General features: G+C 46.4%; 1 protein-coding gene and 1 pseudogene across 1 annotated transcript; one reads left to right on the forward strand and one right to left on the reverse strand.

Annotated features, from left to right (window-relative positions):
* Positions 1-10,450: 10,450 nt before the first annotated feature.
* LOC115321984 lies at positions 10,451-27,765 on the reverse strand. The gene is made up of 5 exons (XM_040217048.1): positions 27,612-27,765; positions 21,610-21,761; positions 21,441-21,550; positions 16,304-16,405; positions 10,451-10,605 (listed from the first exon to the last, which is right to left on the reverse strand). Exons 1-5 carry the CDS (start codon positions 27,729-27,731, stop codon positions 10,451-10,453), a joined length of 639 nt encoding a protein of 212 aa, XP_040072982.1. The 5' UTR covers positions 27,732-27,765.
* A 2,673-nt stretch (positions 27,766-30,438) lies between these two features.
* LOC120845229 lies at positions 30,439-31,035 on the forward strand (annotated as a pseudogene).
* Positions 31,036-61,633: the final 30,598 nt, after the last annotated feature.

Raw genomic sequence — 61,633 nt, forward strand, 5'->3', positions numbered from 1 at the left:
GCAACGGCAACAGCAGCGCCACCACAGGGGCGTGATGTCAGAGAGTTGAGTTGGTGTGAAACTGAAGTGAACTAGGAACAGGAAGACGCGTTTACGTTCTCTCAACGAAGATGTACAGTCAGCGGCACTGTGAATTAATTCGGTCTATAGTGCTTATTGAAGGTGGTGGAATGTTTCATAGGGTGTCTCCGGCATAAGGGCATACCAGTTGGCCCTGGTGCAGGCGCCCCGTATAGGGAGAGGTGAAGTATACGTCTTTGGCCGGGCGAGGGGGCGATGCGGGTTTCAATTCTTAAGTATGAAGCCACTTTGAGAAAGTGTTTGTGTCAAGTAGGTTATAATGGTGCATGGCAACGCGGTTGCGGCGTGGTCAAGCAATGCCCCCTCAGTCACTAGATAAATAAGAGGATACTTTCGTGTGCCTTTTTTTACCAAGCTTTTAACGGGATCAGAAAGCTTAGTTAATGGAAGCCACCATGTAGATATAGGGAAAACAACCGCGTTGCCATGGCATTGCCGTGGCAACGCGGTTGCGTTCGTGTGCATGTCGTGCGGTCCGTTCTGTGTCGCGCTGTCTTTTTTTTTTTTCGTTTTTTTGTATTTGTCCCAGTCTCAGGTTTTCGTTGAATGATGTAAGTGTCGTTCGCAACGCAACAACGCTCCTCATGGCAACGGGTTGAGAAAGCCGTTGAAGCTCTGCTTCCAGCAACCGTTCGTTTCCCTCCGCGCGTGATGAAAATGCGCTTGCGCATCGAAACTTATTTCGGTCCGCCGATCGTATCGAAAACGAGCTGCGACAGTGTACTGCGACGTTGGGCAGACGAAGTCGTCCGCAGGCACGCAGAAGACATAGTCTAAGCCTAACTTATCGGACCGAGTGGCGAGCAGACGATGAGAGCTTGGATGAGGGCGCATCGGTGCACAGTGTGCAGTGTGTGTTTGAGTTCTTTTTACGGCGTCACTAAGCATGACGCCAAGCCGGGGGTATTGAAACGACCTTGTTTGGTGAACCTGATCCGCCAAGACTTTCCGTGCTTCGTTCATCGACCTTTAACCTTAACCAGAGCTGTGATCACGGGATCACAGCTTTAGCTTGAGAAACATCTTAATATTAAAGAGCTAACTATTAACGTGCGTGACTCTTGTTTAAGTCAATTAGGAGGTGAACAATTTTGTTGAATTAGACTATTCATAGCAATTTGGAAACCAAAATTGTTGAAGCGACAATAAAGAGTGGTGATAAAGAAAATTGCCTTCACGGTATTGTCACACCCCATTTTTTTGTATTTTCCTCGTGAGCGCGCTTTGCTTAGGATGGCCTCGCCCTAAGCAAAGCGCGCATGAAGGCTACCTGTACCCTGCTTCATACCTGGCGCCAGGTACAACGCTGTCAAAGCTGCTGGTGCGAAAGCCACGTGCTCGCGCCACCAGCATTGACAGCGATGCTTTGCGTGCCTTGACTGGCGCTCTCGCTGCACGAGCGCACGCGCGCTCGTGCAACTGCCGAGGCTTCATCCAGAGCAATTAGCTCGCGCTTTAGCCCGCACGACCAACTATAGCGAAAAGCAAGCAAAACACGGTGTCAGTAATACCCCATTCACACGGTCAACATAAAGGTACCTTTAACACAGGTCCCTTTGCTATCGGCGAATCAGCCCGTGCTCTTGGGTCGCGAGCACACGCCACGAGCGGAAGATCGTTAATGGACAGGCCGCAGAGAATAAAGGTCCCTTACCAAAAGGTACCTTTACGGTCGTGTGAAAGGGGTATAAAAAACGACTCACCTTTCTAACAACGGAAGAATGACGACAAGCCCGCACGGGCCATTCGGGCGCAGCCCACCCGACCTTTCGCGTGACGTGACCGGAAAGCCACCGCTAGCCGAGTCGACGGCCCCAAAGCCATCCACTGAGCCGCAGCCAAAGCCGCAGCTGTTCAAATTGTTTTTAAAAGTATTTGGAGCTTCTATTAATTTTGAAATGTTGGGTTGTAAAGTAGGGTTATTTATCAAGGGTGAAAATACGAGACATGTCTAAATTAAATGTGTTACTGCAGTGCCACTGAACGGTCGTCGTAGTCCCTAGCTCCTGGGCCGCGAACCGGCTCGGATGGCCACTCTTTTCGTTCACTGTGTTACTCTATGATCATATCACCGTAGATTCACGTGACGTGGTTCAGCGCTTTTCCCCGTCCGCGATCCAAAGTCCTGGCTCGCCATTTTCCTTCGTCGTTAGCGATTTGCACTTGGATCTCGGCCGGAACGAAAACATTGCTTCAGCACTCGATATTTCACTCCGTCCGCATTAAAAAAAAAGAAAAGAAACGACAGCTAGTGCGTGGCAGGTGGTGAAAGGTCGCCAAGCGACATTTGTGCCTTCTCTCACAATATAAAAGACACATTCGCCTGTGAAGTTGATGTGATGGCTACACCGTCGTCGCTACAACAACGTGACAGGCTCTTGTTTATATTCGGGATGAGCGACAAGACAGCAAGCGTCTTCGTGCTGCCCGTCAGTGTCTCGCCTGTGTCTGCGCCCGTCTGTATCTCGTCCTCTTTTGTTTTATTTCATTTTTTTCTTCTGCCAGAAGTAAGCTATTTTAATGTTAGATTATATTGTGCCCGTTCCCCCATATAGCCTCTAAGTCGCAGTCAGACTGCCCATATACCTGGTACAAAGGACAATCCGTAGACACCTTCTGAGCCGTGTGTGTTCTCTGTATGGTGGCCCTGTCACGTCGGTCATACGATTAAACACTATAGAGTTTTAGGGAACCTTTTTGCACATTCGATACCGTACATGCGCAGTTCGTACCGGAGGGCCCATTGTACCGGATGGCATGTGCAAAAGCGGTACCCTAACACTCTCTCTAGTGTGTGTGCAGACATGATCGACGGATACGTATGTGTGGAGAAAACATGCTTCCAACATGCATGCTTGAGGCATGACCGCAGATACTTCTCTCACCCTGTCTGCAGAGAAACTCCGCGTCTTTTGTGCGGTGAATGTGCAGTGTGACTTTATTTTTTTCTAAGAGCAAATGAAACAACGGTTGACTTATTTATTCACATTAATCAATGTCAGCCTGACCAAGGCAAATCCAGCAAAGCCGCCTGAAACTCCATCGTCAAATGGCTCTTTTTGTATTGTTAGTGACTGTAGTACATCTGTTGTGAATCGGACTTGGAAAGTTCTTGAAGTGCCGGGAGTCTGAAAAATAACTTTTTACGACACTGTTTATTGCCAAGGTTTTGCGGCGGATCGCCTGGTATGTTTCGTATATGTGCGCCGAGAAACTGAGGGAGAGGAGGAGGGGAGAGAGCGCGGGGACGTCGGAACGCCAAACTCTGATTGGAACGATTAGTGGGTAGACCTAAAGCTAGATGCCTTTGTCTCCACTGCACTCGTCGAACGTATTCGAATGCGAGAGCCGAACGCCAGACGGCGACGTTTTGTGTTCTAACCATAGAGTTACTATAATGTACGCTAGAGGTTCAACTGGCGCTAGTGTGGTGCGCAAATTGAAGCAGGCAGCATCAAGTCGGATATTGAATCCCACTAATTTGAACATTGAACACTGTTTTTATTTGTCACGCAAGATTACAAAAACATATTAACGAGCCGGGTTAAGCCTCGGGGGCTTCTGTGCCTAGCTCGGCAGTTGTCGAAGTGAACAACAAAGAAACAAAAAAAAAAAAAAAACAATTTGCACACCAGCAGAACAATATAATCCATAAAGTACCAATATAAGTGGACCATAGGTAGATTAACAATAATAATCAGAAATGCAGACATATCGTGTAAAACAAAACAAAACAAAACAAAAAAAACTAAATGGCAAAAAAGACAACAGGAACGTTCATTTCACTGTTCGAGGTTTCTAAGCGATTTTTTTAGCTTTTGTTTTGACGTTAAAATCCTTATATTATCAGACAGGTTGTTAAAAACTTGTGGTACATAATACATCGGTGTTTGTTCACCATATTTGGTACTGATACTGGGTTTATCAAATCTAAGTTATGGCCTCATTGGACGCTGTTGAATGTAGGGCGTTTTTAAATCAGAGGTCCAGAAATGTCGGAGGACCACTGTTTCTCTAAAATGCCCCATAAAGGACGGTAAATTGAGTTTATGAAATATGCTGTCACTCGTGGTATCTTGCCCATCGAAAGAAACACTTCTCAAAACAATTTTTAGTAAGGAATTAATTCTATTGCGCCAAGAAAGAGGGCATCCTGAAAAAGGGGTTACACCATATTGTAAATAACTATACGCGAGAGTATCCGCTGACGTTTTACAAACGGAGAAAGGAAGAAACATTTTAATATTACAAAGAAAGCGTGACACGCTACTTAATATTTTGCATAAGTGTGCCATGTGTGTGTTCCAGGCCAAATCACTGTCAAAATATATTTCGAGATATTTGACCATTTGTACATATTCATGACGTTCACAATTGCACGATCTACATAGAATTGTGTAGTGCTGTCGGAACTGAAAGTTCGTCTGGCTTAACCGGGTTTCTAAAAGAGACCAGTTTGGTTTTTACAGCAGTCACTTGGATAAGATTAGATTGAAACCAGTCCATAGTGAAAACAAGATCATTTTGGAGTTTTTGAATCGTGACATAATAATTCGCATCACAGGAGACTAAAAGCGTATCATCTGCATATTGAAATACGCTGCAAGCTGAGTCAACACTTAAAAGATCGTTTACATATAAATTAAAAAGATAAGGCGATAACACAGAGCCTTGCAATACCCCGGCCGTTAAGAGTGTTCTAGAACTCTTGTGAGACTTAAATGCTACTACATGCGATCGTCCTGAAGGATAATTTTTTTTTAAAGTGAAAAGAATGGACCCCTAAATCCTAATTTGTATAGTTTAGTACAAAGAGTATCATGATTAAGGCTGTCAAAACGCTTTTGATACATCTAAGAACACAGCGCAAGTGAAAAGACTTATCGAAGCCAGTGTGCAAGCAGTCACTGAAATCTTCCAACAAAGCCTGCGTTCCCCGCTCCGTTATAAAGCCATACTGATTATCAGACAATAAACCAAAACGTTCTGCAAAACTATTAATTCTTCATTAAAATATGTTTTTCTAGCATCTGCGCAAGGCAGGACAATATTGATATGCGGAGACAGTTTTTAAGCCATTAGTTACGCCGCCTTTGTACAGTGGTCTAACAAAAGCAGTTTCCATTACTATAGGCCATTCTCCCGACTCAATGATGTCGTTAAACATTTCTAGACGTACGTATTTCAGCTTATCAAAATTTCTTCGCAAATCATTCCGTCAAAGCCTGGAGATTTTTCATCTTTAAAAGAAAACAATCGGTCACGCAGCTCCTGTTCCGACAACGAAGGAAGAAAAGCTCAAGCTTGGTTGTAGCCGTGCAATGTTCCAACTGAAATATCGATATCTTGAACCGCGTCGCGTCCACGAACAACACAAATGCTGAATTTGTCAATCGTTTTCTGTGTCACGGGTGCAAAGTAATTTGCGATCATTTTGTCAATTGAGCGCTTTTTTGTTGCACTCCGAATGTGATTTGTCAACTCCCAAGTTTTGGCTGTGTCGAAGCGGTTCTTTTCAAACTGCACTTTAAGGTATCTGCGCCTAGCCGTTCGAGTGAGGGCACATGCTTTGTTCCTGGCGATTTTAAACTCGTCTTTAAGCGCTATATTGGTCGGCGAGCGTTTACATCAATTCCAAAGATAATCTTTTGTAATTTATAGCTGCCAACACATCCGGTGTAAGCCATACAAAGTCCGTATTACGCTTTTTAACAACTACTGTTTTTCTATACGTGGCCGATAATTACGAACATAACTCTATAAACTTATCGTACACTTTCGACCCTTCAATCGAAGTTAGAAGGCCATCCCAGTCATAGTTGCCAACCATTTGATCAAAGTTTGCGACATCGGTTATTGTTATTGTTTTTTTTAGTTACACCAGCTCTCTTTTCCTTGTTTTTTTACATTACCTGGCACGCCATAAAATAGCGATCTGCTAATTTTTCCGACATAATCGCAGCTTTCACAGTACTTTCGAAAACACGAAGATTTATGTGGTCGATACATGAAGACACTAAACTGTTGCCCGAAAAATCCTCTCGGGTCGGAGCCTGTATAGCGTTTTCGATGCCGTAAGTTGACATTAAATTTAAATAAGCACATACAGTTGGGCGTGGGGAATCTAGCATATTTATACAGAAGTCGCCGACCAAACACAACTGATTTATCGGACTTTATTCCGTTAGGGCTTTATCAAGTTCTTTCAGAAACAAGTTCACATTATTTGTTGGGGGTCAATATGTTGCGAGCAGAATGACGGAAAAATCATGACGGCTAATCTGCAGACTGATGTGCTCAAAACGGGTCATCGTTATCGTAATCGGAGTCGTGCACCAACCATCCTTGACGTAAACGAATATTCCTCCTTCCCTACAAGATGCTCTTAAAACAGTAAAACGTTCCATATCAGGGAATACAAAACAGAGTTTCTATGTCTTCACTAATGTTGATTTTGGTTATAATGAATGCATCCATAACAGGGTCAAGCTCTCGCACAATAACCATAAATTTATCCCAGTATTTCCGAATTCTTCTTATGTTAACGTGAAACACACACACACACACACACACACACACACACACACACGCACGCACGCACGCACGCACGCACGCACGCACGCACGCACGCACGCACGCACGCACGCACGCACGCACGCACGCACGCACGCACGCACGCACGCACGCACGCACGCACGCACGCACGCACGCACGCACGCACGCACGCACGCACGCACGCACGCACGCACGCACGCACGCACGCACGCACGCACGCACGCACGCACGCACGCACGCACGCACGCACGCACGCACGCACGCACGCACGCACGCACGCACGCACGCACGCACGCAAGTAGACTTCGAGCGTTCTTCAAAATTATTTTTAAGCAACGAACAGTTTGAGAACTGAAGAAATTCCATGGCAACGGCTAAATATGTTTCTCCAAGTCTGCCACACGGTTAATGCGCAGCAGTGAGGACGCTTCGTTTTTCTTAAAGATTTTCCGTTTTTCACCCACGTAAATTTGTGCTGCTTTTCCTTTGCCTTTTTTCTGACCATCCAATGCAGATGCCGGTTTTGTTTTATAAGATTCTTGTTGAAGAATATTTTAGATACCGTAGCTTCCTGAACAAGCATAGTGCATTTCTATGGGAGAAAGCGAATGGATATTTCCCTTGCGCTTGAATATAAGAGTGAATATCACGAATAATTCGCGCGTACTAGGAGATTGGAAGTTTTCTCATGTCTGTCAGACAACATAATTGGTTAGTTGCGGCGTTTTTATTTCAAATTCGTGGCATAAAAAGCGGTGTCAGATCACTTAGTGCATGTATTTATGTGTAGTGTCGGAAGTTGTCAGCGCGATCGCGGCGCTTTCTAACATGGGGGGGGGGGGGGGGGGGGGGATATACGTGCCAAACAAACGAAGGGCATGTGGAAAACAAAGAGAGACGGCAAGAACTTCAGAGTAACACTGGATAAGGAACTCCTTGTGCATGCAGACGATCAAAATAAATTGAAAGCCACGTAATATAGTCCAATTTGCGATTAAAAAAAAGTACAGCTTTATTCTTTCTGCTCAAGAAATATGTGCGAAGACGCTTGTTCTGCGTACAAAACATCATCCGCACGCTCGAAATCTTTGAAAATAGGGAGAAGTCAGAAAAAACCTGCCCGATAAAAGGTGCCCGACATAAAAAGAATAAAAATACACCATCCGTTGCCCACGTACCCTGTTTTTCACGTTTAGAATGTTTTTTTTAACCGCTCGTAAAGTTACACGACGGTGTCACTTTGATACATTGACAGGACGGGCATATTAGCAATATATAAGAGCCACCGGAATGCTGGCGAACCTTGAACACACTCTGCGTTCCTTTCGATCGTTATTTTGCTCAGAATCGTATCTCCTTTTTACATGCCTGCTATGGAACAAAGGTTTGGGCCTAAAATATAGCGAAGTGACGAAAAATGCCCTAACTAAAACAATTACACTTCTGCAATGATAAAAAGGTTACATACTATTCAGTAGGACCGAAATATCAAGCGTAATTTATGTTACTTTTCGGCAAAGAGACCAAATGCACGCGCGTTTTCCCATAGGAATGCACAGGAGCACCGCAAGAGTAGACGGGTTGCTGTCTGCATCAATTTGCCTCCCGGTGGTCGCATGGACACTAGCGCCAGTTGAACCCCTAGCGTACATTGTAATAACTCTTTGGTTCGAACGCGTTCTACGAGTGCAGTGGAAAAAAAGGTACCTGGCTTTACGTCTACCCACTAATCTGTCCAATCAGAGCTCGGCGTTCTGACCGTCCCCTCTCGTCTCCTCCTCTCACTCACTTTCTTGGCTCATATTATGACGGCGGTCTGCTAAATGTAAAGGGTAAAATTTCAAACTTAATTTAGCAAAAAACATTACCCGCTAAATTTAGTGGAGAACTTTGTTGGTTAATTTTTCCGCGGGGTATTATACCGAAGCATCAGATTTTCAACAGTATTTATGCATTTAACCATGCTACAAAAAAAAAAGAAAAAATAAAGAACGACGTTCGCACTTTTACGCGCGATATACCACTTTGCATATACATAAATAAACTGTTTTTTACCCCTCAAGCAAATGTTTACGCTTTTCTTTTTTTGGTTACGTTGAAAATTTTGATGGCAACGGGAGGGCCAGAAATACGCTTTGCATTGCTGCCTGGAGCCCGTTTCCGAATGGTATATTTACTGCGTCCTAAAGAGTGCTTCCTCTCGGTTTGCGCCTGCTGACGCCATAGAAGTATCACGACCTCCCCGGTCACGACCTTGGCGTTGTCACATCGGTGGTGGTGGACATGTCAGACGCCTGTTTTGCTGCAGGCCGCTCCCAGCTTAACAGACCGCGGACATTTCAACAGCCAGGAGTTGGGACTCGGCAACGACAGCGACAGCGACACTCGCGCTCGTTTTCAGCTTTTCAATGGACTTTTAACACCAGCCGCCAGAATCGCGGCATCCGACAGCATGACACGCCAGCTCCTGCGACGTTATTTTTTGTTGCCACTTCGGAACAACTTTCCAACTTTCCATTGGACACTAAACGAACCAGTTGAAGAAGCGTACGCATCGTATTCAGCATGACATAGGTATACACATATAGCGTGCTAACAAACACACAAGTGTATATTCCTTTTTTTTATGCACTGTTTGACGTTCGCTTCATATCTGTTCGCAGGTGCACTCTTTCTCACGTGAGTATGGATTGAAACCTTCCTGCTGGAATTACTCCCGCACGATAAAGGTAGCAATAACGTACCCTTTTTTATGTAGAGATTATTTTTTACGTCTCTTTGTTATAAATGAATGGAGAAAACCATAGCCTGAAATTATACTACAGTGGTGTGGAGGAAGGTTACTGTGATTAAAGAGAGAAGTTTCGAAGGTCTCACCAAAAAAATCTTTATGGGTCGCACACGTACAAAAAAATATGTTTTGCAGCGTGGTGAAAGCTGTCTCAATTACACTTTGCTTATTTAGTAACTAGAGCGTTTCATAGTTATGCAGACAACTAGAAAGCTCACGTGTAAGTTTCTTTTTCATCTGATTAGTCATTAAACAAGTATTTTGTTCTCTAATACAGCCGTTAAGATCCACGCCGTTCCGTGTTACAGGTTACTAAAATTCGAATTTAGAAGGTCAACAAAGACTAAATATTTTTAATGTTCAATAAACACTAATATGAGATTCATGGATGCCTAAGCCGTAGTTGACACTGAAGGAAGTAATCATAAAGCGAACGCAAATATTATGTCTGATTTAATCGTTTCCTTCATGCTATTATCTCACACATATCTTAACAGTTACCTTCATTACTTCTTACTGCGACTACAATCAGTATACTTTAGTGCCTTCCCATAGTACCCTCACGCAGTGTCATTTACAAAGTGCCTTTGCAATGTACCTTCCACGACATCATACGCATGCCTGCTCATGCATTCTTCACACGATTTATTCCATGTCTAATGCGAAGGCAATCTACAAAGAAAGCAAATATTTTAAGACAGGCGTGAAAAACGTATTTATTGGACTCCAAAATTTTCAAGTGAAGACAAATGAAACCTACGTCGTGTAGAGCTTTTATTAGCCTAAAACAAACCGTACGTATCCCTTTACACAAATGTTTGAATTACAATATTTATACCTGGTTTAAATAAGGGCGGGGTTTCGCCGGGACACTACGAGAAATGACCATCGCGCACCTCTTAACATTCCTGTATCTCTCGTTGCTACGTGACCCTGGCGGCAAGTGGCTAAATGTTGCTTTTACATATCCACATATCTTGTTTTTTAGGAACTTCCACCGTTTATTAATATTGTCCCCAATCACTAATCCCCCCAATAAATCTCCTCCTCTTCCCTAATCGCTACGTCGCAAAAACTCTTCCAGACAGTGTTTTTAACATTTCCACATGAACTCGAATACATCGTTTCACACATTTGTGACGGTTGTGAAGAAGAGTTACCGACGAACATTTCGCAACCTGAAATAGAGGTGAGGGATACGTTATTTATGATACATTTGACATAAGCCCCAATATCAATTAATCAAATGTGTGTAGCTCTAGACTCGATTTCACCTTAAAGCCACAGTCACATTTTTTCGTACACGACCAAAAATACGTGGTGTTCGCTGAAAACGTGACGAGAGAATTATCTGCGAACACGCAACACACATATTTGAAACATGTGTGCTTTGTTTATACAAGTGTGCTTCGAACATATTTACAGACACTTTCTGTATTAAAAAATTCACGGGTCCGTTATACAACGTAGGGAAACACGCCTCCGCAATTAGGGAGTTTTAGGGAACCGTTTCTTCTCATCCGATACGGCACGATGGGCCCTCCGGTACGAACTGCGCTTGTGCGAGTCTTCTGTGGCAGCGCATGCGCGGTTCCTTTGGGAGGCTCCATCGTACAGTATCGGACGAGCAAAAACGGTTCCCTAAAACTCCCCATTAGGGAGTTTTAAGGAACCGTTCTTGCGCATTCGATACGGCACGATAGGCCCTCCTGTACGAACTGCGCATGTGCGAGTCTTCTGCGGTTGCGCTTGCGCAGTTTGTATGGGAAGGCTTATTGTACCGTATCAGATGTGAATAAACGGTTCCCTAAAACTACCTAGTGCCTGCAGATTGCCGTTTGAATGTTGTATTGCTTAGTCTAGAGTGGCTTAAGCGTTTTGAGCTTCGGGCATACTTTGCACAAGTTAACTTTCTTTTTTTTTTTTAAATAAGATTTGGTCATCTGGTGAAAAAAAAAGCTTATTGCGTTTGAAACGTACTTGTTTTGAACGAATAACTTATCCCAAATGCACGCGCATGTCTCGTAGTTCACGATTTCTTGAAGGAAATTAGTAGCGGTACACGGGGAGCTGAACTCATTTTAGTGCGATTCTTAAAGAACGACGAATACGGGTCTCCCCTTAATAGATATGACTTGGAAAGGCTTCAGTTGTCCCCCCTCCAGCGCGAGCTTCCTTCCTTCGATAATGCTTGGACGTCTTGTGGCTCTTGAGCATGCAGGCGCGGTCAAAGCACGGTGGAAAGCAACGAGCGCGTGCTGGAGGCCGGGTGTTCGAAAGAGACTCCTTGTCAGAAACTATAGAACCTTCGCCTCAAGGACGCGCTAGCAGCGTTCTGTCTTGCACTGGCTGCGCGAGTGCAGCATGTGCACGACGCAGTACACAGGAGAAACAGTAGACGTTCGCACTGCAGGCAGAACTCCTACAACATTCTTCAGCTGTCATCGACTACAACTGCGCAATTATAAGGGGGTGCACCCGTCATCTTATTTGTGGGATACCGCCTGTTTACACCGTTCTTCTGCACAACCCGGCGAGAGGCTTCGAAGACGTGTACGTGCGTGTTCGTTTCTTTGGAAGGCGAGCAAGGAACGTGCCATGCTCACGAACTTTAAAGGGGCGATGCAATAATTTTTGTACTTTGCGCAAATACCACTTAAAACGGATCCCTGACGTTGGTTACCTATGAAACACGCGATCGATTTTCACCCCTCGCAATAAAAATTCCACAAAAAAAACAAAAAAAACGAGCACCGTTTACTTCTTTCACTCGCAGCCAGAACAAGCAGCCACGTGATCTGGAGCCGATTATATGCCGCCAATGTTGATCATAGCCACGCGCTGGGGTTGGCAAAACAGAGGACACGCGCTGAGTTCCAGGCATTGTTATGGATAGGCTATTGTTGTCGTTGCAGCAACTGGACATGGGCCACTACCCAATGCATGTCGAGGCATCGATTGAATATCGTCACCGCAAAGCTCGATGACGCATCCCCGGGGATCGTACTGTTGCCAATAGAGAGTTTTAGCAGATAGTTTTTTCGCCCCAACAACGATACCTCCTCTCCCTTCAGGCGGCCTTCGGCATGCATTGTATCGTTATCGGGACGAAAAAACGATCTACTAAAACTCTCTGTTGTCCCCACAGCTTCGTCATCAAATTTCGCGAAGGAGCAAAAGGTGGCTTTGGAAAAAGACTGAAAGAAAAGCTCCGCTTTCATTCATTGAATTCGGCCGCGACGAAGACGCTTCTTGGTCAGTGGTGTTGCTTTAGAGTATTCTTGGGTCCCACTAGTGATAGGAAGCTGGTGCAAATTAAGAAACATTTCCACCCAATGTCATTGCACAGCCCCTTTAAGTCTGGCATCAGCACCAGACTACTGCAGACAATTGGAAGAATGGCGCACCGACTGGGGTGCCCCATGCATGCAAGTACATGCAGCTTGCGCGAAAACATAGCTCTGACAAGCTTGCAGTTGCACGGGCTTTTGCGCACGCGCAGAGACATTCCGGTGGCCAGTCGCCTCAGTTGTCATTGTCTGTTGACTAAGCTGATAATACCTTTGCTACACGGGCACACCTAACTGCAGTTACGCTAAGTCACAGTTACCACACAATACTTGCAGACAACATTATGCGGCTATTCAGTCAAAGGTATGGGCGCATGTGCGCTTGAGCATCTTGAAAACCGATAAAAGCTGTGCACGCGCGCTCTTCACTTCTTCTGAATTAGCTATCCGAGAGTATGGTTCATAACTGTGGTGCCGCGTAACAGCAGTTAAAGCTGAGATAATTGCGGTTAAGCGGGCCTGTGTAACAGCGGAATTAAAGGTGTTCTCGTAGTATCGCATGTGGTTTTAATGCGCTGATTGACTTCTGGTTAGCTGATCTTGACAACGTGAGAAGTTTTCAATTGTCACGTAATCTAACTAAATGCAGAAGACGACACGTTGACGTGGAAGATTTTTGCGTGTAAATTGATGTCACAACCTACAAAAAGCAGCAGGCAAATTTTCAGTATGCAAGAAGTGATCCGCTACCTTAAATACCGCCGTTTTCTTCAGTAAATGGACAAGTCAGGATATTCTATTGTGGCGAAATGGTGAGTTGGGTTAGTTTGTTCAAAGCTCCAAAAAACAATGACGAAGTGAAGAACGACTTAATACAATTCGCACTCGCAACTCAAATTTTATTTGAAGCACATTGTCTTAAATATAATATTTTAGAAAACAAACACACCATTTCCAAGATATCCACTCATGCTCTAAAAGTAAAAGTACCTTAAATACAAAGGCCAAAGAAGGCTCGGTTACACACTAATCAGGATCACTTGTTTTGGTTACATATGCCTCATGTATTTCTAGCATCTGAAACTGGAAGATAACTTCTTGGTTCGTAACCCAGAGGAAGTGATTAAATATTTAGAAGAAAGGTGTATACGAGGTGTGACACCTTTTCGATTGACGTTGAGGGCCTCCTCTAGACTATCCCCAACCGGGCCTGTTTGATCGCAGTGAGGAATCGTATTGAAAGATCACGGGGGAATTGCCTTTGGGAGCTCGTGAGGGTTGAGTGTGGCTTTATCGGAGTACTGTCGTCTTTTTATCTTGAGCTTACTTTTGTCTGCTTAAGGATAAAGATTTTTTTTTTTTTTTTTGCAAAAACACGGCATTTGCATTGGTTAGCGTGTTGCCCCCGTTCTGTGGTAAAGTTTTTCAATTCATTGCGACAAAACCTTCCTTTAAAAAACTGGGAGATAACGACGTTTTTAAAATTTTCAGATACGTCGATGATTACGTAGTCATCGTCCGCCCACGTACATAATGAGCTTGCGGATAAGATGGTGGATAACGTGAAAGACTTGTTCGCGTTCTGCTCTAATTGTTTGAGAAAATCTCGGGGGGGGGGGGGGGGGCTGTTTACGATACTTGATTTTTAAACTTAAACTCTTGGAGGACCACCACATCCGCTGGGCCAACGGGTTCCACTCTAAAAATGGCGTGCTTCCTTTCATTTCCGAGGTCACAAAGTTATTCAAACGAGGTATTGCCACATCGTGCTTATACTCATTTCATTCTTAAGCGGAGACTAGAGGCTCGGCTTTTAGCGTTAGCTTTCTGCCCTTGCTAACACAAGTGTGAACACGGAGGCCTGTGCAAGCAAAGCACTGCGGAAGCCAGCGAGTTTGCGCTGAAGGCGGAGCTACTAGTCTCAGCTTAATGGTGAACGGAGTATAGGAGCTGCTTTGGAAAGAAGCTGTCTTCATAAAATGGCAGAAGCTTTCTTAGACAAGTGGTTCGGCTCGTAAATGTTGGTTCTCCGCAGAAGTCCTTAGTAGAAGCTGCGGAGGGCCTTACTAAAATATAGAGGGGCATGGAGAGGAATGCTCAATAATGCCACGAAATAAGGCCTGCAGTAATTACTTACATTCTCAAAACCTCTCACAACTTTAAAAAAAAAATTGCGGAACGTTGTTTTTTTTTTTTTTGTTTGGCCCCTTGCAAGCTCTCTTGCGTTATGTAAAAAAGTCAATGCCCCAGAGGGAGAAAGGGGTGAATGTAAGACCATGCACAGAAGCCAGGGTATAGAACGCAAAGCTAGGGTTGTGTATGACATTCCGCTTTCCTGTGGGCGCTCCTACGTGGGTCTTAGTGTGCGTTTTATAAAAGACCGTGCCAAACAACAAGCAGACTCCTTAAAGCTGTCACCCTCAGGGAATTCAGCAGTTCACTGCAACCAATGTGACTGCACTCCATGTTTTCCTGACATTGCGATTGTAGGTTGACACATCAAGAAAAACTACCATGATGTATCTATAGTCAAAGCAAGTCGTCCTGATAAGTGTGTGAGCGAGCCTTCTTTGGCCTTGATATGTAAGGAACTTTTATTTTCAGAGCATGAGTGGGCATCTTGAAAATGATATTTTTTGTTTTTTTAAATAGTATTTAAGGCAATGTGTTTCAAATACAGTTTCAGGTGCGAGTGCACCCTGTATTGTTTTCGTTATTCACTTTGTCCTTGTTGTTGACGCTTAAATGTGCGTATTCTATTTTAGTTATAGGCGACTACATCTTTTGGGAGGAAGGAGTGATGGTTCCGCTTCACGTTAAACGTCGCAATTCTCATGCGAAAAAAAGAAAGGCACATGCTGATTATCGTAGCCACAATGAATTGTTTCAATTGCAATATTCTTCTGGACACCCTTTGAAGCGATTTTAATCTGGTTTATCGCTTTAGGCGTGTCTGTCTAGCTCTGTAGTGCCTTCGCATGAATGCTTCGAAGCGTCAGCTCAATCTCCCGATAGAACATTCGTTCTAGAAAACGAGAACTGCAAGACTCCCCTGTGCTGTACTTCGCTTTGGCGTCACTTTGACCTGAAGTCTCTAGTTGTAAAACGCTGGTACCTGGCACGGTCCAAAATCGCACGCGGCCTTAAATATTTCAAGGAAAACAAAACAATTTCGTTTGTATGTTTAATAATTCTTGTTATTGTGCAATTAAGCTAAATTATGTCTTAAACGTTATCTGAATATTCGCGTTCGCTGGTGTTTTTATTTTTATTTTATTTTGTAATGCGAATATCGTTTGGGTCACTTCTCCTGCCAGCCATTTTGTTAATTATTTCGCTCGGTATTTTTTTCTGCCAAATGTTTGAATACCCGCTCTCGTGATATGTTACATTAAATATACAGGCCATAAACAAATCTTTCTAAAGAAATATAAAGCAACAATTTCGATGTAGAAAAACGTCGTCAGTCAAACCAAATGGGTGGTTCCTTATAATCAGAAGAGGTAGCCGATTTAGCGGGAACACACACAAATAAAGGGGATAAATTGTAGAACATTTTAAGCTAAAACAACTGAATTCTACTCACCATAGCCTCCGTCTTGTTGGGGGTTTCTCATCACGGCACATATATTACTGTCAGCATATATTAGGTAGTAATCATGCTGTGTGTTATCTTGGGATTCTTCTTCTGTAAATATGAGAAAAAGTTAATTGCTGCATGTTTACTGCACGGTTAGATAACTATTTGTTCTTCTGAGACCTATATGAATAGCAGCCATCAACCAGTGTTGTAGGCGACGTTACAAAAAAAAAAACAAAAAAAAAACGTAACGAAATACTTACTTGCTACTCGCATATGTAAGGAACACGCTACTGACCTACGTTACCTCAAAATAATAGGAACACGTTACCGTTACCGATAAAAAGTAATGCACCTTGCGTTTGCGTTACCTTTCCGAAATTATGAATCAGCACGTTTGACTTTTTACGTTATCGGTATGAATTAGCGCCATATTTCAAGAAACATTATGTGCATCAAGGAAACTGGACAAAATTCCCGCCATTGAAAAAAAAAACAAAAAAAACCTGAGACTGGACAAATAAAAAGTTTCCTAGCCAGCTCGCCTACGTGCTTTCCCTCTTGATAGCTAGCTTTTCTTTTTTACTGTTCCACCTAAACACACACAAGAAAAAAAGTACAAAAACACAAAAAGCTCCAATTTATACGGCTTGGCGCTAAAATGAGGAGAAAATTGAAGAGAAAGTTTTAAATAGTTGGGAAAAATATGTAACGAAGTAACGTAACTACGTTACAAGTTTCTTAAAATAAGTAACGCAAGTACGTTACCCGTTACTATTTTGAAAATGTACTCGGAGAGATAATGCTTTCTCATTAAAAAAGTATAGCTTGTTGTAAAAATGTCAGACCACTACGGCATCGGAAATCGAACTTTGTAATCGCGCGCTCACCACAGCGTGAGCAAGCGGCGTTGTGCTCGGGCTCAAAGCAAAAGATAAACGTAAAAAAGAAGTTATTTTTAATAACTAATATATAACGAGCCGGAGGCATTTGTAACAACGCAAAACATGCAAGAAAGTCCCAGGAGCCGGCGGCGTCTACGACCGCGGAAAACCGCGCAAGACGTAAAATCGTAAAATTCCCAGCGAGACGGCTCCTCGATAGCCATTAACTAAAACGCGCATAGATTTTTTTTTTTTTTTTTTTTTTTAAAGTTGTGCGAATTTTTACACTTATAACGACTCGAAGTTTGGTTTTGGACGTTTGCGGCAAAACCGAAACTGCCTGCTGGTGGGATTGCAAACTGGTCATGACTCATGAGCTGTACAGCCTCGACGTGACGTCCCCGTGGCGCGGTACAACGTGCGGAATCAACCGCAGCTCTACTGCGACGTGGCGACACGGGGGTATTGTGGTACGCGTCGCCAAGTGCTCCTTGACTAAAACCTAACCCGCTGCCACTTGGTAAAGATCAACTGGTCGGATCTTTAAAATCGGTTTTAAAGGGATGCTGAACTAAACGTTTGAGTGTCCATAATAAGTGGCGCACGATCTTTCCACGAGCCAGCATCCGCCGGTGTGGGCGAGCACACGCAACGAAGTTGACGTCATAGTCCCCCGTTCACGCTTAAAGGGGCCCACCAACAATGTTTTGACCGGTTTGAAGTTCGCGCTGAAACGGAGCTCCATGAAAGCAGGAACACCGAGGAAAAAAAATATTACACAAATTCGCAATATTTTGTGAGTTATTAGCAAATTAAATATTGCAGAAAACAACTTTAAATAAGCAAAACATAGCGCTTCATGACGTAAAATGAAACAGTTTAGCGATTGGAGCAAAGCGGTTGGCCAATTGGACGCGAGTTTGGTTGATAGCCCGTCGGCCCGGTCGGCTCGTCGGCCATTAGGCCTAGCTGCAACCATCGTAGCTTTGCGATCGGGTTGCCATCATCGATGAATTTACCGGGCTTATCGGATTTTTAATGCGGATCTGGGCGTCGCGCCGTACGAGGACACTCGACGCTAGCGCCGCGTCTCTGCCTCAGTCCGCTTCGACAGCCGCGGAACACTCGTCTCCCGCAACTCCGCCACCGGAGCCACCTCGGCGAGTAGGAGGGAGAAACTGGTGAGCGGTCCCGTTGGGCACCGGTCCCGTCGACGCACTTCACTCGAACAGTGAAAAGTCTGTCACAGCACTAAAAGAAAATAAGGATTCCCCTGGCTCCTCTTACTGCTTTTAGTTGACCGGGACCGGGGACGCACAAGTGAAAAACGATCCGCGTTACGTGCACGGATCACTTGTCGTCTGCTCGCGATGGTACGTCGCGGACGCCGCTGGGAGGCGCGCATGAGCGACAAGGCGTTGTTTTCGCCCTTTTTGAACTTTACTTTGCAACTTTATTAGCTCTATAAAAATTACTTGTTAGAGAAACAATGACGGTTAACGTGTGATATACTTTATTTCGTATACTTTATTTCGCTTCAAAATTCCTGGGACGGCTCTCGCCAATCACGAAACCCAAAGAATGTGACGTATCCGTGACGTATAGTGAAAGGGAGCGCCGTTATGCGCGCGCATTCGGCACCTCGCGGCGCCACCGTCGGAGGAGGTGTTTCCGAGTTGTCAAATTAAAATATGATGCGCTAATATTTTCGAACTCTTTCGTTGTCCACTGGGTTTCCGAGACCACTAGCGTATAAAAACCGCAAAAAGAAGTCGACGCTCAAATACTGTTGGAGGGCCCCTTTAAAGGGGCGATGCAACAATTTTTGTGCTTTGCGCTAATACCGCTTAGAACGGATCCCTGACGTTAATGTCCGATGAAACACGCTTTCTTTTTCACCCCACACAATAGAAGTCCCAGAAAAAAATTAAAGAAAACGAACGGCGTTCACCCTCTCAACTCACAGCCAGAACAAGCGGCCACGTGATCTGGAGCCGATTATATGCCGCCAGTGTTGATCATATCCACGCGCTGGGGTTGGAAAAGCAAAGGACACTCGCTGAGTTCCAGACATTGTTATGGCTCGGCTATTGTCGTCGTTGCAGAAATTGGACACGGGACACTACCCGAATGCTTCTCGAGCTAGAAACTATAACGAGCCCAAATCGAGTGACCACACAATGCTCGGGTCCAATCTATGAACTGCATTCAAATATCGTCATTGGGGTGTACTGCGATTCCCCAGTTACGTCATCAAATTTTGCAAAGGAAAGATTGAATGAAAATGATCCCTTTTGTCCTTGAAATTACACCGCGACAAAGGAGTTTCTTGTCCAGTGGCGTTGCGTGCGAGTATCCTTGAGTCCCAGGTGTGCCAGTAAGCTCGTGTAAAGTAAAAAAAAAACATTCGAATTGAATATCGTTGCCCCGCTCCTTTAAGATGACAGTGAAATGTTCGGGCTCCAGGAAAAAGGAAAATAAATACAGTGTTTTCATCTCCACAGCGGAGTCTGGTGTAAACGATACGCGATTAATTGGTCTAACGAGCACGTAGTTCTCACTTAGGAGATTCAAAACCTGTCTTTATTGTCGTTTTTTTCGCGGAGCCCATACGTTTTACTGTCACCTTAAGCGTGAATGGAGGCCTATGACGTCAAATCACGTTGCGTGTGCTCGCACACACCGGCGGCTGCTGGCGTGTGGAAAGATGGTGCGCCACTTATTATGGACGCTGCAATATTTGGTCCAGTATCCCTTGCTGGAGTACGCTGCTTCACTTTGATCTAATATTTAGGCTGAGGTCCTATTTCATGCAACTAAAGCAATACCGGTAATTTATTTTCGCTTCGTTTCGACCAGAGTTGCTCTTTAAGTCCCGACGCGGCAAAGGCTACGAGCTGATGCGACCAATCAGACAGTCAAAAGCGCAGCATCATGGCGTTCGTCCTGTTTCTGTACCTGTTCGATCATCGCTGAACAGAAGAAAAAAAAACCTGTGACTTACGCTTTTGACACTGCTTAATTGGTCCCATTACCGCGTAGCGTCGTCTGCGTCTGGACTTGAGCTGATACGAAGTGTAGTTAACACGCCGATTTAATCCTTTCTCTGCAGGGTTCTTCTCTGACTGCTCCTCCCCCAGCCGGTTTTTTTTTTTTCACAGTGTCCGGCCTAAACAAACTTTCAAACATCTCGAGCTCGCTGGACGCCTCTGTGATTCCATTGCAAATTCCTGAAGATGATCGGTCAAGACTGTGCTCTTGAGGGTCGAATTCTTCCTTCTTCCAGCAGAAATTCCGTCTGATTTTTCGGCGGCAGGGGCTCTTTCTCACTATCGCCGCTGGACAATCCCTTAGCTGAGCTGCATCGTCGTTATCACTTTCATCTGTCTGAATTTATCAACAGCGGACGCACGTGGCACACTGACTCGCCATGCCTGCGCTGCCGCGCTGCTGAGACAACGACGAATCAACGCGGATGTAAAAACAGCGCTCCACCTTTTGTCTAAAATTTAACCTACAAGTTACATGTATTTAGGTGACCTCTCCATAGATGGCGCGACATGCGGCATCATTATTATTATTTTTTTTTACGCATGAGTTGTTTGGGGAGTGGCAGGGGGTGTGCGACGGTGGTGTCCCGAGTCATCTAGGGAGTGACAATGAAAAGCGCATCACAGTTTCGATGGAATGGTAGGTGAACATTCATATGCCAAGCGTGTTGCAATCCTCATTTTGTTTTCGAAAGTGTAACGGAGAAATTCCTGCTTTATAATCCGGTCTCGGATTTGAGAGGCTGTTTATTCAAAACCCCTAAAACTGTATTTTTTTTAATTTCTTTTTCTCGTAAACAGCCAATTATTTTTACTTTTTTCGACAATAAAAAGTAATACCTATGTGTGAAAACACGTATTGCGTAAAAACTATCTTTTAGAATAAACTCTTGGTCAAATTGTGTTGTTTTGTACTGCCTGATAATTGCTGGAAGTCTTTCACCGAGGATTTTCTAAAGGAGCTGAGGCTTCGTCAGACTTTGTGACCTTTGGTCTCTGCCTCGCATAAGGACGCATTCTAAAACAAACGATATCAATATTAAACTTTTTTGCCCACTTCAGCAAATTGTTGTTCTGATAAGAAAACTGTTTACATTAATAAAGTAGGCTAGCAAAAACTCCTTTATAGGTCTTGTTTGGTAAATAAATGTGCTTAATTTGATATATACCCGCTTTTTTTAAATAATGCGTATTAAATTTAATACGCACCGTCTGCGTTTCCGTAAAATAAAGTGTTTGGAGCAGTCCGTGTGGCGTGTTTGTCTGTCGACTTTGGATACGGCGTTGTCTTGACAGTTACTGTGACTTTTTTGGTCTCCCTGGAATGGAAGGATAATGTTCGAAAAGAAATAAAGAACCGACAACATAATATACTCACGCATGACTGTTAGTTGGCACCTTGTATCCCAGAGTGGTGGCCGGATACGTCGATTCACTTTTTTTACCAAATTTGATATACAGACATTCGTAATTTTTGCTCGTGGTGTACGTTCTATAAAGCATATATAAGGTTGGTAGCTGCCTGATCATCTAAAAAAGATATTAAAAATGAGCATGTAGATATTTGATTCTTCATTTCAATTAACTATGTAAAGTTTCTAATAATGTATTTGTGGAAAAAAACGACGAATGTATCTTTTTTAAAGAAAGACAATATAGAGTACTATATATACTTGTTCAGGGTGTTTTGTTTTTATTTTAATACATCAATAAATATGTATTGATTTATTTTTAATATAGGGGATGAAAGTTAGGCAAATTCTGTCTTTACCGTGAATTTGTCAGGCTCGGCGTACCTTAGACGAGGGGATACTCGTCGCGATAATTTCAATAAATAATTAAGCTCTTAATTAACATTTTAGTTATTGGTGTTAGAAATAATGTGAGAATTGCAGTATTGCCGGTAATTACCTTGAGAGGCCAGATCAACTGAAAGAATTATCTAAAAGGTAAGTGCTTTTCGGATATTTAACAAAGCATTTCCGCGTGTTTTGTTTTTCTTTGTTTTTGATTTTTTGCCCTATTTAAAAATTGCAGTGAAGAAGGGCGTCGCATATGTTCCGCCCACAAAGACACTTGGAAGAGTTACGTCGTCATTTCAATCACGTCATCATTATCTTAGCAGCGTGTCGACGTGACCTAAACGACTACGTCACTCTTTCAAGCATCATTGAGGGCAGGGCTTGATGCGCTCTTTTCGCGCGCAATTTTTAAGTCGAGCCAAAGAACGCGAAAACGGTTCGTTTAATATTTCAGAAACAATTTTTAGTGCGAAAACATTAACTGTCCAATTGCGCGAAGCCTGCGTTGTCTGTAGCAGCGAAAAACGGCACTCTGTTACGTCACGCCGCGGTGGTGGCGCGTCTGGCGCGCTTCCTGTCTGGGCCTGTGGGCGGAAGTCACCGTGTGAGACATGCATTCCTGTTTTCTTTTGGAAGAAACTAGACAAAAACCTGCCTTTTTGTAAAAACGCTGTGACGAGGTGACGTGAAAAGTGCCACATAATACGCTGATACATAAAGCTCACGCAATTGAAGTAAAAAGTAACCTTGTTGAATTTATTAAAGTCCTTCTTGCAAATAACTCAATTCGTAAAAATTAACCGTCACTACTCACGTTCCTTTCCAGTCACGGTACGTGTTCCGCGAGGGTCGGATCTCGGCCCCATTTTAATGCGAAAGCATTAACTGTCCCATGAACAGTTAATGCCGACGTCGTTAGCTTTTGAGGCCACGCCAAACGGCACCTTTCCCTGTCTCAATGGAGTGAAGACTGTCGTCTGTAGCAGAAATTTGATGGATAGACTCCCATTGGCTGGCGCGCGTCATTAAGGTACTAGTCTCCCATTGGCCCTTGCTCGGCGTAGTTCCAAGGGACGCCACCAGAATAGCCCTCGCGCAGCGCACGTAGTGAACCGGCCGCCGGTATGGGGGAGCAGGTGGCCGCAGAGCCCGCACGGGCAAACTCCGAAGAGGTTGCACGGCCGAGCCCAGCGCGGTGCGGCCACTTCACAAGAGCGCGCGCTCAGCCGTCGTTCGCGAAATGTGGCCGTCCACGCCACTACGCTGCAGACGGAACTAAGAGAGCGGGAGAACGACATCCTTGATATATACAGATTACTTTGTGGACTGGCTAATTGATGGGATTAGTACTCGGATATTCGCAGTTGATTCTGTTGTTTATAATCAAATCTACTCTTGCGATGATCAAATGAATCGAAGTAGTACTCTTCCCAATGTACTTAAATGGTGCAAGCAGTGGAATATGCTCTTAAACTTAACTAAAGAAATGCGCGCTACTCCGGCTGACAAACAAAATAAAAACAGAAAAACATTTCCTTACTTCACAGGTAGCACCACAGTTGGGAGTCAACACAAATAAAATATGTCGTTTTAACAATTACTATAAACCCAAGACAATGCTAAAGGTGCGCTCCACAGCATCAAGGACTTTGTGGTCCTTAAGGAAGAAGCTACCTTCAGCACTACACGACGTTAAGCTTAGTGCCTATAAAACATTGGCAAGACCTCGCTTGGAATACTGGTGTGTTCTTTTGGATCCGAACACCATTCATGAGAACACTGAATAATTAGGAAAAAACTGCAAAGTCAAGCCGCAAGATTCATTTCTAAAAGATACCGCCGATTAGACACCCATCGTAAATGATAAATTGTCTTAAATTTGAACCATCGCTGAAAGGAATTGCCAACTGAAAGAGACCGGTGACAGCGGCCACCGACTGAAAACATTTTCTCCAAGCTTAATGGATTTAAAATATCTGGTTAAAAAGGTTTTTTTATTTGTTATTGCTGTCGTTTTGTGTTGGAGTGCCAATTTTTATTGCATAGTGCGCTTTAATGCGCTATGTCCACATTTGTCTGGGACCTAACGGGGCGTGCAGTATTGCGAAATAAATAAATAGAAATTAATACCTAAAAACCATTATTGCTTCATAACATTACCTTGTTCTGGCCTCTACTAGTAACTGCCATCAATACGGCAAGTGCAACATTCCCACTAAAACCAATATCTAGAAAATTAGTTAACAAATTTTAGTTAATCCGTTAACTTAGCAATACCATTATTTTCTCATCTAATGCCCACCGAGCCTAATAACTGCATGGTGAAAACGGCAGTCATCTAAATCTCATCTTTTTTAGTATTTTCTAACTAAAATAAAGCACCCGGCATATCATCCTATTCATTTTTAATGGTAAACAAACCAGACCGAGGAGTTGATTTGCATTAGATTTTCACTTAAAAATCGCCAAGGTATGAAGACACACTTGACACGAAGCGTTTGTTACACACTTCAATAGCTGAGCAGATTTATTATTTATTAGTAATTTTAATGCTGAAAACCTATTATAAAACCGGGGAAGTTGCATAAAAGATAAATCTGCAGTACAGTAGTTCGCAGATAGTATAAACATTTGTGGCGGTATAGAATATTGAACAAAAATACATATCGCCAACATATTTAAAGCACAGTCGTGGAACCTTTAAAACCACCATAACGGTCGATATATTAAAGAAAAAACAACTCAATCAACCTTATTGTTAACCCCAATATATCGCTCAAGATTCAAAGAAAGTTAACGACCACAAACATTTTTTTAGGGGAGGGCTAGCCATGTCCGTATGTTCGTCCGCCGTCGGGTGCGCGTGCTCCTGCTCACGTGCTCACGAGCACGTGAGCAGGTGCTCCCGTGCTCGGGTAGGGCAAAAAAAAAAAAAAAAAAACTACCGCATTTCCACGTGGTGAATGATGTTGATTGGGGCGAAGCTCTGGTAATGCTTGTCTGTGTAGACGGTGAGCCGCAGCATGCCGAGCCTTTCGTTCGTTTTCATCCATGTCATAAAGAGAATGTGTGGTATGGAACGTGGTTATGTACGCATTTGAGCATTTGACCGCAGCGTGACATGGATGAAAACGAACGAAAGGCACGGCATGCTGCGGCTCAGCGTCTACGCAGACAAGAACCACCAGAACTTCGCCCCAATCAACATCATTCACCACGTGGAGATGCGCTTTTCTTCTTAAAAACTGTACCACGACTTTTTTTGTTTTTGGTTGTACATGTTTAGGCAGTTAATTTTTTTTCTGTGATTAAGATGTTCTAGTTTTGGAACTTTAAACACAACTCAACCCGGCGCTGTAAGCGTGCGCATCCTTCCGAGTAAAAATCTCACTCGATCCGATTCTTGAGTAAAGCTCCTTTCAACCCAACTATACTGTTAGGTGATATAAAACTGAGGACGAATTCGAGCCTACTTGGGTAAGAGAGGGCACAGCTTATCTGTGAATACAGACTTCTCTGCTGTTTGTTTTTAATTGGGCGGGTGTTGTTTCGGTATACGCTCGTTAAAAGCCCGCAGTCTACTAGCGGAAGCGTGCAACAAAACACTGGAGCAGCAGTATGACTCCTAGAAGAGCCATTTTCCGTGCACATCGTTCGTATAGCCGCCAAAGGACAGCAGTGTTGGAAGTAACGCGTTACAAATAACAACGTTACAAGTATCACATTTGAAATTGAGTCGCCTACTAACGAACTCGTTGGGTTCCAAGATATATAACGACAAAAGTAATTTCATTGCTACTTTAAGACATTGTCTATCAAACTACGTTTCTCATTACTTTTTACTTTTTATTGACGTTAGTCAAGTATTCGGCCCCTTTAAAGCTTCAACGCCCCATGGGGACCTGGCTGTCTTTAAGAAATAAAACAAACAAAGGAAAAAAAGGATCTGTAAAATCTAATTGCCGACGAAGTTCGCTTCAGCGGCTTATCGCTGCCAAGTACTTAAATCCAGAATAAAACAACGTAAAGCTCACTAGTTTGTGAAAGAAACTCTGACGATATGTCGTTACATTTGTGGAACGGTAACGAATTTCCGTAGCGCCTTATTTTTTGAAGGACTAAGGAGTGTCGCTATGTCTCTACTTACTTTCGGTAACAAGTACAACACTGTGGACAGCAAGCGTCGCCTCAGTCTTTTCTAATCAATATATGCCTGCCCGAACTTCGTGCTACACAGGCGCCCTGTGCCACAATAAGCGCTAACTTCTCTTGCACTAGAGATGGAAATTGAAAACACAGATCGCTTCCATGCGCTGGAAGAAGCAGTGGCGATCCTCCAATTACACGCTTCGTGCCCGAGAAATGGCAACCCCTAATGTTGCTGGATAAGGTTTCAAAAAAGGCCTAATGTCCATCTTCAAAGACTCACACGGGATAGCATTTGTATAGCAGCCTATTGTTCCGCTGTCGAAAGAGCCGTTCACTGTTTTACTAGTTTTTGGAATTAACTCCGCTTGTGTGTTGCCGTTTTTACTATTGTTTTCTTATGTTCATTCCTAAAGTCATAATTCTGCTGGCAAATAGTTCTCTGTTTTGTTTATTGTACAAAACTATATTGTGTTCATAACAACAGCCCCACGACTTATTCGGGACCTCTCAGATAAAGAAACTAAGGACGGCTTTTGGGTGATTCTTTTTATCACCACTAGCCGAAACAATTGGATGGATTCTATGTTTTTATACTCCGGTACAGGCACGTAGCCAGGATTTTTTTCCAGGGGGGGGGGGGGGGGTGCCCATGACAGAATGCTGTATGAGGGGAAGGGTGGAGAGGAGGTCCCAGCAAAATGGAAGATTTTGCTGGGACCTTCGATACCAAAACTTTAACACCAAGTGAAGAAAAAAAATTTGAAGTTTTCAATATCAGTCCTTCCCCGTCCTTTATGTTGGATATATGACTAAGGAATTTCCAAATTGGCTTTGGTGATTGGTAACTTTGCTTATGTAGAAACATAGCATATTGATCGCACATCGGAAATTAAAAATTAAATATCTAAATAATTATAACGAGCTGTGATGTTCGACGTTCGGCTTTAGTGCGTTATGCGGGAGGTAAGGCTCACATTTCAGGCGCTGACCAATGCCGTAGAAGACAAGGCATGCAGCGTCACGTCATCGTCTGTAAATCCGATATCCGCCCCGAGCAGCAAGCACAATTGTTCGAGACATTGCAGGAGGCGCTGGTGTCGACGCGAACGCGAGCAAGGTGGCGATGTGTCATTTCACCATGCGTAGTGAGATTTCGTCTCCTTCTTGCACACAGGGCTGGCGATGATGTCAGAATGCCGAGCTCCTATGGGCTGATTGAGAAACATAGTGGGTAGACCTCAAGGCATCTAACATTAAGGTCTCCACTATATCCTTTCAATTAAAGCCAATCAGAGCTCGACGTCATTCTGAGGTCACCGCAACTCTTGCGCAAGAGGCAGACGGACTTGCACTCTGCACTGATGACATGAGAAGAGGAAAAGTGCAGAATTGTCTTTTATGTGATATCGACTGAACGCTTAATACATACATTTTCGACATTCTGGTGCTCTTTGTACGCCGAATCATTCTCCTGCTTCTGAAGTTGATTTTCATCCGAGATAATGTAGGCAAACAAAGAAAATATAATGATGAGGGATCTCTTCGCCATCCCAATAATTAGTTGTTCAGCAGGTTCAGATGAGCTGGTTCTTCAAAACCAATTTACGGATACTGAACAAAGTGGGAACAAGAAGAGGGGCACAATAAACGTTACCACATACAGCATTTGAGTGTTAGTATGGTTTATGTTCAATAAAACTCTTCCAGTGCATTCTCTGACAAGTATGTAGAAATATGTAGAAAAACGCCATGCTGATGATTGGAGATTAGTAATTAACATCCTGATTAACGCGTCCTCCAGGTTATTGTCCACGGACTGTGCATTCTTTATAGTTCATATTCGACCTTCAGCATCCGGATTTTCTACAGCCGCAAACTATGAGCTGATATTTTAATTGTTTATTATCAACAGACCAATAACGTTGTTTAACGCTGTGCATGAAACAGCCATATACATTTTTTTAAAAAAGCTCAACCATTAGAGTGTTATTTTTGCATTCACTATTCCTGCGTGTTGACCTGCAAGATAGCTCCCTCAAGTGATAATCCAAATCAAGCTCTATCTTGATGGGGTAAACACCCATGTGAAATCGTTACTACAGACAAATACCTGGATATGTATACTTACAACACAAAAGGTAAAAAATTAACAATTTTTATTTTTTGATAAGTAAGCATTAAATGCATATTTTACGGAAATAAGGCAAGAATTTTTTGTACAATGGGAGAAGTTAATAGCCATTGCGACCAATCTGAGATAACTACGCTTGTTTCAGCCCTGATTCTGTCCCGTGGGCTCTATGCCGCGTAAAGGCTAAAGTAAAAATAAATAAATAACACAGTACTTGAGAAACTTTCTAACAAAACACCACTAAAACCGATGCAAAAGATCTCTGCAACATATATATATATATATATATATACATATGAAAAACCTAGCCTTTGCACCGCGGGCATCACTTCAAGCTCTTCAACATTCAAAAGAAACCAGCTAAAAAGAGACCGAAAAAACATTTTTTTTTTTTGAGAAGTGCTATTTGGGCGTTTGGGTTGCAAAGTTAATTATGTTGACTTCCGTATAATTTTTGAAAAGAATCATTTTTAAATGCAGAAAGCTTAACGATATACTCACAGAGGTGATATCTTCAAGCAGAAGCAATTCAATTGTGACTTTCAACAGATGCTGGCGGAAACTGGTATATTAAATGTCCCGCCCTTTGCTGCTTTTATTGCGTCGGGAGTGTAAACAAACATTCTCACAAAACGTACGAGGGGCATTAACCCTTCACTGACATGAGTCCTCGGCAACACCTTGTTTTGCATGCCTATGGCTTTTTATTTTCTGTTCATAAAGGGTCAATGACATGAAACATGTTTGTCTGAAAATATGATACTATCGGCTTACAGCTTTATTTCTTCTGTGTTATTGATTTGTTTTTTATTTTCGCACTAAAAGGCACTATCGACTTGCACGTTTCATCTTTGATGTTTACATGATTATTGTATGTCTCTTCACATGGTAACAACGTATAGAAAATGTACTACAATTGTATCTTGAACAGCACTTTCAGATATGTAATGTGCCGCAATTACGTCTCAAATGTGCATTCAGGAGGATTCTAAGATCGTCTATTTATGCTGATAACTCAATCTACTTCATCTAAGTGTTCATAAAAAAAACAACTGACACTCATGGAAGGGCCATTTCCCTATTACAAATCTAATCAAAGATTGTGACTCGCCCCTCTTTCTGCGCCTTGGAGCAGACACGAAAAGGCGCCATCAGACGTCACTTTAAAACAATAATTGCTGCATCACGTGTCCTACACCCGCAGATATGACGTTTTAGTCAAAATATAATGCACAACGCCTTGTTCATGACAATGAATACGAAATTAACCCCACTATGATTTGATTACCATGTTGAACGATATGGTCTGCTGTAAAAAAAAAAGTAACAGAATATTAGTACCTGGGATTATTTTTTTTATTCGAATTTCTCCCGGAGTTTTTATGTGCATCAAATATGCAAAAAGGCCGTGCAACGCCTTCTGGGCACGACGAATAACCTTAAGAAACGCATCACCTCAAGTGAAATGTAACTGCGTATAGAAGTTTGACTCTACTTATTATGAAGTATGCCAGTCCAGTGTGTGAACTCTATATGCAACTAAATATTAAAAAAATAACTTTATAAAAAATACAAAACAAGACGCTTCGATTTATTTAAAGAAACACATCAATGACTTAATCTCGATGAAGAACTTTTTTTTTTTGCAATAAATAGCGCAATATAATAAATCGGCTAAAATTTTTCTCTTCAGTTTCTAATGATTCATGGAAAATCAACGAAGAGAAGTATATATATATATTGCTCTATCCCCATAAATTTAGGAAATAAACATAACGGGCCTATTGATACTCACGATAATTCACGTGTGTCTTAAATTTTTGTAGTTTGTAAGACCTATAGATGATTGGAATGACCTACCTGAAACAGTGCATGGTAAATAGCGCAAGTATATCTTAGTTTGTAGAAAACGTTGCCTCAGATTTGATGTTCTAATTTGTACGTCTGTATTGGCGTAAATTGAAAATTAATACACAAAAAACTGTTTTCGCACGAATAACTAACAAAACTAAGAATGTTCTTTCTTATACTTACGAGCTTGATGGGAGTCCTTTGGTTGAAGTTGACAGTTTTAAATACTTGGGTGTGACACTTTCTAAAGACTTAAGTTGGAGTAAGCACATAAATGAAATATGTCACAAAGCAATGAAAAAGCTTTGGTTTTTAAGACGGAATCTGGCCAGTGCTCCGCCTAAAGTGAAGTTAATGGCCTACACAACGTATATTAGGCCTACCTTGGAGTACGCTGCATCGGTATGGGACCCCTATAGAAAAAATCAAATTGGTGAACTCGAAAAAGTTCAGAGGAAGGCGGCGCGATTTATTCTATCCAAATACAAGCGACTTGATTCTGTCACAGATATGCTGAACAGCCTCAACCTCCCCTTACTTTCTGTCCGTCGAAAAATTGCTCGACTAAAGTTTTTCTTTATGTTTTCTCATCACCTGTATAACATTAACCCGGATTCTAGATTAACACATCGCGCATCGAGAGAACTCAGATACGTTAGCACTAATCAGTTTGAAGTGCCCAAATGTAATATTGACGCTTATAGGTTTTCTTTTTTCCCTAGAACTGTGAAAAACTGGAATGATCTCCCACAAAATATATTGTCATTGGACTGTTTAGATGATTTTGAGAGCGCCCTTTTGAATATGACTGGTTTGGAATGATAAATAGTAGTTAAATATTTTTTGGAAACTTCGTTAAAGATTTCGAGTGCTGAGAGTTCATTTTGTTGAGTACTATATAATATATTGAATGTTTGTGCTATTTCAGCCCCTTTATTTTAAGTGAATGTCGCTGAATGTGTACTGTATTGTAGTCCTGATGTTGTATGTTTCAGTGCTCTTCTATACCCCACACCTGTTAAAGCCCCATACTTGGGGTGAACAGTATTCATAAATAAAAAATAATAAAAATAATAAAAAAAATAAGTGTTTTTCCTAATATGTACCGACTCCTGCCTTGGCCAGTCGATTGCTGGCAGTACGAAATATATCAAATACAAAAATTGCAATAATAGTAACGTTGGGAATCTCCACGCAATTAACTATGTTCATCGGTCAGATTTCATAGAGGTAGCGGGGGACAGGAAAATGCCCCTCCGCCCAAACAGGAGATAATGCACGTGTACCTCTTTTGCTATTAAATAACTGGGACGTATAAATATGTAGAACTGGTAATTTGTATTAACTAAAGCCCAACAAACAATATGCCATAAAATAGTAGCTTCTAGAAAAGTATCAACGTGAATGATACTTCGGCGCCAAGCGGTTTGTGTTCGGTGTTAGCAGTAATAATAGTAAACAGATTTGTAGAGGGCACCACTTCTTTGCGCTTCTGAATCCAGATAAAACCGAAATACGCTATGAGGCTCGCTTGTCCTTTGCGTTGCTAATATCGCAATGTATTAATCATACACTCAAGAGATTTTTTTATGTTTCATGTTGAACAATGCCTATTTGGAGATGGTATTTTTTTAGAGGTCTGAAAGAAATCTTGTGTGCGGGAGAGGGGAGGGTTTGGTTTGTTCGCATACTTCAGAAAATAGTTTCGTGCCAGGCAACATGTCAACAACTATCGATCGCCACGCGTATACGTTAACAATAGTTGAAATACCACATTACTCTGTTGGCATTATCATACTTGATCAGTATAATGATAACATTACAAACTAAATTGAAGTGAATTCACCAGTATTACACGACTATCAATTTAATAATAAAGCAAGGCGTTTTTCTATACCTTTTATGTGTCTTTGTATATTAATTCAGCAAGTGATCCAAACCTTTCTATTTTATATGCCCGTTTACTTCATCGATAACGCCGTCGTTTTCGTTATGGAAAAAATTAGAGTGTCCGCTTGTATGAATTCTGCATTGATAACACTTCTGATTGATAAAAAGCATTTTTTTTTAGATGGTGAGATATATTTTTGGAGAATACAATTTTATAGTGGTAAGAACTATAGGGGAGTCTGAACAAACTAATTTAAAATAGTACTCTAATTATACTTACTTATATATGGTGTGTGGAAATTATTTTAACCCTGGAGAGTGAGGAGACGGACAGCGAAACACAAATATCAAATTTTTTTTAGATTTGTGTTCTGCTCTCCTTCTTGTCCCCACTCTCCAGGGTTGAAATAATGTCCATACGGAGCGCAAGTCTGTAGGCTTCTATTGCAGGGACTGTGGTCTCGTCAGAACGCCAAGCTCTGATTGGCTCTGATTGAAGGATAGTGCGTAGACCTCAAAGCAATCTGCCTTGAGGCCTACCCACTATATCCCCTGCAGAAGCAGGCGAACTTGCGTACTCAACCAGCTCGCCCGCACCAATTGCTTCAACTTTATGGTGTGTGAATGTTTAAGGTGCCATATGAGAATAGGAATTACGCAGTTATAAAGATACACTATGAGAAGATTCAAGTAACTCCGAATGGTTGTCAGTACTTTTTGTAGATACGTACAGTGTATTACAATTTTAGTTGTAAGCAATTTTGCATCGCGTTCGCTCAAACTAGTGAGTGGTGCCCTAGCAACACAGTAAAAATAAAATCAAGTACATGATAGGTGAATGGTTAGAAATTTGAGCACATTTTCTATTGTTGATGACGTCCTTGGTCTGAACCAATAGAAAACCGAAACGACAAAAGCGTGCAACAACCAGGCTAGATGTTCCTAATTGTTGGAACTAATATCCAGCTATGGAGGTGTGAACGCCCCACCGATTTATGGGTGTTCCAAGCAAAGAATTGCGCGCTTGAAAGGATCACAAGGGGTCACGTACACCTACTCAACCAGACCCACCTCTGAAATTTTATGTTGTCATTATCCGACGCTATAGACCTTTGTCGTCACTGAACGCTCGTGTTTGACATAGGCACTCCCTTCAAAGCAGCATTTCGTTTCCTTCGTTCCTTTACAGTGCCTCTTTAATTGTGAACCGAGCATAACAAATAAAAAAAACTCTATATTGCCGCGCCCAGGGCTGAGAAAGCAACGCTCGGTCACGGACCTCCAGAAAGTTCTCGTTTATTCATGTACCGCTCGTAACTTCTATCATTTATTCCTGCTTTTGTTTTCTAGAAAGTGCGTGTTCATTCTCGCCCGATCACGCGACGCTCGAGCCGCTTTCGCCGTATCTTCGAGATAGCGACGCACTCTAGATAAGAGGCCGCCCGCGATCTTGTCGAGTCAGTTTTCGCCCCAGCGTTCGACTCTGCTGACACGCCGACTTCGACGCCCGCGACGCTCTGCTTTCTTCTGTTTTCTTCTTTATTTTTGGCACAAGTTCGCCACATTAAACGTTTATTTATTTCTGTTCATTTCTTGTTTATTCGTCACCACCCGTGACATTCTGGTGGAGGTGCGGGGTAATCACATGTCCGTACGGCGCAGCCCTCCAAGTTCTCGCAGTACAAGTCCAAACCCCAGCTCCGGAGGACCCGACGAAGACCAGATCGAGACCCGGTCAAGTCGCCGCATCCGAGGTCTACCCCCGGAACACGGACTTCTGCCACCCACGACCAACCCGAAGACGACGATGGCCAACCAGGCGCAGACCCCGGCCGCTTCTGCCGTTGTGTACCTGCCGGTCGCACCCAGGACTCCAACGCCTTTCCACGGAGACGTCCACGAGGACGTTGAAGACTGGCTGCAACACTACGAACGTGTAGCCCGCCACAACGGATGGACGACTGAACAATGCCTCCACAATCTCTACTTCGCGCTTGAAGGAACTGCGAGGCATTGGTTTGAAAACCACGAAGCGTCCTTCACTGCGTGGGAGTCCTGCGCCGCGGAATTGAAGCGAACGTTCCTCAACCACCACCGTCGGCAGCGAGCGGAGGACCTTCTCCAAACAAGGGTGCAGGGCCCCAACGAAAGCGTGACCAGCTTCGTAGAGGATGTCATGCGCCTATGTGCCCGAGCCGATCCGGAGGCGGCCGATGAGAAGAAGCTTCGCGTCCTCATGCGTGGCGTGAAGGCTGAAATTTTTGGGGGCCTTATCCGCCATCCCCCGACAACCGTCGACGGTTTTGTGGCTGAAGCCACTAACATCGAGCGAGCGCTGTCGGCCCGAGCAAGCCATTACCATCGACTCGCCGGCGTGCCTCCTCCTCGAACCGCCGCATCTTGCCGACTAGACCTGAACGCCACCGGTGTCGACGGCCTTCGGGAAATCGTCCGCGACATCGTCCGGGAGGAGCTCCGCAAGCTTCTGCCTGCTGCCAACCAGCCGGCTGAGCTGTCGATCGCCGAAGTGGTGCGCGAAGAAGTCCAGCGAGCAATTCAACCGGAGGCTCCTGCCTGCGTAGCACCACCCGAAGAGCCCGCCCTGACCTACGCCGCAGTGGCCCGACGGCCACCACCGCCTCGCCGCACCTATGTCACGCCGTCCCGACGTCAGTCTCCTGCGCCGCAGCACGACCGACGCCACGACGACCAGGTCCAGTACGCCTGCCCGGAGCCTCGCGCACCCCGCAAGACCGACGTGTGGCGAACGCCCGACCGACGCCCTCTGTGCTTCCATTGCGGGGAAGCGGACCACACCTACCGCCGATGCCCATACCGACGACTCGGGCTACGCGGGTTCCACCCGAGCGACCCGCGCCCCCGGTATGGTGAACGCCCTCGGGAGATCGACGAGTACCTGCGACGACCCCAGTCCCCCGAGCCTGCGTCCCGCCGAGAGTTCCGGTCGCCGTCACCGCGACGTCCAGCTTCGCCGATGCACCGACCGCGACGTGAAAGCCTGTCCCCCCTCGCTCCTCGCCGTCGAAACTAGGCGCGGCAACCCCTGGAGGTGGAGTTGCCGAAGACGACCGACGCCAAGATCCTCCACGAACGTCGGTGGGCCCCCACTCGAACGCTACCAGAGACCAAAACGACGCCGCTGCAGTGGTGTCCAATAACCTAAACGTCGTCATCGACGGCCACGACGCATCTGCACTCGTGGACACCGGAGCAGACTACTCAGTCTTGAGTGGGAGGCTCTCTCGCCGCCTTCGAAAAGTCATGACGCCGTGGGATGGACCACAAATAAGAACCGCCGGAGGACACCTGATTACACCAGTCGGGAGATGCACCGCTCGCGTCGAGATTCACGGCGAAACATGCCCTGTGAAGTTCGTCGTTTTGCAAGACTGTTCGAGGGACGTCATTCTCGGAATGGACTTCCTGTGTGAATACGGCGCCATCATCGACCTTGCGGAGAACAAGCTGACGCTTCGGAAGCCTGCCCCATCGGTGGAAAATACCAAACCGACGTTAGCTGCAGTGCAAGTCCTCGCCAGCCACGTAAACCTGCCGCCGCTGTCGAGTGTCTTTGTGCCCGTCGGGATCGAAGGAGCCACCTGCGGTGTAGCACTGCTGGAAGGAAGCGTCCAACTTCTCCTCGGACGAGGGATTGGCATTGCAAGAGGCGTAACTGAGCTCCAGGACGGGCGTACAGTAGCCCTTGTCACCAATTTCCGGCAAGAGTCGCAGCACCTTACAAAGGGTACAACTGTGGGCTACGTCGAGGAAATTGAAGACTCAGCCGCGATCGCCGTGATCTCAGAAGACGCCTCTCCGACGCAGAACAAGACGATCACGTCCTCAGAGCTCGACATCGACCCATCCCTCCCAGCCCCACAACGACGACAACTTCGTGACCTTCTCGCCGAGTTCAGTGAGTGCTTCTCCACGTCGTCGAAAGTGCGCCAAACGACGGTTGCGAAACATCGGATAATTACTGATGACGACGCACTCCCTGTGCATCGGCCGCCGTACAGGGTCTCTGTGAAAGAAAGGGAAGCCATCCAGCAGCAGGTACAAGAAATGCTTGACGACATTATCCAGCCCTCAAGGAGTCCGTGGGCTTCACCGGTAGTCCTGGTGAAAAAGAAAGACGGGACTCTTCGGTTCTGCGTGGACTATCGCCGACTGAACGCCGTAACAAAAAAGGACGTCTACCCACTGCCACGCATCGACGACACCCTGGACCGACTACGCCACGCCCGATACTTTTCGTCGATGGACTTGAAGAGCGGGTACTGGCAGATTGAGGTCGACGAACGAGATCGTGAGAAGACGGCCTTCGTCACGCCGGACGGACTGTATGAGTTTAAAGTAATGCCGTTCGGGCTGTGCACAGCGCCGGCAACCTTCCAGCGCGTTATGGACACCGTCCTTGCCGGCTTGAAATGGCAAAGCTGTCTCGTCTACCTCGACGATGTTGTGGTCTTCGCAAGCGAATTCGACGAGCACCTGAGACGACTGCGAGCCGTGCTACAGGCCTTCAAAGCTGCTGGGCTGACCCTCAAGCCTTCCAAGTGTCGGTTCGCCTATGGTGAGCTCAAATTCTTGGGCCACGTCGTGAGTGCTCAGGGTGTAAGCCCTGATCCCGCCAAGACGTCCGCTGTCGCCGAGTTCCCGAAGCCATCAGACAAGAAGACCGTTCGAAGATTCCTTGGGCTGTGCGCCTATTGCAGACGTTTCGTTCGTGACTTTGCGCAAATTTCTGCACCGCTGACGCATCTGACGAAAGACGACGTGCAGTTCCAGTGGGAAGAGGAGCAAGAGCAAGCGTTCGACGAACTCAAGCGAAGGCTCCAGTCGCCCCCTATCCTCGGACATTTTGACCAGTCGGCGGAGACTGAAATCCACACGGACGCCAGCAATACCGGTCTCGGTGCGGTACTCGTTCAGCGACAAGAAGGGGCAGAGAGAGTAATCGCTTACGCAAGCCGGGCGCTGTCTAAGGCAGAACAAAATTATTCAACGACCGACAAAGAATGTCTTGCTGTCATCTGGGCGATAACCAAGTTCCGCCCGTACTTGTACGGTATCCCGTTTCGCGTGGTCACAGACCACCACTCCCTCTGCTGGCTCGCAAACCTCAAGGATCCGTCCGGACGCCTCGCCCGCTGGAGCCTTCGACTGCAGGAATTCGACGTAACCGTTGTGCATAAGTCCGGCCGCAAGCATAATGACGCTGACTGTTTGTCTAGGGCTCCAGTCGAACCTCCAATCTGCGGCGCGGACGACGATGACGACGCCCGTTTTCTAGGCGCACTTGACGCTACCGACATGAGGGCACTGCAACGCGACGACGCGGAACTTAGCTCCGTGATCGACAGCCTCGAAGGTCGAGGAGGCTTTGTCCCACGGGTCTTTTCTCGGGACCTACCGAGCTTTGTCCTGCGGCGAGGCGTGCTCTTCAGAAAGAATTTCGGAACCAGCGAAACCCCCTGGCTACTGGTTGTCCCCGCCAGCCTCCGAGAAGAAATTTTTCAAGCGTGCCATGACGACCCAACGGCCGGACATCTCGGCTACAGCAGGACCCTTGCCCGGATTCGTGACAAGTACTACTGGCCAAAGCTTCCGAAGACCGTCCATCTCTACACACGATCGTGCCATGAGTGCCAGCGATGCAAGAAACCACCGTCAAAGCCAGCAGGTCTCCTTCAGCCGATTACCCCGCCAACCAAGCCCTTCCAGCAAATTGGAATGGATTTGCTGGGTCCTTTTCCACCGTCGACGATGGGGAACCGCTGGATAATCGTCGCCACCGATTATCTCACTCGTTACGCCGAGACGAAAGCCCTTCCTTCGGGGACTGCTGTCGAAGTCGCCAAGTTCTTCATCGAGTCCATCGTCCTCCGCCATGGCGCCCCCGAAGTACTGATCACAGACCGAGGGTCATCGTTTATGGCACAGTTGACCCAAGAGATCCTGCGTCTAAGCCACACGGAACACCGTCGAACAACGGCATACCATCCGCAGACCAACGGGTTGACGGAGCGGCTCAACAAAACAATCGCCGACATGGTCTCTATGTACGTCGACGTGGAGCACAAGACCTGGGACGAAGTGTTGCCCTACGTCACGTTCGCCTACAACACAGCCGTGCAAGAGACCACAGGAGTGACGCCCTTCCAGCTGGTGTATGGCCGGGCGGTGACGACTATGCTAGACTCAATGTTGCCGCACGAGTCAGTCAATGACGGGAGCGATGACGCCCAGGTGGTTGCTCAACGGGCAGAAGAGGTCCGCCAGCTAGTCAGACTACGAATTCAAGACCAGCAACATGTCGACGCTCACCGGTATAATCTTCGTCGCCGCGACGTCCACTTCCAGCCCGGAGACAGAGTTTGGGTGTGGACGCCGATTCGTCGTCGCGGTCTCAGCGAAAAACTCCTGAAGCGCTACTTTGGGCCCTACAAGATCATCCGACGCCTCGGCGATCTGAACTACGAAGTTCTACCCGACGGAACGCGCCCATCTGCAAGACGTCAGCCGCGACCCGAGGTGGTGCATGTCGTCCGGCTGAAGCCGTATTACGAACGATAGGACTCTCCACTCTCGTCGACGAGTGAACTGTGGACTGTGAACTCCGGCTAGCAATTCTGCTGTCCTTTTGTTTTTTTGTTTTCCGTTTTTGTGCTGCATCGGGACGATGCACTTTTAAAGGGGGGGATAATGCCGCGCCCAGGGCTGAGAAAGCAACGCTCGGTCACGGACCTCCAGAAAGTTCTCGTTTATTCATGTACCGCTCGTAACTTCTATCATTTATTCCTGCTTTTGTTTTCTAGAAAGTGCGTGTTCATTCTCGCCCGATCACGCGACGCTCGAGCCGCTTTCGCCGAATCTTCGAGATAGCGACGCACTCTAGATAAGAGGCCGCCCGCGATCTTGTCGAGTCAGTTTTCGCCCCAGCGTTCGACTCTGCTGACACGCCGACTTCGACGCCCGCGACGCTCTGCTTTCTTCTGTTTCCTTCTTTATTTTTGGCACAAGTTCGCCACATTAAACGTTTATTTATTTCTGTTCATTTCTTGTTTATTCGTCACCACCCGTGACAATATAAGATCGGCTGTCGAAAATACGATGTAGCTCATTGGTAACGCCTCCGCTTTGCATGTAGCGGATCCAGATTCGGTTCTTGCAGGCGACAAGCCATCTTTTTGAAAGATTTGGCAACAACGAGGATGGACGCCCCAAGCCCTACCACCCCAACGACAACATTAAAAGCTACAGCATCGACAAAGCACGTTCTTTTCTGGTGGTGCGAAGAGCCCATAAACAGTTATCGCTGATATAAGAAGTGAACTCAGGTTTAACCAATGGCTAAACAATCGACAGCACGATATTGACAAGAACCGACCCGAGAAGACAGGACGAAGACCTGAACAATGTAGCGGCGATACGAAAGCGGAAGAGCCAGCTCAGTCTCTAGTTCAAAGTAACTCCCTGAATTACAATCCAGTTTGAGGTAACAATTTAGAAAATGTAGCAAAAAAAAAAAAAACGGAATTTTCCAAAGCGTAGCGGTTTCATCGACACGTGTTATCCAAATGCGGTTGCACCTTTAACCATTGTCTACTGAAGACGTGGGCAAAGGCAGGGTCGCGATCCCGGGGGGAGTGGACTAGAGGGGGGAGTGGGTGGAGGGGTGGTCGTCGAATGACGTTACTTAGGGGTCGCCGGCCTCAAACGTTTGGACTCCTCTTGTTTACGGAAGAAGAGGCTTGAGGCGTGACCGCAGTTACTTCTGTTATTATGTCTGTAGCGACCATCGTGTATTTTTGTATGATGTGAGTACGAGCGCTGTGACTGCTAAAAAACCAAGGGACTGCGTCTTGGCGTAACGTTAACCGCTATATTGAGGGGCCCATAAGCTATTCCTTTAACTTTCTTGGTCACTTTTTTTTATCATCTCCGTATATGTTTTTAATTACTACTGCGTGAGTTAGGCCCCCTCTTCAGGTTACGTCATTTCTCCAGCTTACCATGTCTCGCTTGGCGTCGATGAAGGGACCTGGCCATGAGTATTACCAGAAAGCCAAGGCCTTCTGAAATTTTAATAAACTTTAGAATGTCTCGTTGTCCCTCGAAGTCGTATGGGCCAGTTTCGGGCTCGCGGCTGCTCTATTCAATGTAGCTGAATGAGCGCCAAGAAAAAGACAAAACAGTGGAAACTTAGTGACGAGGCTGCTGGAACTGAACAAAGCAGGCGGTTACTAGGCTGCGGCTGTGATTGCGCTTAGAAGCGTGCGCACAATACGCATGATTTATTAGTAGGAGGAGATGACCGAGGCCGCATTGAAAGTTTGCCTCGTGCACGAAAAAACAATTTTTCCGTGTCTAACAGTGAAGTGCAATGTTCTTATTGCCTCGATTGCTGTTACGTTTGAACGGTGTTGACGCGCGCTGTCTCCATGGTGATGAGTCCGTCCTCTAATTTCTCTGGAAGTGCTCCGAAGTGGTGAAGGGAAGAAAAGATGATCTGAAACGTCTCGCCATCCTTCAGGAAGCAGTTCTCGTAATCCATAACGAAGGATCGCTTGTATTGTGCTCCAGAAAACGGAACAAGCTGGCAATTACCGAATGATCGATACAGTTGCCCAAATTCACTAGATAAACTCAGTTACGGAACTGCCCATCGACGCTGCTTTCACGAGCAGTACCCCCTTCCCCCCCCCCCCCCCCCCCCCCCCTCTCCTTCATGCGCTCGCCTCCTGTCGTTCGACGCGCCATCGTTTTGGGGACGGCTGCTATGGTAACTACAGTGTGCCCTATGGAATTCACAGGTTTTGAAGTTTAGCGTTTTTAGATGGTGCTTCATTGTACTTTACCGTATACACAGTTTTAAAACGCAGGCTCTAGATGGCACTTCGAACAACGGGTTGCTGACTTCAGGCGGGTAGGGGGGAAAAAAAAAAGGGGGGGGGGGGGGGAGTACCCCATTCTGCGATACTCCCACAACTGAGTTGATGTAGCAACGTTATCTTTGTCTTAATTCATGCCACCCATCCAGGTTGGGGGACAAGTGGGCAAGAAGAAGGATAGCCTATTTTGTTATTGATAGTTTTTCAGAAAACGTATTTTGTATGTCGTTGGTTGCCACCAAAGTTTGTTGTAGGTGAGCAGAGAAACGTGCGCTGCCGCTACGAATGTAAAGGAGCCAGCCCGGAACGAAGGGTTTCCAACCATGTCTGAAAATGTACTTCTGATTAGCAATTTCTAAGTTTCGAGTCGTCCTCAGCGCATATTCCCATGAAATTCAGATATATCCAAGTCTCCGGATTAAAGAGCAATAACACTCAATAAGCACTCAAACGCTTGAACGTGGAGAGCAATATACATATAAAAAAACGAGTTGTGTGACGAGTTTACGAGTTAATGAGCAGTGCTAAAATCAGAATCACCAAACAAACTTCCGATGAATTAAATTCTCACGACGAAACCTAAAACAACTAATTCATGGTCACGAAACACGTGGGCTGCACGTTTTGCGTAGCTAATCGAAATGCTTCAATTGCTTGAGAGGTGTCTTAAGAAGTTTATACAAACAACGTGGCTCCTAATGCCGCTTGGCCGCTTCGCCACGATGGGTCTGGAGAATAGGAAGGATGAGTGGCAGCTACAAAAAACCCCAGTGACTTTATTCCATCCTGAAGTAGTTTGAGTGAGACCCTACATGGGCACAAGTTTCGCGGTGATAGTGAGTACAAAGAAGCAGAGTTGAACTTGTTGAGAGATCTATTGAGCACATTGAGGTTCATGGTGAATTGGTTGAAAATAAAGGTACGTTCTTGTTCATCTAACTGGTACTTTCGTGTCAGCATTACGCTGTCTGCCTAATAGCATGTAACAGACGCTGGATCGTATTTGTTACAAAGTGTCACAGAATGCTGTCTGAAAAATATGTCACCTTTGTTGCCACAATCCCAAAAGACCTCGCCGCTTCTCAGCCGTCATTCCCTGGTGGCCCAATTAGTTACAGTATAGCAGCTGCAGCCTGAACGTTCAGATCACATTTTCATTATTATAACTCGCAGTTTGGCCGTACAGAAACGTTTTACAGCTAAAATTCCTACAAAAATGCAAGGTTGACATTGCCTAATTGTTATTTTCTTTTTTCTTTTAGCGATCCGGGTGACCGTAATCTTGCACTGTGAAGGTACGCGCATTCTTGACCCGATGACTTTATTTAGCACGGACATACCGACATTTCTATATAGGAACCCCCGCTAAACCCTACCGCGCTATCACGTTTGCGCCGTTTTCTTACTTGCTTTTATTAATGCTTACCACGGTCTTCCTGCCGCTAGCTTGTTTGCGTTTTCAGTGGAACGCGGGTATGCCGGGTATTGTTAGTCTGAAACACCTGCTGCTAAGTGCTGCCAATTTTCGGCCAGGCCTAAAGTTCCTTCTATTCTCACTGAGGCCTTTTTTTCTCAGGAGACCCATCATGCGCTCCTCGGCGTCTTTTAGCGGTGATCCAGCGCAGGGCAGCCTTTACTCGGTGTCTACTATTTCATTCAACGTTGTCAAGGCTAGCGTAGTATCTGCAGCGCTCAAGCTTTGTCAAAACTAATTGTACGATCGCGTACAAAGGCAGGAGGAAATTACGGGTACGTGCTCTCCGCAGCGCAGAGCTGCCCAGGAGCACGGTTCGATGTTTAGAAACTAAACTATTTCAAAATATAATTTTTTTCCTAATCTTAAAATACAGCGAAATTTATTTTTAGAGTGACACACAACAGAGTCCTAGCGCAGTAGTTTGATTCGCTCGAAGAAGCTGGCGAGGGAACCTGCCGTGACAGCTTTCTAAATAGAAAGCTGTCCCACATGTTCACTCGCCAGCTTCTCTGAGCGAATCAGATTTGCACAGTGCCTGGCTGTCAAAGACGAAGCAGTGAAAGTAGGTTAAAAAAAAAAAAACTCATAAAAATTCTAATAGCAACGAAGCGGTATTTCACTTGATTGGAGAGGTCGTTGCTTTCTTTGATAGCACTGCGAAAGCTACGCTAGCCTAAACTACGTGGGGCATTACAGTTGACGTAGAGTATTGTAGGCGATGGAAGAAGAAAGAGTCAACAATTAACACTGGGACGACACAACCACATCTTTCACTGAAAGATGTGGATGTGTTGTTCCAGTGTTAATTGTTTATTCTTTCTTCTTCCATCACTTGAACCAACACGCTTTTCTTCCAAGTATTGCAGACTTTAGCGAAATGAACGGCACCAAGCGGCTAGAATATTCTAGTCACTATGTGCCGTTCAATTTGCAGAAGCCTCCAATACTCAACGTTAACTATTATGTGCCATGTTGACGAGGTTAGCGCAGGTTTTGCAGTGCTGTCAAGGGTGCTGGTGCGAGTGCGTGCGCAGAAGTCGCAAGGCAAATTCACCACATGCTCTCGAAGCAGTGGCAGGCTACAAACTCTTAGAAAAACGAGTTTATACAGTCCTCCCTAAAGAGAGGAACGCTCTTTACAGATATGTTCCTTCAGAAACGGAAAAACCTTCGTTCTTGAAAGCAGGGAGGCAAAGTTCCTCCGTCGTCTGCATGTCATTATGGCTGCCCCGGATCGAGCAAATCGAGCTCAATAAGGCTTAACGAGGACGTTACGTCTATCGTACGGGGCAAGAGGAGCAGCAAATAAAAGCGTAACACGAGCTTTCCGCGAACTGCATTTATTTCCGAAGCCAGCTTCCCCCGCAGGTAAAGAAACTTACGTATCGAAAGCAGTCACTCGAGCTTCTCGTCGTCAGCACTGCGATGTTAGACGGAGACAGCCGATACCCAGTTATTTCGCGCACTTTACGTCTTACCTTTACTATTCCTCGAGCCACAATTCCTTTGTCAATTCCTTCGCGAAACCAAAAGCCGATCTCAAAAGAGGGAAGCCGAAGCAGCTTACTTCGTTCATTTTTGCCCGGTACCGCGAAGCGTGAAAAAAGGATAAATCTCTCGCCACGAGATGGCAGGGTCAAGCGAAATATTGGCATTTAGCTAGGCAGGGGGCGCTCAATTCCTTCCTATTTATGTGCTACAAAACTATTTTATTTATCTCACGTCACCATTGTGCTGCGGGCAACTTTATTGGCTGTGGTCAGAGCTGTATATAGAGAGGGTTTGGCCATACACTAGAATAAATAGGAGGCAAATGAGGAGACACCATTTTTGGAAAAAGGGATGGGCGTGTTCTAGGGCGTCTCCACAAATTCGAATGTGGCCAGCCAGAAGCCGCGAATAATACCCTGGTGGTGGTCGCGAGAAACAGAATTAATAAGTGCGTCGGAGTAACTCTTGATGGCTGAAAATATTGTGCAGAATTTTTCGATCGCGGTCCTGCAAAATAAAAATCTAGCAGAATGACTGACGTATTCCCCGCGCCAGGTGCCGAGGGCCGGGAATCTGCAATCCAAGTAGTCAGACTCCATCGGAGCAGAATCGAGTTCGAGCGGCACATTCCATTTTTACATCTGTTTTCATGATCTTAACAAAAACATCACGTGCAGTATATTTTCAACCATGAAGAGTTACTACACTCTTACGCGCTTATTAAAACTGTTTCTTGCTACAACCGGTATAGGTTTATTTGTGGCTTCTGGTTGGCCGAGAGAGCAGGTCAAGCCCCCTTTCTGCGTCTGGTGCACACCCGGGCTTTGCTCTCGCCTCCCATTGACCAAACTCTCCCTATATGCGGCTCTGCCTGTATTATCACACATCAAGGTCATTACGGGCATCACAAACATCAGCTGAACATATACAAGAAGCGCATACACCACATACGACATGCGAGCATCGATACATCAGCACACTAACCCGATTACTACTTCGAAGTTCTGCGTTTCCGCCTTTTGTACTCGTCGTTTTGATGGTACGGATTTTCTCGGTGATCACCTCAGGAATAAATAATATTCCCAGAATAATGAGCTTTTTTTCAGTAATGTCATACCTCTGAGGGTATTTTGAAGGGCTCAGGGGATAAATCTGTTAGTAAAAAGTAAACGCTCATGCCGTAATTATTTGAAAGCCAATAAAACAAGCCGCTCCACTACGGTTCCAAGCCATGTGTTTCCTTTCCCGCACAGCACGTCGTAGCGAGCTTTTCTGTCGTAGTATTTGTTTTTCGATTTGCGCTGTTCGCGTGCGGTTGCAATTGTCGTATTGAACTGATTTCTATTGACATAATACTCAGTCAGCTTGAAGTGATGCTTCACGGGCAGAGAAATCGCTTTTCGATGAACATGAATGCACTCAAAGCTGCGGCTTGCGGCAGGTGTTAAGTGTACAGAGCTACTCCGTGGTGAGCTCGAACACTTCTATACTTCGTCTCACCTGGAGTCACTTAATGTTTCAGGGCACCGAACCAAAAGGTTGAGGCACCAATGTGGCGCCTCAACCTTTTTTTCATTACTGTGGCTGCCGTGCAAGTTGAGAAAACATGTTCGCGGAGTAAAAAAAACAAAAAAAAAGCTCTTTTTTGCAGGAACCTTTATTGGAGATTAGTACAAAATGACAGGAGCGTGATGTTTTTATACAATTTTACCGCTCGTTCACACTGGAAGCCGATCCGCGTTCTCAAAGCGGTTACGAACGCGGTTGTATAAAGATCCAGTAAAATCGCACGCGCACTCGATTTCATCGAGTGCGCGTGCAATTGTACTGGATCTTTATACAACCGCGTTCGCAACCACTTAGCGAACGCGGATTCGCTTTCAGTGTGAATGAGCGGTTAGACTGGAAGGTTTCGCGGCACAATTAATATTGGATTTATACAATCACCTCTCACCGACGATTTCAAGTAACGTGTCCCAACCTGGGCGCATCATAGCTTCAGTGGCAATTAGCGGCTCGTCCGCTTGGGTAACGGGAGTTGGCACTTCAACTGTCTATGCTCCGGCGATCAAATGGCTGAAGGCTAAAATTGAACAGTGTTGTATTCGCGTAGACTAGGCGGCTACCGCCCGAATACTTAGGTTTATTGATCAGAATCGGATCAGCGTTGGGGCACAACTGGCTTGCGCCATCGGGGCTCGTGTCTCTGGGTCGCGCTTTGCGGGCACGTGCTCTGGCTGCAGATCACTTTTGATATTTGGTGGTCGCGTGGCTCCGCTGGCCATCACACTCCTTCCCCCTCTAGATGCCGTCGCCATATCTATCAGGAGGCTGTCTTGAACGTTGTGGTCTAGAGGTAGGTGGTGGAACCATTTGCCCATCGGGATGAACCTCTGTGAATTCCTGTGCTTCTTTTGTTGCTGGGTGCACAACCATCGGAATGGTCCACTGCGCGGGTAAAGCTTGTGGGCTATTGTTGCTGAGGCCTTTTGCTGAAGATGGTATCGTGACCACTTGTCCTGAAGCGTCTTCTGCGGAATTTCTTATATGATCTTCATGCCTTCGTACAGTGTCATCCTTTGTCTTCACAACCCAAGAACGGAATCCGAGCCTTTTAACCACTGTTCCTGGTATCCACAACGACGTTCCTCTGAAGTTTCTAATAAATACGTTGCTGTTGACCGAAATCTTTCTAGGAGACGTGACTGGTTGTGTCGCTTCTTCATCTCGCTCTCTCTGCGGTTGTAGACGTGTGAGTGCTGTTGACAATTCCCGACCGAACATTAGCACAGCCGGCGTCTTTCCTGTCGTGAGACTGATTGTGGTATGTTGTTTAAGCAGAAATCGAGCAAGCCGGCACGACAAGCTTCCCATCTTGTCTTTAGATAAGGCCTGTTTAGTATCGTACACCATTCTTTCTGCTTGGCCATTGGTCGCCGGATGGTATGGAGCACTTGTTACGTGACGAATACCGTTATTCAGTAAGCATTGTTCGGTCTCGGCGGATACAAACGATGTGCCGTTGTCGCTGACAATCTTACGTGGTACTCCGAACGTTCCAAACAAGTTTCGGAGTTCTTGGATTAGTGAACCGGAGTTGATGTTGTTCATTTGGCGAACTTCGAGCCATTTGCTGAAGGCATCAACAACTATCAACAGCATTTTTCCTTCCACGGGTCCGGCGAAGTCGACGTGTAGAGTGTCCCATGGCTTCGATGGTCGTTGCCATTCCGGAACAGGTGCCTTGGGTGGTGCCCGTTGGTGCTGTTGGCAAATGCAGCATGTCCTTGCCTTCACCTCGATATCCTTGTCTACTCCAGGCCACCAGACGTAGCCACGAGCAGCCGCCTTCATTGTCACCATGCCTCGATGACCAGCATGCAGTAAATCGAGTACCTGAGCTCTGGCTGCGCTGGGGATGACCACTCGTGATCCTCTGGTCAAGCAGCCGTTGAGCGCCGAGAGTTCTTTGGCGACACTTTTGTATTGCCTGCAGTTATCACCGTTGAGCTCTTTTACGCTGCCGTGATGTACAGCCTTGTAAACTATCGCTAAGGCTTCGTCTTGTTGAGTGAGTGCTGCAATGCGTTCTGGAGATAGTAGGGGAATCGGCGAGCCTGCAAGCATCAGCACCTCACCTGGGGTGCAGGGCTCGTCGATATCAGCAGGAAGAGGTAGCCGGCTGAGGGCGTCTGCGTTTTGATGTAGTTTCCCTCGTCTGTACCTTAGTTCATAGTCGTAGGCACCGAGTTTTATACACCATCGCGTCATACGGGGGGATAGAACTTGTGGTATGAGTTTCGAGCCTCCCAGTATTCCTAAAAGTGGTTGGTGGTCGGTGTAGATTACGACCTGTCGTCCAGCGATGTACTCATGGAAATGGCATACAGCGTAGACGATGACCAACCCTTCTTTGTCCAACTGGGAATAGTTTTTCTCCGCGGCTCCTATTGTTCTGGACGCAAAAGCGATTGGAGCTTCGCGTCCATCGGGGTCTTTCTGAGGGAGTACTGCTCCAATGCCGTACGGAGACGCGTCACAAGACAGCAGCAGGGGCCTATTTTCGTCATAATGCTTGAGAACGGTAGAGTCCTTAATCAACTCCTTAAGTTTGCGAAATGCCTCCCTGTGACTGTCCGTCCAGAGCCATGGCCTGTCCTTCTCAAGAAGCTTTTAGAGATCGGCTGCGACCGTAGCCCTGTTCTTGAGGAAGCGATCGTAAAACGCAAGCAACCCCAAAAAGGCTTGCAGTTCCTGTCTTCCTGTTGGCTCTGGAGCATTGAGGATCGCTCGCACCTTGTCAGCGGTTGTATGAACACCTGCGGCGTCAATCCTGTGTCCCAGAAATGTAGCCTCGCTGACTGCAAACATGCATTTTTCTTTCTTGAGTTTCAGACCGCAGCTGTCTAGCCTGCATAGAACTTGGTCCAGACGTTCATTATGCTCTTCTATGGTTGCTCCGCTGATAATGATGTCGTCAAGGTAGACGCTTATACCTTCAATGCCAGCTAGTGTCGTCTCCATCATCATCTGGAAGATCGCTGGCGCTGCTGAAATTCCAAATGGCAGCCGTGTCATTCTGTACAATCCTTTAATTCTGTTGATTGTCAGGACAGCTGCCGTGGACTCTCTCACCTTCAGCTGCTGGTACGCTTGGCACAAGTCCATTGTGGAGAAGATGGTCCCTCCTCTGAGGTTTGACAGGACTTCTCCTGACGTAGGTAGCGGATAACTTGACTTTCTTGATGCGGCGTTCACAGTGCTCCTGTAATCACCACACAATCTGATAGCTCCGCTCTTTTTCCGGACGAGCACGAGCGGCGTAGCCCATTCAGCGTGCTGGACTGGTTCAATGATTCCTTGCTGCTGTAGCTGCTGAAGCTCGAGCGTTACAGCTGAGCGGAGCGCGAGGGGAACCGGGCGAGCTTGGCAAAACTTCGGCGTTGCTCCTTCCTCCAGTTCCAAGTGCACTGGGGGTCCCATGTAGCCGGAGATTTCATCCTGGAACACCTTGGGATGCCGTTGAAGGACTGCTTCAACCTCTGGCGGCGTGGTTTGTTGCTGCGCCAGATTGATCCCCTGTACTCTGACGTGGAGTGCGTCGAATCAATCTCTGCCCAAAAGGCTGCATCCGGACCCTTTCATCACTAGCAGCGGCAGGATATAATCTTTTGACTTGAAACGTACATGCACTTGAAGCGAACCAAGAAGCTTCAAGCCCTCACCACTCCAAGTTAAAAGTTCCAAGTCATTCTTCGTGATTTTCGGGGGATTCTTAGGCCACGTGGAGCGAAATGTCTCTTCGCTAATCAGTGAACAAGCGGCGCCAGAATCAACCTCGAACTGAAGAGGCTTTCCCTCAATCTGAAGAGAAACGTGAAATTTGGGAACGTGCCTTCTGGTGGACAGCTTGTTCAGTTCATAAAATGAACTTCTGGAAGAACCCGTCGGCTCGCTCCCGACTTCCATCACTGGTTCAACGTTGTGATTTGTTTTCTTGCGTCCTACTCTGCCTTGGTACTTCTTCGTCAGACACGCCTTTTCGATATGTCCAGTCTTCTTACAGTACCGACACTCAGTCTTCTGGAATCGGCACTCTTGTGGCTCGTGCTGACCCGTGCATCGGTAGCACCGACGTTCTTTGTGTGAAGCAGAATTCTTGTCGGCTTTCACAGTCTTGTTAATTTGGAGCTCCTCCTGGTTCTTGATGGCTTTCTGTTGTTTGTAGGCGCTCTCTGCTCTGACAGCAATGTCCAATGCGCTGGAGAACGTTAGGTCTTTCTCCGCAAACAGGCGTTGTTGCAGGAGTTCGTCGCTGATGCCGCAGACGAACCGGTCGCGCAGCATCACTTCCAGCGGCAGTTTGGCGTCCACTTGTGGCATCGCTTGTTGCTGAGTGCTAGCTGCAGCACCGGATGTTTGAGACGACGCTGGTAAACCCGACGCTGGAAGCTGCGCAGTTGTCGAAGCGATTTGCGTAGCTGCGGAGGGCGAGATGCCGAAATTACAGTCGCTTGCTAGCTGCTTGAGAGCCGCAACGTAGCTACTTATTGATTCTTCCGGCAATTGGTCTCGCCGTTGAAATTTGAACCGGCTATAGAGCTCTGAAGGTCGAGGGTCGAAGTGCGCTCCAAGAATGGTCACGAGCTCGTCGAACTCAACCTCGCCAGGTCCTCTGGGTGCCACTAATGCTCGTACCACTTCGTAAGTCTCTGGGCCACAGAGCGTTAAAAGGAGCGCTCGCTTCTTATCCATGGCGTTGATGCCATTGGCCACGAAGTAAAATCCGAGACGTTCGAACCACGATGTCCATGACTTGCCTGAGAAGGCTTCCAGCTTCCCTTGCATGGCCATGACTTGTGGTCGGTGGTTTCAGGCTTCGTTGGTCCTTGGTTCCTCGTCGCCAGTGTTGTATTCGCGTAGACTAGGCGGCTACCGCCCGAATACTTAGGTTTATTGATCAGAATCGGATCAGCGTTGGGCACGACTGGCTTGCGCCATCGGGACTCGTGTCTCTGGGTCGCGCTCTGCGGGCACGCGCTCTGGCTGCAGATCGCTTTTAATATTTGGTGGTCGCGTGGCTCCGCTGGCCATCACAAACAGTAACAGCGGACGCTATCGAATGCGATACTCTGGCAACATTCAATGACTGTAGTCTCACATTAGCATGAAATAACTACGAAGGCTCTGCAAGTGCGAGTGGGTAGCATTGACTCTTGGTTTCCTTGACTGGAGCCTTGGCCACCTCTACACTCACAAAGCCTGGCAGTTCGACGACAGAGCCAAAGAGTTCCGGGTCGCAGATTTGGAGCGCGAGGATCTGGTAGCACAGAGCATCAAAGAGCCATTTCTCGGGGAACCTGGACGTCAGCACACGACGTTTGCAACGGCGAGGACCCAGACACACTTGTTCGCTCGGGAGAAGTGTGTTTCGGCGTCTCGCCGCAGCGGGGCGCCAGTCACGTGGGTCTGCTTCTTACGGAACTACAAAACGGTTTTCGTAGGGATCGTCGACTAGAGGACAACGTGTTCACTCTAACTCAGTGCATAGAGATCGCTCGGGCGGAAAAGCGAAATCTTATATGTTGCTTTTTGGACATAGCCAAAGCCTACGACTGCGTACCACATACGTTGCTAATCAGGAGGCTACAACAACTCGATATGCCGGAACCCTGGGTGAGACTTATCCAGCGTATCTACGATAGAAACCACGTAATGGCAACATTCAACGGGACCACATCTGGGGATGTTCCGGTGCACAAGGGACTACGTCAGGGCTGCCCGTTATCCCCCGTTCTGTATATGCTATATACGTCCGGCATAGAGAAGGCGCTGGAAAAAACCGGTATCGGTTTCACTCTACAACACAGGCAGCACGGGGACACGGTCAAATGGCGGCTCCCTGGTCTTGCTTTTGCCGACGATCTTGTGCTGATGGCCGACAATGTGGCAGATATGAAGGTACTGTTGACCACCTGCGAAGCAGAAGCGGCTCAGCTTCGACTGCATTTCAATGCCAGTAAGTCAGCCGTGGTGCTGTTTTCCGGTCAGGGCGAGGTCCTTGAACCCCTTTCCATCCAGGATAAAGCACTTCCTCTGAGTACCCGATACAGATACCTTGGTGTTACACTGACCTGTTCCGAAGATTATCTAAAAGAACACAATGAAAATCTCAAGGCATCGGCACTAAGAAAGCGAAACATGCTGCGTCGAAAAAGTCTTTGGAGCTGTGACCGGTATCTAGTAACTCGAGAACTTTGGAAAGCGGTCGCGGTACCAGGATTGACTTTCGCCAATAGTGTTACGTGTACACCCAGCGAGATCCGGGAATACATTGAAAGACGACAACGAGAGATTGGACGCCAGGCACTAGGATGCCACAGCAGGGTGGCCAATCAACTTGTTCAAGGAGATCTCGGATGGTCCTCTTTCGAGGCACGTGAAGCCAGCAGCAAACTCGAATATTATGCCCGACTTCGACATATGAATGGAGACTGCTGGGCGAGGAGAATTTTCGTATACCTGCATCTAAAAAACGTGCACACAACGTGGAGGCGTCGAGTCATTCGACTTGGAACAAAGTATGGTGCCTTCTCAATGACCGACGAGCCATCTACAAAGAAAGACTGGGTAGCCAAGGTTAGAGGGCAGATAAAGACTGTCGAGGCAGACCGCTGGAGGGCAGACATGCAAGAACATTCAAGTATGCACCTCTACGCGTCTTACAAGACCGACATCGCTCCTATCCACTGGTGTGGAAATACGTTGGGAAGTCGGCTCCTCGCCGAGGCCCGCGGTGGTGCCTTGCGTACCCGTCTGTACAGAAGAAGATATGACACCAACGTAACGGACGTGCTGTGCAGTGCATGTGGTGATGCGGACGAAACTGTACAACATTTGCTTCTCGAGTGTCCAACACTGGAACCTGTAGCAGGCGTCGGTACTCGCATTGAGCAAGCTCTTGGATTTACAGAAGAAACCAATTTTGTGGCGTGCGCGAAGCGGAGGCTCGAGGCTTGGTGGGCGATTCACCTGTAACGCTCGCCGAGAAGGCATTGCTGGAGACGCTGCTGCGAGACTCGTGCCAACAGATCGACTACTCCGACAAGGAGCGGGAGGCTCTGCTTAGGGTGAACGAGCGAATGGCAGGCAAGATAACTTCAATGCACATCACCATTCATGGTTTAGAAGATGCTTCCCGACGTAGCGCCATTGCTGCTTCCGAGGCAAACAAGGTGGCGGAGAAGGGGAAGGCGTTGGCAGAGGAGATGGGGGCATACCTGCTGGAGGAAGAGGAGAAGCACAGGCAAGCCCCAGAGAAGATGTGGCAGGAGTTTGAGGAGAAGCTTCACTTGTCACACGAAGCACCTCTTGTTGAGCAGGAGCGTGCGACGAAGGTGACAGAGAACGAAGCGGCGCTGACGCTATACAAGCGTCTGCTGCCCACTATGAAGGAGAAGGTGCTTCAGCGCAAGCAAGGCTGAGGCGCAGGAACGCGTGGACATGCTACAGAAAGCCATTGAGGAGTCCAAAGATGACCTGGAGCAGTGCAAAGCAAGGCAACGTTCGGACGTATGCGCAAAGCTCGAGGCGCAGCTGGACGATGCCGTAAAGGATCTCACCATCCATCTGGAGGTGTCAAACAACCAGAAGTGAGATTTTGAGAGAAAGCAAAGAAGCTGAAGCACAGAGCACAGGACAACATCGAGGAGTGCAAGATGCAGGACAAGAGAGGATTGTCTAGGGTGAAGGAGTTGAAGAGGCAGTTCCAGACAGAAAGAAGACGGGCAGACAAGCTTCAGGAGGGACTTCAGGAAGTTCTCAACGGCACGAGTCTCGGGAGATCTGACGAGCTGTTTCGGCCCATTAACTACGAGGAGCGCCAGTGCGGTGACTCCAGCAGCAACAATACTCCAATTTCTTCTTCTTTTTTTCTGGGGGGGGGGGGGGGGGGGGGCGTGTCTGTTTTGCAGACGCTCGTTGCAAAGAGCAAGCGCCGCATAAATACATACATGCATACATACATACATGCTCTCATCCGCTGTCTGCCGCTTCGCCTTTTCCATTTCAGCGGCCGCTTCTCGTGGCGATCTGCCAGGCTTTGTCAGTATATAGGAGGCTATGTTGGAGCATTCGCTGCACGAGCGCTCCTGCAGCCGCTGAGGCTTCAAACACAAAGCAAATAGCTCGCACATTTAGCACGCGCGGCTAACAATAGTCCATGCTAAGGTGAGACGAAATATTAGCGGCGAGATGTTTGAGTGGCGCCCTCCTATGGTTACCTCTCGTGACGTCATTACGATATGAACAACAAGTTCGATGGTGTTTGTAATTAGCATGGTGGAAGCTGGATATCATAGCGCTTTTAAACCAATAATGCCAACACCGTCAAAATTGAAGTTCTTCCATTACGCTTATCCGTCGATGAGAAATCCTTTGCTGACGTCAAAGTGTGAATTCGGCAAATCGTGGAGGGCCGACCACCGCGACGCTTTCGATCGGTCACGTCGCCAATAGAGCTCATCCCAGCGCGCCACTTAGAGGGCAGTCTCTCCAGGAAACGTAGTATACCTAGACAGTGAAATAAAGGATAGCTTTATTGTGTGTCGATTTTACCATCCACCCTTAATGCTAAAATTACAAACTGTAAATATGCATCTTTTCTGTCATATTTCACCTGTTAAGTCCTTCACCCAGAGCGCAATTGCTCTCGGAGAGGGGTCAACAGGATATCGCAGACGACAGTTACATTTGCCACTGTGGAATATGAGCTGGTTCGGACCTGCGTTCCAAAATGACTACCCGCAGGTCGATCGATTGCACCGTAATCCCTTAAGCGGTTTTAAACTCTTTAATGTAAAGTGCAATATAGTGATCATTGTTGCATAAAGGCCGGTTCAGACAGTTGCGTTTGAGTGCGTTTGACTGCGTTGCGTCGAGAACCGAAAGCGAGTCACCGGCACATCTGTGCTTCGTATGAAGCGTGGAATCCAATTCAAGGAATCATCTTGGCACGCGATATAAGCAGCAGGGATGTCCTGGGTTATCGCTGCCGCAACGCAGTCAGACGCAGTCAAACGCAACTGTCTGAACAAGGCTTAATACATCAATGCCGTGGTTGCATGACCGGCAGGCGTGACCGGCGCGTGAACTCTGAGGTGCACGAGCTGAGCCCGTGCTCCTGTGGTTCGATCATCGGTAACCAGCCATGGTCGTTGAAGAACGCCTGTCTCCATTAAAGATGTACGTTGTCATATGACTCTGCTTGCATAAGCTATAGCAACTGTCTCGCCGGCGTGCTGCGGAGAAGAAACATACTCCTTAATCGTAACCTTGGTGAAGCCGACGAGACCGACAGCTGCAGACTATACCACGATAGTGACAGCGGTCAAGGCTCATCTGCACCCAAGGACATCGGAACTCTACGCAAGGTTCCTGTACTACAAGCGCGACCAGCACACCGGCGAGACAGTTGCAGGCTGCGTGACAGCGCTCCGAAAGCTGACAGAAAACTGCGGTTTCGGAGACAGACATCTGCCACTTGAAATCATGATGCGAGACAGGTTCGTCTGTGGCATCGCGCCCGAGATAGTGCACCAACGGCTTTTGGCTGAACGGAACTTGACGTTCGACGTAGCCTACGACTTGGTCGTCACAGCAGAGGCAACGTCGCAGCAGCAGCGAGACATCAGGAAGCAAAGGCAACAGAGCGGTAAAGTTGACTCTGATGGTGAAATTCAAGTGACAACTATTAAACCTCAGAAGCAAGCAGACAGCGGAAACTGCCACCGTTGCACCGGTAAGCACAGATCTTTCATGTGAAAATTTAAAGACTCCGTCTGCTACAAATGTTAGAAGAAGGGGAATCTAGCAAAGGCATGCCAAAGTAAGGCAGCCAGAGCAAAGAAAGGAAGAGACACAAAAAAAGGAGAGACAGCGTTTACAAAGTAGACGAACTCTGTTCGATCTGCGAGGTGCACGAAACCGAAGAAAAGCTTCTAGTGGTACTAAAGATAGAGTCACAATAAGTAATCATGGAATTTGACTCTGGAGCGTCTTGCTCTATGATGAGCGAAAAAACGTTTCGCCAGATAGACAGGAGACGGATTCCCATCGAGAGAACACCCACCAAGTTGTTAACCTGGTCAAAACAAACATTGCCTACAGTTGGCAAAGCAATGGTGAGCGTCATGTTTAAAGGACGCAAGGCTGTTTTGCCAATCATGATCGTGGCACAGCACGGAAGAAGCTTGATGGGACGAAACTGGTTTGGACCGCTAGGCATCGAGTTACACGGCATCCGACACCTCAGCACGTCCGACGAAGCGCTAACAGCGCAGTGTTCCGAGGTTTTTCGCACCGATTTGCCCGGATTCAAGGGAGCTCCGATCTACATCGAGCTCAACGGCGTGCAACCCAAGTTTCTAAAGAGTCGGATAGTGCCGTTCGCCCTTCGAGAGGATGTGACCAAGGAGTTAGACCACCTGGAGAAGCAAGGTATCCTGGAGCCGACCCAGTACTCCGACTGGGCCATACCGCTCGTCGTGGTGAGAAAGAAAAACGGAACTTTACGCCTGTGCGGTGATAATCGTAGCACAGTTAACAAGGCGGTTAAGAGCAATGTCTATCCACTAACGACTGTCACCGAGTTGTTTGCCACTCTAGGGAAACTAGACCTAGCCCAGGCATATGAGCAGCTCGTACTTGACAACGAGTTATCAGAAGTCCTCACCGTGAATACGTTGAAAGGACTGTACAAAGCTCGCCGACTTCCTTTCGGTATATCTGTCGCACCAGGATTGTTCCAGCATGTTGTAGACAGCTTACTGTCAGGTATACCGGGAGTCGTCGTATATCTTGACGATATCGTCATTTCGGGCTCGACCGTGGCGGAGCATGATGAAAGATTAAGAGCAGTCATGCACCGGTTGCAAGACTCGCGTTTGCGGGTAAACAAAGACAAATGCGAGTTCGGTAAAACAAGCATAGAGTACCTGGGTCACCGAATTGATTCCACTGGCATTCACCCAAGTGAAGAAAAAGTGACTGCAATCAAGAGTGCGCCGAGCCCAAAGAACAAAAAAGAACTACCAGCTTTTTTGGGACTCATCAACTTTTACAGAATATTTTTTGAAGGGAAAGCTGAAGTTGCCGAGCCATTGCATCGCCTTCTAGACCAAGAAAGAAAATGGGCGTGTAAGCGGGAGCACGAGAAAGCGTACCGGAACCTAAAAGGGCTTCTCAGCTCCGACGCAGTGCTAGTACGCTACGACCCAGCGCTTCCACTGGTCTTGTCGCGTGACGCCTCACCGGTTGGTGTTGGTGCAGTTCTTTCTCACAAGAACGATGATGATACAGAAGTGCCAATAGCTTATGCGTCACGGACATTGGGGCGAAGTGAGCGCAATTACGCTCAAATTGACAAGGAAGGGCTTGCCGTAGTTTATGGTGTTAAGCACTTCCACGAGTATCTCGCAGGAAGAGAATTCACGATCGTGACCGATCATAAACCGCTTCTTGGGATTTTTGACACAGAGAAGCCAGTGCCACAAATCCTGTCACCAAGGATGCTGCGGTGGAGCTTGCTGCTGGGAGCATATGACTACAAGCTTGTGTTTCGACCAGGAATCGACAACATCAACGCAGACGGGTTAAGCCGCCTTCCAGCACCAAGTGATGTCGACGAGCCAGTGCCACCAGGTGACGTACTCCTCTTCGAGGCCGCCGAGTACCCTCCACTGCAAGCAGCAGACATCGGAAAGCTGACAAAGCAAGACCCTACGCTGGCAAGAGTCAAGCAATAGATATTCTCGGGTTGGCCACAAGAAACCCTGGGAGGATCTTTTGCGCCTTTTAAGGTGAGACGCACAGAACTTTCCTTGCATCGAGATTGTATTCTGCGGGGAAATAGAGTGGTAATTCCCGAGAAAGCCACAAGGAAGGTCCTACAATTGCTTCATGCCAACCACCCACGAATGACAGCAATGAAAACGTCGGCCAGGGCGTACATTTGGTGGCCTAAAATCAATCAATCAATCGAAGACTTTGTACGCCATTGCCAACAGTGCCAGGAAAACAGGCAGAGCGATCCCAAAGCACCTGTTCACTTTTGAATAAAACCAGAACAGCCCTGGAGCTGCCTGCACGTAGATTTCGCTGGACCCGTTCGAGGTGAAAGTTTTCTCATTGTGGTGGACGCATTTTCTAACTGGGCCGAAGTCGAGATTATGCCGTCCACGAAGTCAGCTGCAGTGATTATGGCGCTGAGGAAACTATTCGCGACACATGAGTTGCCCGACGTAATTGTTTCGGACAACGGAACGGCCTTTAAAAGTGCAGAAATGAAAGAGTTCCTGAAACTTAATGCTGTTCGTTTCATCTACACAGCCCCGTACCATCCTGCGAGCAATGGCAGGGCAGAAAGAATGGTGGGGGAAGTCAAGTCTGCCTTAAAGAAGCTAACTCAAGGCGACACACAGTGCAAGATTTCACGTTTTTTATTTAAGCAGCACACGACACCTCACTCGGACACCGGGAAGACTCCGGGAGAGTTGATGATGGGCCGGAGGCTGCGGTCTCCGCTGGACAGACTGCATCCTGACCTCCAGAGAGATCCAGGAGCGGATCAACCAAAGGTCAGGCGGTTCTACGTAGGCGACACCGTCTACGCCCGGAATTTTGTGACGGGACCACGATGGAAAGCAACAAAGGTTGTTGCAGTGACAGGACCAGTCTCCTACAAGGTCCAGCTGGCCAATCGAGAAGTTCATCGACGTCATCGTGATCACCTCAGGAAGGCTTGGCTTGACTGGGATGACAACCGTGAAGCTGACATTGACTACGACGTCAAGCTGCCACCAACGGCTGCGCCTGGACATGAAACACCACAAGCATCTCCTGCCAGGCGAAACCCAGAAAGACATGTTCCTCAGGTTGTGCCATCGCAAGCGGCTCAGCCGGAGCAGCCGCTCAGAAGATCAGCTCGAGAGCGACGTCCGTTCATCCACTACGGAACTGTCCCACCTGAGGTGGAAGGAATGTAATATAGTGACCATTGTTGCGTAATACAACAATGCCGTGGTTGCATGACCGGCAGGCGTGACCGGCGCGTGAACTCTCAGGTGCGCGAGCTGAGCCCGTGCTCCTGTGGTTCGATCATCGGCAACCAGCCATGGTCGTTGAAGATCGCCTGACTCCATTAAAGATGTACGTTGCCGTAAAACTCTGCTTGCATAAGCTATAACATAAAGAAGAGTGACAACCTGCTACACGCCGCCTCCTCCGATCACGGCCCGACCAGTGGCATCAGTGCCCGACAGTTTACGTCATCTCATCTTGTTGTTATGCCACTGATACGCGAACACGGGGTCACATAGGGGACAATTTCAGTCTTCGTTCACAACGCACAGCACTGCCATCGCGATGTTGCTGCTATGTTGCTGACACGCAGAAATACAGAACCACTTTGATTGCCGGTTGGCACTCGAGATCAGAAAACAGAACCGAAGTCAGTGCAAAAGGCACGCATACACCCGGCAGCAAAACCTGCGTCTTGGACACAGTTTCGGCGGTTCCATAACGTCGGTAACGTCGACACATCGTTCTGCAGTCCCGAGGGGGCCATCTTAGCCCAGTGTAGGTGGCGCTGCTGGCACTGCTCCGGAACTTCGCTTTTCCTAACGGCTTTGTTCGCTCATTTGAATGAATGAAACCGAGATGTTCTACACGTTTGGACAGGATAAGTGTAATAACAAAAACGGCTTGACATAACAAAAATAACAATTTAATTAAACGTTTCGCCTCCCATGCGGGAGGCATCTTCAGTAGAGCACAGAGCGAGTGAGAGTCTCACAAAAAAGTTCGGCTATTTAGGCATAAAGTTTGTGTACACCTCCGGCAGGGGGCCACGGTTCTTGTTTACCAGCGATGAATCACTTCCGCGTTTGTCGTTCTGGATGAACCAAGATTCCAGCAGCTTCCTCGGTCCCCACCTTTTATCCCTCGCCAAGGTCGATGCCTTGTCAAAGTCAAATTGGTGTCCTGACGTCCATGCGTGGTCGACGAGTTCGGACTTGAAGCGGGTGGCGTTCGTGGAATTGGCGACATCCCGTGTGTGTTCTTTTAGTCTTTTTTTTTTTGTTTTTCGTCCCGTCTCTCCAATGTAGGAAGCATCACATTCCCTGCACTGCACCTGGTAGATCACGCCCCTTTCTGCCTCTGGTGGGGTAGGGTTTTTTGGCTGGGAGATCACATTGGCAATTGTTCTGTAGGGTTTGTATACATTTCATACCCCCAACGGCCTAAGGGCGCGTCCCAATGCCTCCGAAACCCCCTTAAGGGGTGTCCAAACAGGACACTACAAAACGCACGACTCCGACAAATCGTGAAAATGGAAGCGGACGCGCCCGCTTCAAGCCCGCTTCAATTTTCACGATTTGTCGGAGTCGTGCGTTTTGTAGTGTCCTGTTTGGACACCCCTTTAACGTACGGGATGCACGTACGTTTTTGTGCGACTCTCACTCGCTCTGTGCTCTACTGAAGATGCATCCCGCATGGGAGGCGAAACGTTTAATTAAATTGTTATTTTTGTTATGTCAAGCCGGGGGGGGGGGGGGGGGGGGGGCATGGGCACATAACAATTCGGAGTTTATCGGATAAATCCGAATTGACAAAATTTTTACCGGCGGGTGTTTTTCGGAGTTTTCGGATTTATCCGAAAACACTGAGCCCTAACTATAACCAGTATGAACAGTCCTTAAATTTAGAGTCCCTCAAAAGCAGAATTCGTATTGCCCGTTTTTCTATATTTTATAACATATATTACTCTTCTACGCCCTTTGACAAACGCACGTTGTGCCAGTCAACCGTATGTTCCCACGCCTAGACCACCCCAACAAAGTAACCTCAATATTTGCACGCCACTAACTTATAGAAATACCCTCCTCTGAACCTTGCTTTCTGGGAATGGAACGCCGTAGCGTGTAATATAGGGGCGACACAGAACTATCAGTTTTTTTTTTTTAATTTTCTGATTTCATTTTTAAGAAAAAGCATAGTAGTCATCTTTGCTCTTCGTCGTACAAAACCCATAGTTATGTAGTATGTCGTTGAATTGTTCTCTTTTTTATTGAATCTCTATAACATTACCATTGCAGTGCAGCAATTGAATTCTGTGATTATGTTTAGTACTTCTGTGTGTGTCACGGTTTTTTGTGTGTTTTGCCTGTCCCTACTGTCAATGTGTTTTTTTTTTTTTATGAATTCCCCGCTATGTAATGCTCGAAAGGACCCTTGGGGGTGAATAAATAATTAATATAGGGGGTCCCAAGTCACCAAGCTCGATCTAAATTTAACTTTAAACATCGACGCCTGCGCGTGGCAATCTAAAATTTTCGTGAAAGGTGTATTTCACAGATCGTTCTTTTCTTGTAAAATTACAAACCGTAGCTTTCTTTCTGTAAAAATTAGGGCCAAGAAACTTGCCAGTGCCAACGGCGGGCGGCGACGCAGACGACCGAGTCGGGTAGCGGGACGGGTTTGGCGCTCGTATTGATAGATGGCGACCTCTCGATCGAGACTGCTCGATAAGGGGGTAGCAACCGTGTTTTTTTTAAAATAAACATGACATTTTTGTAATGTATCTTTGGTAAAAAATATATACGGGCAATACAAGCAAAACTTAAAGAAAAAACAAACGAATTTGCACAACGACGGTACCTTTGCTACCAACGGATTTCGTCTGCGTTTCGTCTGCTTTCTTTCGCTGGTCGGCTACACCTTCGGACGCTGCTCTCGACACCATCTTTTAATACGCCCGCCAAACGCACCCCGCAACTCGACTCGGTTGTCTGCGTCGCCATCCGCCGTTGACCCTGGTACGTTTTTTTGCCCCTATATTTTACAGAAAGGGAGCTATGCTTTGTAATTTTTGCAAGAAAAAAACCGACCTGTGAAATACACCTTTAACTTAAAGTTTACATTACTTCGCGCAGGTGCCGAATTTTATGGTCCATTTTAGATTGGGCCTGGTGGCTTGGGACACCCTATATATAGTAAGAAAGATTAAGACGACGATGGGGCAGTGGCGCGTACGACCATTTAGCGCCAGGCCCCAGGGGCAGGCTCGGACTCGATGAATCATTATATCTCCTGTCATCAGCCTCACCCTAACAGCTAGTAGTGTAATATAGGAG

This window comes from Ixodes scapularis, unplaced genomic scaffold, assembly GCF_016920785.2.
Source record: "Ixodes scapularis isolate PalLabHiFi unplaced genomic scaffold, ASM1692078v2 PGA_scaffold13__105_contigs__length_92229423, whole genome shotgun sequence".
Taxonomy (NCBI): Eukaryota; Metazoa; Arthropoda; class Arachnida; order Ixodida; family Ixodidae; genus Ixodes; species Ixodes scapularis.

Excerpts from the sequence above, each read along its gene's own strand:
- LOC115321984 (XM_040217048.1), bottom strand. The coding sequence starts at position 27,731 with ATGGCGAAGAGATCCCTCATCATTATATTTTCTTTGTTTGCCTACATT. Across the intron at positions 21,551-21,609 it reads GTGCCAACTAACAGTCATGC|GGAGACCAAAAAAGTCACAG; the intron begins GTGAGTATATTA and ends CTTCCATTCCAG. Across the intron at positions 10,606-16,303 it reads CCAACAAGACGGAGGCTATG|GTTGCGAAATGTTCGTCGGT; the intron begins GTGAGTAGAATT and ends CCTCTATTTCAG.